Source organism: Pinus tabuliformis, chromosome 6 (assembly GCF_031772625.1).
Source record: "Pinus tabuliformis cultivar Carrire ecotype Pingquan chromosome 6, CPIR1, whole genome shotgun sequence".
Classification (NCBI taxonomy): domain Eukaryota; kingdom Viridiplantae; phylum Streptophyta; class Pinopsida; order Pinales; family Pinaceae; genus Pinus; species Pinus tabuliformis.
Genome location: NC_142292.1, coordinates 768,873,226 through 768,945,314, shown reverse-complemented (window position 1 = coordinate 768,945,314; position 72,089 = coordinate 768,873,226). Strand labels below are relative to the sequence as shown.

Below are 72,089 nucleotides of genomic sequence, written 5' to 3'. Positions count from 1 at the left end.
GGGCATAGTGGCTGGAATCCCAAACCCACCTGAAAAGGGCTATGGCCAGTGGAGCTGTGAAGAGCTCGGTTGTAGCTGTGCTGAACATAGGGGAGGCTCTCGTCCCATGTGCGTGGATGCTTTGAGTTATACATGCGCAGAATGTGCACAATCATCCTATTGACAACCTCTGTCTGGCCATCAGTTTGAGGATGGAAGGCTGTGGACTTCGTGAGTTTGGTGTCCAGCATTGACCAGAGACTGGACCAAAAGGTGCTGAGAAACCGACTGTCCCGATCTGAGATGATAGACTGTGGGATCCCAAAGTGCACCCACACTCGTTCAAAGAAGAGTTTAGCAGTGGCTTCTGCTGTGATATTCTTCTTGCAGGCCATCATAATGGCCATCTTTGAGAACCTGTCGACGACCACAAAAACACAGTCATTTCCATGCTTAGTGGAAGGAAGGCCTGACATGTAATCCATGGAGATGGATTCCCAAGGTCGACTAGGGGTAGGCAACGGGGTATAGAGGCCTTGCTTCTTAATGGTCGGTTTGGCAATGGCACAGGCAGTACATGATCGGATGTACTTCCCAACATCCTGTCGAAGATTCGGCCAATAGAAATAGTTTTGCAGTACTGCCACTGTTTTCTCGACCCCGAAATGCCCAGCAGCCCGACTGTAGTGTGCTTCCCAAATCATCTTGGCACGCTCGCTTGAAGGAACACAAAGGTGACCGAGGTGGCATAATAGGGCATCCTGGAGGTGAAAATCTGCAACCTGCCGACCCTCCAAGAGTGTCTGGTATGTGTGGCCGAATTCTGGGTCGCTTTTGTAGAGAAGTGGCCAATCAGAAGTCTCGTGCCCGCAAGAGTTGAGCACGGTGGTTAGCGCCATGATCGGTGGTCGACTGAGGCAATCTGCAACATTATTGGTGCTGCCCTTTTTATACTTGATATTCAAGTGAAACTGTTGCAGGTATGTAGACCACTTCTGATGGCGATCATTCTGCAATTTCCCTTGGGTCTGTATGAACTGCAGAGGTCGGTGGTCTGTGTGGATGACCGTTTCCTTCCCCAAAATGTAATGCTTCCATTGTCGGCAGGCCTGTACAATGGAATACATCTCTTTATCATAAGTGGGGTACTTCCGGACTGTGTCTGAAAGTGTTTCACTGTGATATGCCACTGGATGTCCATGTTGAGTAAGGACTGCCCCAATAGCATAGTCAGAGGCATCTGTCTCGACCTCAAATGGTTGTTGTAAATCTGGTAACGCGAGCACTGGTGCCGTGCAGAGGCGATCCTTCAACTCCCTGAATGCCTTCTGTTGAGATTCAGACCAAAAGAATTTTGCTTTCGCCCCGCCCTTGGTGACTTGACTCAAGGGCCAAGAAATATGAGAAAATCCCAACACAAACCTGCGGTAGAAGTTGGCAAGACCTAGAAAGCTGCGGAGCTCTGTTAGAGTGGTTGGAGAGGGCCAATCCCGAATGACTTGGACCTTGGCTGGATCGACATGCACCCCCTGTTCATCAATGATGTATCCCAGATACTGAACCTCGGTCATGCCAAAAGTGCATTTCTCCAAATTGGCACATAGCTTGTGTTGCCGCAGTGTTTGGAGAACCTGTCGGATGTGGTGGAGGTGCTCTTCCCAACTCTGGCTGAAGATCAGAATGTCATCCAAGTATACTACTACAAAGGAGTTGGTGAATGGCCGCAAGATGTCATCCATTAGCCTCATAAAGGTTGCAGGAGCATTCGTCAATCCGAAAGGCATGACCAACCATTCGAAGAGGCCCTCCTTGGATTTGAAGGCAGTCTTCCACACATCTGAGGGTTCAATTGGTACCTGGTGATATCCTGACTTCAGATCGATCTTGCTGAAATATTTCGCCCCCTTTAGTTGGTCTAGGAGGTCATCAATCCGCGGGATCGGGTACCTATTACGGACAGTGATCTTGTTCAGCGCCCGATAGTCAATACAGAGTCTCCACGTCCCATCCTTCTTCTGTACCAACACTATCGGGCTCCCACAGGGCGAAGAACTCGGACGGATGTGACCTTTCTGCAGGAGCTCCTGAATCTGCCTCTTGATTTCATTGTTCTCCAGAACGGAGCGCCGATAAATTGGTCCATTGGGTAGCGGCGCACCTGGGGTCAGATCGATGGAGTGCTTGACTTGACAGTGCAGAGGAACCCCTGCCGGGGAGGTGAAGATGTCTTCGTACTCCTCCACAATCTTGTCCATCTGTAGCTGCCGTGCAGAGGGACCCCGTTTGGAGGCCGCGGCCACTGTCTTCTTCTTCCCTTGAGGGCGTATCATCAGGAAAACAAATTTCCTGGTTTTGGAAATGATCTTACTGCATTGTTTTGCAGTAATCAAAGAGATGGCGGCAGGTGGTGCTACCTCTGGTATCCTGAACAACTTATTTCCCAATGTAATAATAACAGCACGGGGCCTTGATTCATACACAGCATGTCGCTTCCACAAGTATGGTTGTCCTAGTAATACATCACAAACTTCAAGGGGAGCAATGTCACACAATACCTCATCCGTGAAGGGCTTGATGTTGTATGGAAGGCGACACTGCTGGCTCACGCGAAGATCTCGCCCTTGGTGAAGCCACCCAATGGTGTATGGTTGTGGATGTGCTGTGGTCGGTAAGCCCAACCGCTTCACGACCTCTGCCGAAATGAGGTTCTTTTGACTCCCGCTATCAACAATGAACTGTATCGGGGAGCCCTTTACCCACATCTGGGAGTGGAAGAGACGCTCCTCCTCCTCTGGATCTTCGGGTTCATTTTTCTGGATCTTTGCGGTAGCAACAGTGGCGCTGGGATCCGCATCAATGATCTGCTTCCCTTTTTCATACCCCTTATCGGGTTCTGACTCAGAGTCGGAACATGCATCTGATTCTGAAACCTTTAGCTCAGCCACCAGTGACTGCTTGGCCCGACACTCACTTGTGTTGTGAGTGGAGCTCTTATGGAACTCGCACCATTTTCCAGTGTCCTTTCTCGGCTTCGCGGCGTTGCTCTTTGCTTGCAGCTTCGGCTGGTTGTCTTGGGCTGTCCCGCCTTGGCTTTGTCCTTTGTTCTGTGGTTTAGGGGCACCTTTCCCCTGCTTTGGATTCGCAGATCCAAAGTCTCGCTTCTTTTGTTTAAACTTCTGCTCGACCTTGACGGCATACCGGTATGCTGCGCCGAGCGAGGGGATGTTTAGGAACTGTATTTCTTCCTGGATGTACTTGTGCAGGCAGCCACGGTATTTGAGTATCAAATGTTGCTCCGAATCCTTGATACCCAACTTTGTGCGAAGGGTATGGAAAAGATTGGTGAACTCCGGCACGTCTTGGTCCCTTCCCTGCCGCAGCGTGGTCCACTTTATGTATTCATCCTCATAGCTTCCGACAGGGTAGTACTGCTCCTTGATGGCATCCCGGAACGAATCCCAGGTGGGTGCGGCTGAAAATAGTGAGCCAGTACTTTCATCCTTCTGCTCGCAGTAGGTTTCCCACCAGTCCTTGACGTGGGGGGCTGCTTTGAGAAGAGCAAAAACAATCTTTTCCCGACTCGAAAATTCATGAACAGAAAAATAACCCTCTAGCAGATTTAACCATTTATCTACGGCATCGGCGTCTATCTGACCCTCGAATATGGGGATTTCAAAATTAACTTGTACCTTAAAGGGTGTGGCGTTTCCAGAGGAGCTGCTGGAAGCCGATGCGCCGCTTCTGGGTAGCCGCTGAAGGATCTGCGCAAAGCTGTCCATCATCGCGTTCCGTTGTCGCTCGAGCGCTTCTTCGAGCAAGATTTTGATGGGATCTCCTGCCCCCTCGTCTTTCTTCTCGTCCGCCATGGGAGGCCGTCGGGATTTGCGAGGCTGGTCTTGCAAAGGTTCAACCAGTTCAAGCCCTAACTCCTTATATCCCGACCTTGTTGGGGACATGCAAAGAAAAACAGAGAAAAAGCAGACCGCTCTGATACCACTGATCCGGATTTAAACAGGAACGCAACAAATTACAGAGATAACCATATACACAAAGATGCAGCGGAAATAATACTTCATTTCATTAATGGAAAATACTGAAATATGCTTACAAACAGAAATGGAAATAAACTAGCTAGGGCGATGGTAGCTTATCTCTGAGAAGAGATGTGATGGCTACATGCCTCTGAACTGTGTTACAATGAGGCTCGAAGGCCTATTTATTGTTGAGAAACAATGGAAAAACCCTTAACATTCCAAAACCTAACCCTAGGAGATGAAACGCCAAACTGTGGGCCCCGTTTGGGGGTAAGTTGGTACATCAACTTCCCGGGGTCGTAACTTTGGCATATGATCTCCGTTTGACGCGTACAATAGCTCATTAGAAAGATCTATCCGAGCACTATCATTGTTGGAATCCATTCCATGGACCCGTGTTGCCCCCGGATTCCCCAAAAAACGTCGTTTAGGGCCTCAAAACGGCTCCGGAAGTTCAGGACCCGAAAAACTGCTAAAAATAGTAAGTTGTGCTACAATTAAGGAAACTGAAAATGCTGAGAAAGACAATGGTGGGGGTCCAGGTGGACTTGGCAGGTGGCCACCAATATCCACCTGGATCATTCCTCCCCCCTTAGGAAGCAATGGTCCCCATTGCGTTGAGCTCCTCCATGAGATGAGGAAACTTCTGCTGAACTTGTTCCCTGGTGAGCCACTTGCCCTGCTGAAGGAGTTGGCCTGCTTTGACAACTCGATACAGTTGGATATTCTGTTGGCGAGTGTTCTTGATCTGTGTGTCCATGATCCGATCAGTTGCAGCTTGTTCCATGCAATCTGGATTTAATTCTGTGGGTTTGAGCTGTTCTGCAATGTCGGATGTGTCTAGCAATGGTGGAAAGTATGGCCGAAGGCGGTCCACATTGAATACTGGGTGCAGGCCAAGGAATGGGGGAATGCTGAGCTCAAATGCATTGTCTCCCATAGCCTTAGTAATGGTGTAAGGACCATATCGGAGTGGTCTCAATTTCCGATAGGCTCCAGTAAGGCGTTCCTTTTGCAAATGCAACCAGACTTTGTCGCCCACCTGAAACTTGTGTGGCACCCGATGTTGATCATGTCGCTGCTTGTACTTGGCATTTGATTTCTCAAGAATGTCATGGACCTGCTGGCGAATATGTTGGATGCGCTCAATGAAGCTGGTGGCCTTATCTGTTTCGGACTGGACATGAGCTGAATTCATGTGAGTAGCTGCAAGTGGCATGGCCACATCAATGGGGCATAGTGGCTGGAATCCCAAACCCACCTGAAAAGGGCTATGGCCAGTGGAGCTGTGAAGAGCTCGGTTGTAGCTGTGCTGAACATAGGGGAGGCTCTCGTCCCATGTGCGTGGATGCTTTGAGTTATACATGCGCAGAATGTGCACAATCATCCTATTGACAACCTCTGTCTGGCCATCAGTTTGAGGATGGAAGGCTGTGGACTTCGTGAGTTTGGTGTCCAGCATTGACCAGAGACTGGACCAAAAGGTGCTGAGAAACCGACTGTCCCGATCTGAGATGATAGACTGTGGGATCCCAAAGTGCACCCACACTCGTTCAAAGAAGAGTTTAGCAGTGGCTTCTGCTGTGATATTCTTCTTGCAGGCCATCATAATGGCCATCTTTGAGAACCTGTCGACGACCACAAAAACACAGTCATTTCCATGCTTAGTGGAAGGAAGGCCTGACATGTAATCCATGGAGATGGATTCCCAAGGTCGACTAGGGGTAGGCAACGGGGTATAGAGGCCTTGCTTCTTAATGGTCGGTTTGGCAATGGCACAGGCAGTACATGATCGGATGTACTTCCCAACATCCTGTCGAAGATTCGGCCAATAGAAATAGTTTTGCAGTACTGCCACTGTTTTCTCGACCCCGAAATGCCCAGCAGCCCGACTGTAGTGTGCTTCCCAAATCATCTTGGCACGCTCGCTTGAAGGAACACAAAGGTGACCGAGGTGGCATAATAGGGCATCCTGGAGGTGAAAATCTGCAACCTGCCGACCCTCCAAGAGTGTCTGGTATGTGTGGCCGAATTCTGGGTCGCTTTTGTAGAGAAGTGGCCAATCAGAAGTCTCGTGCCCGCAAGAGTTGAGCACGGTGGTTAGCGCCATGATCGGTGGTCGACTGAGGCAATCTGCAACATTATTGGTGCTGCCCTTTTTATACTTGATATTCAAGTGAAACTGTTGCAGGTATGTAGACCACTTCTGATGGCGATCATTCTGCAATTTCCCTTGGGTCTGTATGAACTGCAGAGGTCGGTGGTCTGTGTGGATGACCGTTTCCTTCCCCAAAATGTAATGCTTCCATTGTCGGCAGGCCTGTACAATGGAATACATCTCTTTATCATAAGTGGGGTACTTCCGGACTGTGTCTGAAAGTGTTTCACTGTGATATGCCACTGGATGTCCATGTTGAGTAAGGACTGCCCCAATAGCATAGTCAGAGGCATCTGTCTCGACCTCAAATGGTTGTTGTAAATCTGGTAACGCGAGCACTGGTGCCGTGCAGAGGCGATCCTTCAACTCCCTGAATGCCTTCTGTTGAGATTCAGACCAAAAGAATTTTGCTTTCGCCCCGCCCTTGGTGACTTGACTCAAGGGCCAAGAAATATGAGAAAATCCCAACACAAACCTGCGGTAGAAGTTGGCAAGACCTAGAAAGCTGCGGAGCTCTGTTAGAGTGGTTGGAGAGGGCCAATCCCGAATGACTTGGACCTTGGCTGGATCGACATGCACCCCCTGTTCATCAATGATGTATCCCAGATACTGAACCTCGGTCATGCCAAAAGTGCATTTCTCCAAATTGGCACATAGCTTGTGTTGCCGCAGTGTTTGGAGAACCTGTCGGATGTGGTGGAGGTGCTCTTCCCAACTCTGGCTGAAGATCAGAATGTCATCCAAGTATACTACTACAAAGGAGTTGGTGAATGGCCGCAAGATGTCATCCATTAGCCTCATAAAGGTTGCAGGAGCATTCGTCAATCCGAAAGGCATGACCAACCATTCGAAGAGGCCCTCCTTGGATTTGAAGGCAGTCTTCCACACATCTGAGGGTTCAATTGGTACCTGGTGATATCCTGACTTCAGATCGATCTTGCTGAAATATTTCGCCCCCTTTAGTTGGTCTAGGAGGTCATCAATCCGCGGGATCGGGTACCTATTACGGACAGTGATCTTGTTCAGCGCCCGATAGTCAATACAGAGTCTCCACGTCCCATCCTTCTTCTGTACCAACACTATCGGGCTCCCACAGGGCGAAGAACTCGGACGGATGTGACCTTTCTGCAGGAGCTCCTGAATCTGCCTCTTGATTTCATTGTTCTCCAGAACGGAGCGCCGATAAATTGGTCCATTGGGTAGCGGCGCACCTGGGGTCAGATCGATGGAGTGCTTGACTTGACAGTGCAGAGGAACCCCTGCCGGGGAGGTGAAGATGTCTTCGTACTCCTCCACAATCTTGTCCATCTGTAGCTGCCGTGCAGAGGGACCCCGTTTGGAGGCCGCGGCCACTGTCTTCTTCTTCCCTTGAGGGCGTATCATCAGGAAAACAAATTTCCTGGTTTTGGAAATGATCTTACTGCATTGTTTTGCAGTAATCAAAGAGATGGCGGCAGGTGGTGCTACCTCTGGTATCCTGAACAACTTATTTCCCAATGTAATAATAACAGCACGGGGCCTTGATTCATACACAGCATGTCGCTTCCACAAGTATGGTTGTCCTAGTAATACATCACAAACTTCAAGGGGAGCAATGTCACACAATACCTCATCCGTGAAGGGCTTGATGTTGTATGGAAGGCGACACTGCTGGCTCACGCGAAGATCTCGCCCTTGGTGAAGCCACCCAATGGTGTATGGTTGTGGATGTGCTGTGGTCGGTAAGCCCAACCGCTTCACGACCTCTGCCGAAATGAGGTTCTTTTGACTCCCGCTATCAACAATGAACTGTATCGGGGAGCCCTTTACCCACATCTGGGAGTGGAAGAGACGCTCCTCCTCCTCTGGATCTTCGGGTTCATTTTTCTGGATCTTTGCGGTAGCAACAGTGGCGCTGGGATCCGCATCAATGATCTGCTTCCCTTTTTCATACCCCTTATCGGGTTCTGACTCAGAGTCGGAACATGCATCTGATTCTGAAACCTTTAGCTCAGCCACCAGTGACTGCTTGGCCCGACACTCACTTGTGTTGTGAGTGGAGCTCTTATGGAACTCGCACCATTTTCCAGTGTCCTTTCTCGGCTTCGCGGCGTTGCTCTTTGCTTGCAGCTTCGGCTGGTTGTCTTGGGCTGTCCCGCCTTGGCTTTGTCCTTTGTTCTGTGGTTTAGGGGCACCTTTCCCCTGCTTTGGATTCGCAGATCCAAAGTCTCGCTTCTTTTGTTTAAACTTCTGCTCGACCTTGACGGCATACCGGTATGCTGCGCCGAGCGAGGGGATGTTTAGGAACTGTATTTCTTCCTGGATGTACTTGTGCAGGCAGCCACGGTATTTGAGTATCAAATGTTGCTCCGAATCCTTGATACCCAACTTTGTGCGAAGGGTATGGAAAAGATTGGTGAACTCCGGCACGTCTTGGTCCCTTCCCTGCCGCAGCGTGGTCCACTTTATGTATTCATCCTCATAGCTTCCGACAGGGTAGTACTGCTCCTTGATGGCATCCCGGAACGAATCCCAGGTGGGTGCGGCTGAAAATAGTGAGCCAGTACTTTCATCCTTCTGCTCGCAGTAGGTTTCCCACCAGTCCTTGACGTGGGGGGCTGCTTTGAGAAGAGCAAAAACAATCTTTTCCCGACTCGAAAATTCATGAACAGAAAAATAACCCTCTAGCAGATTTAACCATTTATCTACGGCATCGGCGTCTATCTGACCCTCGAATATGGGGATTTCAAAATTAACTTGTACCTTAAAGGGTGTGGCGTTTCCAGAGGAGCTGCTGGAAGCCGATGCGCCGCTTCTGGGTAGCCGCTGAAGGATCTGCGCAAAGCTGTCCATCATCGCGTTCCGTTGTCGCTCGAGCGCTTCTTCGAGCAAGATTTTGATGGGATCTCCTGCCCCCTCGTCTTTCTTCTCGTCCGCCATGGGAGGCCGTCGGGATTTGCGAGGCTGGTCTTGCAAAGGTTCAACCAGTTCAAGCCCTAACTCCTTATATCCCGACCTTGTTGGGGACATGCAAAGAAAAACAGAGAAAAAGCAGACCGCTCTGATACCACTGATCCGGATTTAAACAGGAACGCAACAAATTACAGAGATAACCATATACACAAAGATGCAGCGGAAATAATACTTCATTTCATTAATGGAAAATACTGAAATATGCTTACAAACAGAAATGGAAATAAACTAGCTAGGGCGATGGTAGCTTATCTCTGAGAAGAGATGTGATGGCTACATGCCTCTGAACTGTGTTACAATGAGGCTCGAAGGCCTATTTATTGTTGAGAAACAATGGAAAAACCCTTAACATTCCAAAACCTAACCCTAGGAGATGAAACGCCAAACTGTGGGCCCCGTTTGGGGTAAGTTGGTACATCAACTTCCCGGGGTCGTAACTTTGGCATATGATCTCCGTTTGACGCGTACAATAGCTCATTAGAAAGATCTATCCGAGCACTATCATTGTTGGAACGGGCAACACAGTCCATTCCATGGACTCGTGTTGCCCCCGGATTCCCCAAAAAACGTCGTTTAGGGCCTCAAAACGGCTCCGGAAGTTCAGGACCCGAAAAACTGCTAAAAATAGTAAGTTGTGCTACAATTAAGGAAACTGAAAATGCTGAGAAAGACAATGGTGGGGGTCCAGGTGGACTTGGCAGGTGGCCACCAATATCCACCTGGATCATTCCTCCCCCCTTAGGAAGCAATGGTCCCCATTGCGTTGAGCTCCTCCATGAGATGAGGAAACTTCTGCTGAACTTGTTCCCTGGTGAGCCACTTGCCCTGCTGAAGGAGTTGGCCCGCTTTGACAACTCGATACAGTTGGATATTCTGTTGGCGAGTGTTCTTGATCTGTGTGTCCATGATCCGATCAGTTGCAGCTTGTTCCATGCAATCTGGATTTAATTCTGTGGGTTTGAGCTGTTCTGCAATGTCGGATGTGTCTAGCAATGGTGGAAAGTATGGCCGAAGGCGGTCCACATTGAATACTGGGTGCAGGCCAAGGAATGGGGGAATGCTGAGCTCAAATGCATTGTCTCCCATAGCCTTAGTAATGGTGTAAGGACCATATCGGAGTGGTCTCAATTTCCGATAGGCTCCAGTAAGGCGTTCCTTTTGCAAATGCAACCAGACTTTGTCGCCCACCTGAAACTTGTGTGGCACCCGATGTTGATCATGTCGCTGCTTGTACTTGGCATTTGATTTCTCAAGAATGTCATGGACCTGCTGGCGAATATGTTGGATGCGCTCAATGAAGCTGGTGGCCTTATCTGTTTCGGACTGGACATGAGCTGAATTCATGTGAGTAGCTGCAAGTGGCATGGCCACATCAATGGGGCATAGTGGCTGGAATCCCAAACCCACCTGAAAAGGGCTATGGCCAGTGGAGCTGTGAAGAGCTCGGTTGTAGCTGTGCTGAACATAGGGGAGGCTCTCGTCCCATGTGCGTGGATGCTTTGAGTTATACATGCGCAGAATGTGCACAATCATCCTATTGACAACCTCTGTCTGGCCATCAGTTTGAGGATGGAAGGCTGTGGACTTCGTGAGTTTGGTGTCCAGCATTGACCAGAGACTGGACCAAAAGGTGCTGAGAAACCGACTGTCCCGATCTGAGATGATAGACTGTGGGATCCCAAAGTGCACCCACACTCGTTCAAAGAAGAGTTTAGCAGTGGCTTCTGCTGTGATATTCTTCTTGCAGGCCATCATAATGGCCATCTTTGAGAACCTGTCGACGACCACAAAAACACAGTCATTTCCATGCTTAGTGGAAGGAAGGCCTGACATGTAATCCATGGAGATGGATTCCCAAGGTCGACTAGGGGTAGGCAACGGGGTATAGAGGCCTTGCTTCTTAATGGTCGGTTTGGCAATGGCACAGGCAGTACATGATCGGATGTACTTCCCAACATCCTGTCGAAGATTCGGCCAATAGAAATAGTTTTGCAGTACTGCCACTGTTTTCTCGACCCCGAAATGCCCAGCAGCCCGACTGTAGTGTGCTTCCCAAATCATCTTGGCACGCTCGCTTGAAGGAACACAAAGGTGACCGAGGTGGCATAATAGGGCATCCTGGAGGTGAAAATCTGCAACCTGCCGACCCTCCAAGAGTGTCTGGTATGTGTGGCCGAATTCTGGGTCGCTTTTGTAGAGAAGTGGCCAATCAGAAGTCTCGTGCCCGCAAGAGTTGAGCACGGTGGTTAGCGCCATGATCGGTGGTCGACTGAGGCAATCTGCAACATTATTGGTGCTGCCCTTTTTATACTTGATATTCAAGTGAAACTGTTGCAGGTATGTAGACCACTTCTGATGGCGATCATTCTGCAATTTCCCTTGGGTCTGTATGAACTGCAGAGGTCGGTGGTCTGTGTGGATGACCGTTTCCTTCCCCAAAATGTAATGCTTCCATTGTCGGCAGGCCTGTACAATGGAATACATCTCTTTATCATAAGTGGGGTACTTCCGGACTGTGTCTGAAAGTGTTTCACTGTGATATGCCACTGGATGTCCATGTTGAGTAAGGACTGCCCCAATAGCATAGTCAGAGGCATCTGTCTCGACCTCAAATGGTTGTTGTAAATCTGGTAACGCGAGCACTGGTGCCGTGCAGAGGCGATCCTTCAACTCCCTGAATGCCTTCTGTTGAGATTCAGACCAAAAGAATTTTGCTTTCGCCCCGCCCTTGGTGACTTGACTCAAGGGCCAAGAAATATGAGAAAATCCCAACACAAACCTGCGGTAGAAGTTGGCAAGACCTAGAAAGCTGCGGAGCTCTGTTAGAGTGGTTGGAGAGGGCCAATCCCGAATGACTTGGACCTTGGCTGGATCGACATGCACCCCCTGTTCATCAATGATGTATCCCAGATACTGAACCTCGGTCATGCCAAAAGTGCATTTCTCCAAATTGGCACATAGCTTGTGTTGCCGCAGTGTTTGGAGAACCTGTCGGATGTGGTGGAGGTGCTCTTCCCAACTCTGGCTGAAGATCAGAATGTCATCCAAGTATACTACTACAAAGGAGTTGGTGAATGGCCGCAAGATGTCATCCATTAGCCTCATAAAGGTTGCAGGAGCATTCGTCAATCCGAAAGGCATGACCAACCATTCGAAGAGGCCCTCCTTGGATTTGAAGGCAGTCTTCCACACATCTGAGGGTTCAATTGGTACCTGGTGATATCCTGACTTCAGATCGATCTTGCTGAAATATTTCGCCCCCTTTAGTTGGTCTAGGAGGTCATCAATCCGCGGGATCGGGTACCTATTACGGACAGTGATCTTGTTCAGCGCCCGATAGTCAATACAGAGTCTCCACGTCCCATCCTTCTTCTGTACCAACACTATCGGGCTCCCACAGGGCGAAGAACTCGGACGGATGTGACCTTTCTGCAGGAGCTCCTGAATCTGCCTCTTGATTTCATTGTTCTCCAGAACGGAGCGCCGATAAATTGGTCCATTGGGTAGCGGCGCACCTGGGGTCAGATCGATGGAGTGCTTGACTTGACAGTGCAGAGGAACCCCTGCCGGGGAGGTGAAGATGTCTTCGTACTCCTCCACAATCTTGTCCATCTGTAGCTGCCGTGCAGAGGGACCCCGTTTGGAGGCCGCGGCCACTGTCTTCTTCTTCCCTTGAGGGCGTATCATCAGGAAAACAAATTTCCTGGTTTTGGAAATGATCTTACTGCATTGTTTTGCAGTAATCAAAGAGATGGCGGCAGGTGGTGCTACCTCTGGTATCCTGAACAACTTATTTCCCAATGTAATAATAACAGCACGGGGCCTTGATTCATACACAGCATGTCGCTTCCACAAGTATGGTTGTCCTAGTAATACATCACAAACTTCAAGGGGAGCAATGTCACACAATACCTCATCCGTGAAGGGCTTGATGTTGTATGGAAGGCGACACTGCTGGCTCACGCGAAGATCTCGCCCTTGGTGAAGCCACCCAATGGTGTATGGTTGTGGATGTGCTGTGGTCGGTAAGCCCAACCGCTTCACGACCTCTGCCGAAATGAGGTTCTTTTGACTCCCGCTATCAACAATGAACTGTATCGGGGAGCCCTTTACCCACATCTGGGAGTGGAAGAGACGCTCCTCCTCCTCTGGATCTTCGGGTTCATTTTTCTGGATCTTTGCGGTAGCAACAGTGGCGCTGGGATCCGCATCAATGATCTGCTTCCCTTTTTCATACCCCTTATCGGGTTCTGACTCAGAGTCGGAACATGCATCTGATTCTGAAACCTTTAGCTCAGCCACCAGTGACTGCTTGGCCCGACACTCACTTGTGTTGTGAGTGGAGCTCTTATGGAACTCGCACCATTTTCCAGTGTCCTTTCTCGGCTTCGCGGCGTTGCTCTTTGCTTGCAGCTTCGGCTGGTTGTCTTGGGCTGTCCCGCCTTGGCTTTGTCCTTTGTTTTGTGGTTTAGGGGCACCTTTCCCCTGCTTTGGATTCGCAGATCCAAAGTCTCGCTTCTTTTGTTTAAACTTCTGCTCGACCTTGACGGCATACCGGTATGCTGCGCCGAGCGAGGGGATGTTTAGGAACTGTATTTCTTCCTGGATGTACTTGTGCAGGCAGCCACGGTATTTGAGTATCAAATGTTGCTTTGAATCCTTGATACCCAACTTTGTGCGAAGGGTATGGAAAAGATTGGTGAACTCCGGCACGTCTTGGTCCCTTCCCTGCCGCAGCGTGGTCCACTTTATGTATTCATCCTCATAGCTTCCGACAGGGTAGTACTGCTCCTTGATGGCATCCCGGAACGAATCCCAGGTGGGTGCGGCTGAAAATAGTGAGCCAGTACTTTCATCCTTCTGCTCGCAGTAGGTTTCCCACCAGTCCTTGACATGGGGGGCTGCTTTGAGAAGAGCAAAAACAATCTTTTCCCGACTCGAAAATTCATGAACAGAAAAATAACCCTCTAGCAGATTTAACCATTTATCTACGGCATCGGCGTCTATCTGACCCTCGAATATGGGGATTTCAAAATTAACTTGTACCTTAAAGGGTGTGGCGTTTCCAGAGGAGCTGCTGGAAGCCGATGCGTCGCTTCTGGGTAGCCGCTGAAGGATCTGCGCAAAGCTGTCCATCATCGTGTTCCGTTGTCGCTCGAGCGCTTCTTCGAGCAAGATTTTGATGGGATCTCCTGCCCCCTCGTCTTTCTTCTCGTCCGCCATGGGAGGCCGTCGGGATTTGCGAGGCTGGTCTTGCAAAGGTTCAACCAGTTCAAGCCCTAACTCCTTATATCCCGACCTTGTTGGGGACATGCAAAGAAAAACAGAGAAAAAGCAGACCGCTTTGATACCACTGATCCGGGTTTAAACAGGAACGCAACAAATTACAGAGATAACCATATACACAAAGATGCAGCGGAAATAATACTTCATTTCATTAATGGAAAATACTGAAATATGCTTACAAACAGAAATGGAAATAAACTAGCTAGGGCGATGGTAGCTTATCTCTGAGAAGAGATGTGATGGCTACATGCCTCTGAACTGTCTTACAATGAGGCTCGAAGGCCTATTTATTGTTGAGAAACAATGGAAAAACCCTTAACATTCCAAAACCTAACCCTAGGAGATGAAACGCCAAACTGTGGGCCTCGTTTGGGGGTAAGTTGGTACATCAACTTCCCGGGGTCGTAACTTTGGCATATGATCTCCGTTTGACGTGTACAATAGCTCATTAGAAAGATCTATCCGAGCACTATCATTGTTGGAACGGGCAACACTAGTGGACTCGTGTTGCCCCCGGATTCCCCAAAAAACATCGTTTAGGGCCTCAAAACGGCTCCGGAAGTTCAGGACCCGAAAAACTGCTAAAAATAGTAAGTTGTGCTACAATTAAGGAAACTGAAAATGCTGAGAAAGACAATGGTGGGGGTCCAGGTGGACTTGGCAAGTGGCCACCAATATCCACCTAGATCAATAGCCTATCCATAACATAAACATAGGCATTGTATAGACACAAAATATCATTTCATATCCACATGATATTGAACTTGTAGATCTATCAGGGCTACTCTTCCGACTTGATTCCTCATAAACCGGGAACCTATTCATGTCATTCACCTGCATAAGCAATCTTTCCTCCACAAGAATGATCCCTGAAAACCTATCAGATAACAACATATATACATACATATATACATATAAATATTAACATAAGGAAACCATGATCTCTAATGATTGTGTCAGACAACGACATACATACATACATACATATATACACATATAGAAATCAACATAATCATAATCACAACACAATTACCAGATATCATGAGGTCAAGGTTAAGATAACTCCCTTTATTCGTACTCAACATGTACAACATTAGGAACAAGAGTTCCCAACATATCCAAGGCATCAAATGCCTCAAATCCATTTACATTACGTTTACTATTACCTTTCTCATGACTGTCCTACCACCATCCATTTATTGCAATGGACAAAACGAACCCAACGAACTATCATATTGTTGTCTTCAGCTGCCCTTTATTCATGCACCAAGCTTGATCAGGTCTTTCATTACCTATTGGGTCACAAAACTCCCCTTTAGATCCATTAACTTTCCTCTTTCCAAACCAATTCCCAAGACCCTCAAAACATAAAAGGCAAGAACAAAAACCAAACAAGGAGAAAAACCATGGAAAACCAATAGTAATATGACACCACAAACAAAATGGCATGGCCATACACCAAACATAAAAAAAATGCAAATCAAGTGCCACAAATCACAAAAGACTGAAAGCAAAAAACTAGCAACAAACACCATGGTTCAACCCCATGGGTTCCCAAAGCTCCCAAGGGAAATCTCAACCTAAGCCTTCTTCAAGATTTCATAGCAGCCTCTTTTTCCATGCAATCCCTTGTATCATGCTACCATAAACACATAATTGTCAGTTCATAAAAAAACATAACAATATATTGGTTACCTTACCTTGTTGGGCTAAGCACACTACCTTGTAACTAAACACGTACACATATTATTTCTCAAGGGACTTCAACTCCTTGATGAATCCATCCATAACTGGAAACCAGTTGTTTACATGTCAGGTACATGTTCATGAATCTAGCACATATTCTTATAATGTCAGACAAAATCAATGTTGAGAAGACTTCATGTATTCATGCTAGCATTCATTCGTTTGGAATTTCAGTTTCCAAACATAACCAAATAAATTCTCACCTAATTCCTTTCTTTTACCTATTTTCCTTGCCGCAATTGAGTTTTATCATGTGCTATCACATCACCCATTTGTTAGTTATAAAAGAAAATCAATTGTTACCTTGCCATGCTAATACTAAGCATGTTTTTGTGAATTGTTCACACATGTTCCAAAGATGAAGGCATTGTGTCTATTAAATTGAAATCATTGTTTACCAAGACTAACAACCATGTCATAATCTACAATCAACTCACAGTAACCAATCATAATACTACAACTATCAACCACTTTTACTCGGGTGCATATCAGTTGTCTCAAAACATATTGTGTTAGTAAAACCATATTCAAACAAGATCATTCCTTCATGCAATATTATAGACATATACTCATACCATTAAATTAATCAAACATTCAAACAACCTATAAACATACCATGTTATAAAAACAAAATAGATGACATAATCAAATGCATACCTCAATATATATCAGGGGAGGCTATCACATTTGCACACGTAAGTCCAGATTAGTATGACACAATATCACAAGTATATCAAATCATACCTAAATATCATTACCATGACCATCTACACAGACCAATCCAGATTAGCTTGATAAATACAACGTCAAAATATCAACTGCAATGACCATAATCCTCATGCATATGACGCCAATGCATATCGATAAGTTACTATCATTCATGACTACCTGATGCATGTGGGTATGACCACATTGATTAACTAACATCTATCATGCATGAAACCGCAAAAACCATAGACTGATAGGCATGTACATAACCATAATTCCTATAACAACCATTAACAAAAATACCTGCATGCTCGGCATACAAACTTTTATGATGATCTGCTCTTACCCCGAGGTCCAATGTTGCAACCTTGCTGTGATGTTTTGCATCTCCTGCACCATATCAACAAAAATGTTAGCCTTGTAACATACTAACAACATCGTAAATTGCATAATGACTACCACAATGCATGCACAACAAACACATAGACATCTAACATGCATGCATGACAAACACATTTTGCTTATCCAATCCAAGTGTTGGACCTAGGAGGTTTGATACCATTATGTAACCACCCCTCCCACATTTACCCAGTCTCACTGGGTTGCCAGGGTAAACATGTGATAAAGAGAGACTATGACATGACCCAACATCCTAGGTCCCATTAAGGAAATGGGGCCAATTAATGACAACCAACTAACATCTCATAACCTCCTATAAGGGCTACAGGTCACTCAAAGGCTAAGAAACATCCCTAGGTGGCCAAATCTTGAGTTGGACCACCTTTTCCTTACCCTAGGCCCTTAACCACTCCCACAACAAGGCATCCATGTGTTTGGGAGCCTCCAACCGCATGCACAAGCCTACATCCATGTGATTGCAACCCAAACTTTCCAGTCAGGAGCATGTGGTCCCAGATTATGAGACTGAATTCCATGTCAACCTCCAAACCACTGTCCATAACTTCCTTTAACTTCTTAGATGCATAAATGACATAAAGACAAAGCCAATCATACAAAACATGATCAAGGACTTGATCTAACCAGGGCTAACCATGACATTCATTTCGTCAAACATATGGCGAAACATGTAATCTACAAGTCACGAATGCATATCTAATCATAATAGTCTGAGATTCACCTCAGAATCACCAAGAAGTTCCCATGCCCTCTCCAAATAGTTGCAATAACACTTTTTAGTCCATGCATTCATTAACCAATCAATAACTTATCAAAACATGTCATGAGCCATAAGAAATATACATTATATAACCATCAAATAACCAACATAGAAACTATGGCAAGGCAACCATAAGATAACCATCATAATCAAAACATATGCTCATAGATCACAATAGGAAAATACCTCATATTAACATATGAAAGTTCCAACCAAGTCAGGGACTCCCATGTACCACCCGACCATAGTGTAACAACCATGGTAAAAAATCATGTAAAAAATATAAGACCATGGTCATGGGACACGTATTCCAAGATGAATGGTGGGAAAAAAATACTAGAAGGTGTTCATTTCAGTTATTATGGATAAAGGAAATTGGCAAAGGAAATGGCTAAATATTTGGAAAGGCAAAGTGGCATTTATTGACATTTATGTATGAAAATAATGGAAATTAGGAGAAAAGGAAGGTGAAAGGTCACAGGTTGCATGTGAGGACGAAATTGAAGGAAAATAATAGAAAATGAAGAAAATAGAGGCCTCATTAATAAAAAGGATTTTTAGGATCAGTTGGAAAGATTTTGATAGGCTTTGGTGGAGCTCTCATTCTATTCTCTCTCTCATAGTCTTGGACACTTAGATTTTTTCTTGGATCACTCTTGGAGGAGTGTGGCATACTTGGGATTTGGAGCAAGAAGACAAAGGAAAAGTAGGAAAGGATAAGACGACATCTGGTTCAACAACTACATCATATTTTTCTTGCAGGTACCGAGTTGCATGTATGATTTCCTTGTTGGTTTTAGCATGCATGGCATATGCATGTGGTTATTTGGTCATGATTTGTCATTGACATGGTGGATTGCTTGGATTTACATTGGTTTTTCTTAGCCTTTCCATTTCCTGGATAGCCATGGTGTTGTGGGTTTTACTTTTGTTCTCTAGTTGGTTTTCTTGTTCCTTTGGTTGTGGGTTGAGTTATTAGTTCCTGGAAGCCTTGGTTGGACAAATTCTCTAGAAGCCCTGTAACAACTTGGGTTGAGTTACTAGTCCTGGAAGCCTTGGTTGGACAAACGCTCTGGAAACCCTTGGTGGGTTGAGTTACTAGTCCTGGAAGCCCTGTTTGGACAAACGCTTTGGATGCTCGACAACAGTTTTGGGTTGAGCTACTGGTCCTGGAAGCCCTAGTTGGAACAAACGCTCTAGAGCCCTTGACAACTTGGGTAGAGACTAATTTGGTGATGGTTAGTGATGTCTCACCTTGATGTGTAAACACTACTTGAGGGTTGATGTGGTTTGGCCTTTGGAAGCCTTGGATGGTTTTGATTGATTTGTTTTATAAGATCCCACATTCATGCTTAGAATATGGCACAGGGGTGATTGGCTGAAAAGAAAAATTGGTTCATTCAATCTATGGTCGGGTGGTATGTGGAAGTCTTAAGCCTAGTTTCATTTTGCATATGTTAGTAAGAGCTTCTTTCCTCTTGTATTTTATGGGTAAATATACTTGTTTATATGTGGTTTTTATGGTTGTTATATCCTTGTTATTTCTATTGGTTATATGTTGGTTATGATCATGTTTTATGAAAGTGATGATCTATGGATCTTATCATGTTTTGATTTATAAATGAATGTACAATGAATATATGGCTTAAAAGATGGTAATGCAATTATTTTGATGAGGCATCAATGCTTCTGAGTGATTCTCAGATAATTATGAGACCCCTATGCTCATATATGTTGTTTAAACTTGTAGATTGCGTCTTTACGAGATGTTTGACGAAATTCTAGTCATGGTTAGTAGGGGTCCAGTCAAGTCCTTGTTCAAGTAATTGCATTTGTATCATTATTCCATCATTATCTTTCATTCCTAGAAGTTTCATGGAGTTATGGGTAGTGACCTGAGCCCTGGACCCAGAAAGTGGCACAATATTCAGAGTCGCAGACACAGAATTGCTTAGGAAAGTCCCCAATGGTAGGCATAGAACTACTTGCTAAAGTCCCTAGTCGCAGGTATACCAATATTGTGGGAGTGAATAGAGGGTCTCAATCCCACTCATGCCCATGTCATGGGAGCGACTGAGGGATTAAGGTAATAAAATGTCAGTTTGTCTTAGGGAATAGTCACTTGGAAGGTTTGGATGGCTCTTAGGGGTTCTGCAGTATGTATGGAAGGTTTGTGTAGTGTATTCCGTCGGTTCCACTTCCTTAATTGACACATGGTGAGTTGAATAATATCATAGCAACTCTTCGTCACATGTTTACCCCAGTTGGTTGGTTACTTGGGTAGATGTGGGAGGAGGGTGTTATAGAGTGGTATCAGAGCAGGTTTTGTTTTCTTTGGGTGATGTCTAGTTTCTATTCTCCTTGTGTGATATATGATACTACAAAGTGGTATCAGAGCATGGTTTAACACTTAGACTAGATGGGCGGAATGTGGTTGTCTTGCATGCATGTAAGTTGTATATGTGTTTGATGTGTATGAATGGTGATGGTCATTGTTGCAATTGTGTTGTCAGATAGATGTTGATGATGTTGTTGTTGGGTTGCGTTTGTCATGAATGCATGTCAGTTGTATATGAATTTGTTATGCACGTCTGTGTCTATATGTTGTTATGCATGCATTTCCATGGTTATAGTTGTCATGCATGAGGTCATTGTAGGCAATTTTAGGTCATCATGATGTTGTTGGTATGTTATGGTGCTAATGTGTTGGTTCAGATAGAACAGGAGATGTTGATCATCAAAAGTGAAGTTACAACATTGAACGTCGGGGTAAGAGAAGATCATCATATCATCATACATGTTTGTATGATGAGTATGCATGTATGTTGGTTAAAGGTTTTTATAAACAGTGGGGTTATGTATATGTCTGTTAGTCTATGGTTTTTGTGGTTACATTTATGATAGATGTTAGTGAATTAGTGTGGTCATATGCACATTCGTCAGATAATCATGCATGGTAGTAACTTCTTGTTGTTTTATGTTAGTTAACTTGACGTTTATGTTATATGTTGTTGATGAGTATGTTATATGTTAACTTGTTATTGTTATTATATGTTAGTTAACTTGATGATTAGGGTTATTGCAGTTAAGACCTTGATGTTATATGTATTGTGCTAACTTGGATTGATTTATCCAGATGATTATGGTTATGACATTCAAGTATGAGTAGATATATTTGTGATATTGTGTTGCACTAATCTAGATTGACTATGCTTATGTGATTGTTATGCATGAATGGCAATTTTTTATGAACTTATGAGGTGAACATGTTAGCTAGTTATTATTATCGATATCATGATCTTATTTATGTTTGATTTGATATGTTGTGAAGTTATATCATGCTAATCTAGATTGATTGTGCAGATAAGATAGCCTCCCCTAAGATACATTAAGATATGAGTTTTCTTATGTCATCTACTTGGTGCTTGAGTGTTTGATTATGTTGTATATCTAGTGTTTGAGTATTTGGTGTCTATTATGTCATTTATCTATTGTTTGAATGTCTGATTAATTGCATGAATGAATGGTCTTTCTTTAAGATGGTTGTACTAACACATTATGTGTTGAGACAACTGATATGTACTTGAGTGTAAGTACGTGATAGTTGTAGAATTATGTATTATGACTGATGAATGTGAGTTGATTGTTGAGTATGACATGTTTGTTAGTCTTGGTAAAGGTTGATTTCAATTACTAGATATGATTTCTTGATCTTTGGAACATATGATTGACATATGTGAATAGTTGCAGGGCAACATGCTTGGTATTAGCGTGACAAGATAATAGTTGATTTGCTTATATATACTTAACAACTGGGTGATGTGATAACATATAGTAAGATTCAATTGTAGCAAGGAAAAGGTAAAAGAAAGGAATTGGGTGAAAACTCCTTTGGCTATTTTTGGAAACCACAATTCCAAACGAATGAGTTCTTTGCATACAAGAAGTCTTCTTAACCTTGATTTTGTTTGAAATTATGTAGATATGTGTTATATTCCTGAACATGTATTTGATAGGTATAACAACTTGTTTCCATTTATGGATGGATTCGTCAAGGGAATTGGAGTCCCTTGAGAGATGGAATGGGTGTGTTCAGTTACAAGAAAATGTGCTTGGCACAACAAGGTAAGGTAACTAGTATGTTGTTATGTTTAGTTATGCATTGGCAGTTATGCGTTTATGGCAATATGATGCAGGGGATTTCATGGAAAGAGACTTCCATGAAATTATGAAGAAAGCTTAGGTTGAGATTTCCTCTGGAAGCACTGGGAACCATGTGGATTGAGTCATGGTTTTTATTGCCAGTCTTGTGCTTTTGGTCTTTTGTGATTTGTTGCGATTGATTCACGACTTTGTTTATGTCTAGTGTATGGCCATACCACTTTGTTTGTGGTGTCATATTGTTATTGGTTTTCATGGTTTTCTTTTTGTTTGCATTTGTTCTTTCCTTTTATGTTTTAAGGGTCTTGGGAATTGGTTGGGAAAGAGAAAAGTTAATGGAGCTTAGGGAGAGATGAATGAAACCTAGTAGGTAATGTAAGACCCGAATGAAGCTCAGTGCATGAGTAAGGGAAGTTGAAGGTAAAAATATGAAAATCAGTTGGATTGGTTCGGTCCATTGGTGTAAATGGACAGTGGTAGTACAAAAATGAAAAAGGTAACCAGAAAGGAAAAGTAAATGGATTTGAGGCATCAAATGCCTTGGCTATGTTGGGAACCATTTTTCTCAATGTTGTGCATGTTGTGAACAGATAAAGGGAATTCTCTTAACCTTGACCTTATGATATCTGGTAATTATGTTGTCATCATGATTATGCTGATGTTTATATATGTATACATGTATGTATGTATGTATGTATGTATGTCGTCTCTGACAGGGTTTTCATGGTTCATGGTTTTTTAATGCTAATGTTTATATGTATATATGCGTGTATATATGTCGTTGTATGACAAGATCATGATCGTTTTATGTTGTTTATGTATATGTATGTATGTATGTATATCACTATTTGATAGGGTTGTCAAGGATCATTCTTGTGGAGGAATGATTGCTTATGCAGGTGAGTGGAATGAAGAGGTTCATGGTCTTATAAGGAATCAAGTGGGAAGAGTAGCCTTGAAAAAATTATGAGGTCGGTATCATGTGGATATGATTTTATACTATGTCTATGTTTATGTTATGGACAAGCTATGTTGAGGGATACACCAGTGGAATGAAAGCAGTGTGCTTTGCGACATGTTGGGACAAGCATGGATAAGACACTAGAAGCAAGGTTGCTTGGTAGAGACAATGTGGTTTTGGATGTGTAGTGCTACTGTTGTGTATATTTTGTGCATATTGTATATTCAATAATTGTACATACGGTGTCGTGTGTTAGTTGTATATATGGTGTTGTTTGTATATTCCATATGCAGTGTTGGGTATAGATGGTGCTATGTACATGTTGGATATGCGGTGTTGTGTACATATGGTGCTATGTACATGTTGTATATGCAATACTTGTACAAATTCTTTGTAGATTCAAACTGTAGATTATAATATGATAAAAAAATTGAATTGAATATACTCTACTCATTAGCGGAAACAATAAACAATTGATGAAATCATGAAGCATAAAAGAGAAAGAATTCAATCACACATAACACAATAATTTCCTAGGGAAAGCCATAGCTAAAAACCCCTGGTATCTGTATATTGCATTAATCAGAAAATATGAGAAGATTACAGTGTTTTTCTCAAGCCCAAGCAACATCTACACTGTCTCTATCTATCTCACTACCAACTTGTGCATAAGATTCTCTTGGCACACCTTTCTCTCACAAGCTCAATGGACAAACTTGTGCTTCCTATTGCTTGGTCTCACTAGCTCGTGCTCGCCAAAAAAATGATTAAACATGTGCCTTCATTCCTCCTTTTAAGGGAAATTTGAATGGTTAAAATTAGTGAGTTTTCTAATTAAGGAATGATTTATTTTATGCCTTCTTCTGATTGCATGCACCATCTATTTAATTTAGATGATTTTACAACTGATAGTATATTGTCCCTGAACTCCAATCTCAACTGGGTCTTTCTCTGATATGACATGCATGAGTTAATTATGAGTGAATCTTCAGTTTACTAGTTGAGTAGTGCTGGTTACACCCCACTACTATAGGTTACACCCCACTACTGGATCTCCCACTAATTCCTCCATTAGTTGGAACTAGTTTAATTGAATTTAACTCAGTTAAACTGAATTAAATAATTACAACTCAAAAGAACTCAACTTAGACCCCTAAAATTTAGGAACCACTCTACATGACTCTAGATATAATCCCAACACGAATTAACTGAGCCAACTAAGTCAAATTAGCTTAGTTAACTATTACAAGTTGCTATGAGAATTAGAATTACAATTTAATTCCTAATTTAAGTCAAGGACAAAATTAATAAGGATTTTTCTTGATGCTATTTTTAACATTTCTTGTTGCTATTTTCAACACTCCCTCTCAACAAGAAAGGTATTCAACTCTATTTGGAGTTGGAACCTTTGGAATGTTTTGCATGCAAAACTTGTTATTGTTGTTATTGCTACTGCAACATCTGCAACAAAAAATCATCCAAACAAAATAAACTGAAGCAACTGTGTTTGCAACTTTCTACTGGGAAAACTGTGTTACTGTTGACTCTGCTACTGAGCCTCCCACTGTGCTGTCAACACTGCTCTGCACTCCTCGGTATCTGACTGAAACAGATCCTCCTACTACTGAATATTGTGTCCCCCCGTAGGCAAGGTAATGATCCATGAGACAAAAAAATCTCCATGGACCCTGCCCAATTTCTGAAACTCTTAGACTAAAGTTTCATATCACCGCACCTCTCACCTGGAGGTTTGGTTGCATTTTCTCCCTCTTCCCACTTGGCTTGAAATTCCTCCCTATTGGACATCTTTTCTTGAGTGGATATCTCCACTCAACCTCCTCTCTTCTTCTCCAATTGTGGTTGCTCTGCAACTCGCTGAGGCCGCTTTTGAGGATGCATGTTGAGAGGTAATTCATGCTCCCTCTTAACCACCAAGTCTCTGACCTTTGCCTTTCTCCTAAAGGCTTTGCATGCATGAGCTAAATCTGATCTACTCATACTATTGTTGCTACTACTACAACCATTGCAATAATGAGTATGATCTCCCCAGATCTTGAAGTACTGGCTTCCATAGGGCTACTCCCTCTGAGTTTCGATCTCCTTGTGCGAAATATAATTGCTGCTCAATGTACCAATATCAATGATCACAACTCCCTTTTGTGTCACTAAACATTGGCTCATTGATCTGCCCACTAGCAACCTTCCAGCTCCATTAAGAAACCTACACATAGGGTCTTCTCGATCTGCCCTGAATTAGAGCTCCATCAATTTGCAAGGAAAACTTCAAATTCTTCTCTTCTATCATGATTTTAGCTCTGATACCATGTATAAATTCCTTGTAGATTCAGACTACAAATTGTAATATGCTAAAACAATTGACTTGAATCTACTCTACTCATAAGTGGAAACAACAAATGATCGATGAAATCACAAAGCATAAAAGAGTAAGAATTCAATCACACATAACACAATGATTTTCTGGGGAAAGCGATAGCTAAAAACCCTTGCTATCTGTATATTACATTAATAAGAAAATATGAGAAGATTACAATGCTTTGCTCAAGCCCGAGAAACCTCTGCACTATCTCTATCTATCTCACTACCAACTTGTGCACAAGCTTCTCTTGGCACACCTTTCTCTCACAAGCTCCACACACAAACTTGTGCTTCCTATTGCTTGGTCTCACCAACTCGTGCTCACCAAAACAATGATTAAACTTGTGCCTTCATTCCTCCTTTTAAAGGCAATTCAAATGGTTAAAATTAGTGACTTTTTCTAATTAAGGAATGATTTATTTTAGGCCTTCTTTTGATTGCATGCACCATTTGTTTAATTTAGATGATTTTACAACTAATAGTACTTGTCGCTGAACTCCAATCTCAACTGGTTCTTTCTCTGATCTAACATGCATGAGTTAATTATGAGTGAATCTTCAGTTTACTCATTGAGCAGTGTTGGTTACACCCCACTACTGGATCTTCTACTAATTCCTCCACCAGTTGGAACTACTTTAACTGAATTTAACTCAGTTAAACTGAATTAAATAATTACTCAAAAGAACTCAACTTGGGCCCCTAAAATTTAGGAACCACTCTACAAGACTCTAGATAGACTCCCAACTCAAATTAACTGAGCCAACTATGTCAAATTAACTTCGTTAACTGGTACAAGCTGCTATGAGAATTAGAATTAGAATTTAATTCAAGGTCAAAAGTAAATTAGAATTTTTCTTGATGCTATTTTTAACATTTCTTGTTGCTATTTTCAATAGTGCTATGTACATATGGTGTTGTCTGAATGTTGTACATGTGGTGCTATGTACATATGGTGTTGTGTGCATGATTGTACATGTGGTGATATATGCATGTGGTGTCGTGTAATCATTATATATGTGGTGTTGTGTGCAAGTGGTGTTGTGTACATGTGTTGCTGTGTACATGTGGTATTGTGTACATGTTGTACAGGTGGTGCAGTGTACATGTGGTGTTGTGTACACGTTGTGCAGATGGTGTCGTGTACATGTGGTGATGTGTACACATTGTCCAGGTCTTGCTGTGTACGGGTGGTACTGTGTACATGTTGTACATATGGTACTGGTGTACATGTGGTATTGTGTGCATGTTTTGTTGCAGGCATACTGTATTATGTATGTGCATTTTGTAGTTGTGGTATCATGAAATCTGTACTCATTGTTTTGTACTCTATGTAGTGCATGTATTGTGTTATGCTGTACGCCAAGTGTAGGTACATGTATTGTGTGGTGTTTTATAGCTAGTATAGATATATTGTGTTGTGTTGCACGCTAGATGTAGGTACATGTATTATGTGTTGTTGTACATCGAGTATAGATGTATGTGTTGAGTTGTACAATGGGTGTAGGTGTATGTATTGTGTGGTGTTGTACACTTTGTGTAAGTGTATGTGTTGTGTTGTGTGTCGGGTGTGGATGTACGTGTTGTGATGTACACTATGTGTATGTGTACATGGTTGAAGAGGAGGCACTGGGTGTTTTTTAGGTGTGGCAACCAATCCGGTGTGTGTACAAAAGGACAAAGGTAGAAGCTAAGGACCGATTAAAGGATAAGTATCAGTATTTTATTTCAGTTTTATTATACATATTATTTATGATTCTGATTTATGATGGTTACATGTGATCTATGATTCTGGTTTATGATGATTGCATGTGATTCATGATTTTGATCTATGATGGTTGTGTTTCGAGCTAATTGGATTTGATATGTTTATACATAATTATTTGATCAAAGATGCCAGTTGACTTGTTGTAACAGGAAGTAAACAAGATTGCTAGTGTACCTTATTGACAAGCTATCAATGAGGTATGGTGTGAATTTATTTCAATTCATTTTTATTCTAATGGAATTTATGTGCTTGGTATAGGAAAGCATGAGAATGCCTGGTTGGGTGGTTGAAAATGACTGCAAGGATTAGTAGCAGCAACAAAGGAATTGAACTAGGCAACAATATGTTGGTAAAGCACTTCTGGAGTAGGGCTATTATGGGACATTGGTACCCACTAGTGTCCATTGATTTCCATGAGCATGGTATGATTGGTATGATGGTTTTGAGGCAAGTATATGCCTTTTTTTTTGGACCTTCTGATGCAAGGAAACCTTGCCAAGGGAGGGGTTTCCTGAGGGAATGTGTAGCATAGAAGGGGATGCCTACGGAACTTGGAAGGTGTGTGACTGCTTAGAAGGGGATGACCAGATTTCCTGAGGGACTATGTAGCAAAGAAGGGAAGGCAGGGGAATGGATTTTTTTTGGTCATTAGCATTGCCAGCTGGAATAAGATGCACATTGGCAGGTGCCCTGGAACAATGAGATGGTAACTATTCACTAAAGGTATGGTAGTGCATGATTGTAACGCTGGACATTGGATGCAGAATTTGACTTTGGAAGTTGGTTCTAGACTTACTAGGAAGGAGATGAATCCTAGTACTACTTTGAGGGTGGAGGTGTGAGCCTCCAAATTCCCTTGTTTCTGCTGTAGACATCGTATCATTTATTTGTTGGTTGAGAAAATGTGCATGTGTATATGTGTATATTATTGTAAATATTGTATCAAGTTGGATTTATAAAGCTCCAAAAACAATATGTTTATTTTCTAGTTGAAGCAAATGTGCATGAGTATATGTGGTTGTTATTGTAAATACCATAATGAGAAATGTTATAAAGCTCTAGTAAACGATATGTTTGTCATGTTTCATCAGTGGTCATCATAAATACTACAACGAGCTATGTTATAAAGCTCCATAGGCAGTATGTTTTGTTTCAACAGTTTGTTGGTTATAGGTGTCATTGAACATCGAGGACGGTGTTCCCCCAAGGGGGAGGGTTTTTTAATAGCCCTGGTAAAAATTCATGTTAAAAATATAAGACCACGGTTATGGAACATGTATTCCAAGCTTAATGGTGGGAAAAAAACACCCTAGTGGGTGTTCATTTCGGTTATTATGGCTAAAGTAAATTGGCAAAGGCAATGGCTAAGGCTTTGGAAAGGCAAAGTGGCATTTATTTATGAAAATAATGGAAATTGGGAGAAAAGGAAGGTGAAAGGTCACAAGTTGTATGTGAGGAGTAAATTGAAGGAAAATAATGGAAAATGAAGAAAATAGAGGTCCCATTAATAAAAAGGCTTATGAGGATCAATTGGCAAGCTTTTGACAGGTTTTGGTGGAGCTCTCATTATATTCTCTCTCTTATACTCTTGGACACTTAGAGTTTTTCTTGGAGCACTCTTGGAGGAGTGTGGCATACTTTGGATTTGGAGCAAGAAGGAAAAGGAAAAGTAGGAAAGTGCAAGATGACATCGGGTTCAGCAACTACAATGGTTTTTACTTGCAGGTACCGAGTTTCATGTATGATTCCCTTGTTGGTTTTGGCATGCATGACATATGAATGTGGTTTATTTGGTCATGATTTTTCATTAACATAAAGGATTGCCTAGATTGATAGTGGTTTTTCCTAGCCTTTCCATTTCCTGGATAACCATGGTGTTGTGGGTTTTACTTTTGTTCTATGGTTGGTTTTCTTGTGCTTTTGGTTGTGGGTTGAGTTATTAGTTCCTGGAAGCCTTGGTTGGACAAATTCTCTCGAAGCCATGTAACAACTTGGGTTGGGTTACTAGTCCTGGAAGCCTTGGTTGGATAAACGCTCTGGAAGCCCTTGGTGGGTTGAGTTACTAGTCCTGGAAGCCCTGGTTGGACAAATGCTCTAGAAGCCCAACAACATTTATGGGTCGAGTTAGTATCCCTAGAAGCCTTGTTTGGAACAAACGCTTTGGAGCCATGGACAAATTGGGTAGAGACCAATATGGTGATGGTTAGTGATTTTCGACTATGAGGTGGAATCATTGGTTGAGGGTTGAGGTGGTTTGGCCTCTAGAATCCCTGGATGGTTTTGATTGATTTGTTTTATGAGATCCCACATTCATGCTTGGAATATGGCGCAGGGGTGATTGGATGAAAGAAAGATTTGGTTCAACCAATCTATGGTTGGGTGGAATGTGGAAGTCCCAGACCTAGTTTCATTTTGCATACGTTAGTAAGAGCTTCTTTATATCCTTGTTATTTTTGTTGGTTATATGCTAGTTATGAGCATGTTTTATGAAAGTGATGATGTATGCCTCTCATCATGTTTTGAGTTGTAAATGAATGTACAATGAATATATGGATTAATAGATGGTAATGCAATTATTGTGATGATTCATCAATGCTTCTTAGTGATTCTCAGATAGTTATGAGATCCTTATGCTCATATCTATTGTTTAAACCTGTAGATTATGTCTTTGTGACATGTTTGATGAAATTCTAGTTATGGCTAGTAGGGGTACAATCAAGTACTTGTTCAAGTAATTGCATTTGTATCATTATTCCATTGTTATATTTCATTTCTGGAAGTGTCGTGGAGTTATGGGCAGTGACCTAAGCCCTACGCCTGAAAAGTGGCACAAAATTCGAAGTCACAAGCATAGAAATGCTTAGGAAAGTCCCTAATCGTAGGCACAAAACGGCTTGGGAAAGTCCCTAGTCGTAGGCATACCCATGTTGTGGGAGCGACTAGAGGGTCCCAGTTGCACTCATGCCCGTTTCATGGGAGCGACTAGGGGATTAATGTAGTAAAAGGTCAATTTGTCTAAGGGGCTAGTCACATGGAAGGTTTGGATGGCTCCTGGGGGTTGTACAGTATGTCTGGAAGGTCTGTGTAGCGTGTTTTGTCGATTCCACTTCCTTAACTGACACACATGGAGTTGAATAAGATCATAGTACTCTTCGTCACATGTTTACCCTGGCTGGTCAATTACTTAGGTAGATGTGGGAGGAGGGTGTTACACATAGACTAGGATGAACCACATATTTATTTCTACGAATCACCCATGAGCCATATTCCAAGCATGAATGTGTGATATCATGGAATAAACCAAAGAAAGTCCAAAAAAGGGCTTCCATAGGCCAAACCACCTCAACCCTTAATGAGTGACTCCACCTCACAGTCAGACATCACTAACACCAACCAAATCGGTCTCTACCCAATTTCTCCAGGGCTCTAGAGTGTTTGTTCCAACCATGACTCTAGGAACTAATAACTCATCCACAACCTTCTAGGGCTCTAGAGCATTTGTTCAACTTGAATCTAGGGACCAGTAACTCAACCCACCAAGGGCTTTAGAGTGTTTGTACAAACCGACTCCATGGACTAGTAAGTCAACCCACAAAGGCTCTAGAGCGTTTGTCCCAATCTAGGCTCTAGGACTAGTAACTCAACCCAAGTTGTTCTAGGGCTTCCAGAGTGTTTGTTCCAACCAATGGATCTAATAACTAATAACTCAACCGACAACCATAAGGAACCTTACCACCAAGCAAAAAACAACAAGTGGAAAAAAATCCACAACACCATAGCTATCCAAGAAATGGTAAGGCAAAACTGAAACCATTGTCAATCCAGGAAAATCTCCATGTCAATGACAACACATAACCAAGAAACCACATGCATGTACCATGCATGCAAAAACTAGAAAGGAAATCATACATGCAACTCGATACTTACAAAGCAATTCAGTTGTAGCTGTTGATCCACCTATTCACTTGTGCTTTCCTGCTTTTCGTTGCCTTCTTTCTCTAAATCTAATGTATGCTAAAGTGCTCCAAGAATACTATAAGTGTGCAAGAGCATGAGAGAGTGAGAGAATAGAAGAGAGATCCAAGCTAAAATTGACAAAATTCTAAACCAACAAAAGCCATGAACTGATCTTGAGAAGCCTTTTTGTTATTGAGGCCTCTATTTTCTTCATTTTCCTTCAATTTCCCTCTTGTGAAAATCTATGTCTCTTCACCTTCCTTTTCTCCTATTTTCTTTTATTTCATAAATATAATGCCAATTAATTTCTCTTTTCCTTTGCCAATGCCTTTGCCAAATTTCTTAGCCATAATAAATTGAAATGAACACCCACTAGGATGTTTTTCCCAACATTCAGGTTGGAATACGAGTCTGATGACCTTGGTCTTATTTTTCCTTTATTACCCTTTGTTACATGAACTTTTAACCCAAGGCTGTTACAGATCCCCGTATAAATATTAGGTGGTAGCGCCTTTTCATAAGAATTCATGTTGTTTGAGACATGCTATTTCATAATTATTAATTAGTATTATTTGTATTATTCCAGAGTCATGTTCATAACATTGCCTCCCCCTTTAGAAATACTTTGTCCTCAAAGCATATGGATGAAAATGTGTCTTATCTTTTTCTTTGTTTTGTAATCTATTCACAACTTTTTAAATTCTTGTAGCTATCATATTTTAGGATACAAAATGATATGAACTTATAATTGTTGGACTATGAAATGATCTAACCATCTAAAATCAATCTTTTGTGGAAATTTACACGTATAGGCTTCCAAAGATGAATTGTTACCTTAAGACTTATTTGTGCTAACATTAATATTCTTCGGTACATAAATCCATTGTTTCTATCTTGAGGGATATGGATTCGCTGACTAGTTGCAATGTCTTCTCTTATGATTTGGGTGTTGATAAGGAGTTTTTTTTCCTTGATTTTCCTTAAATGTACTTGTATCATTTTCTTTACTTATTTTTGGCATATGGTCTTCTTTGCGTACTGATGTTTATGGTTTGATGAATAGATATTGTCTTGGAATTTCTGTTTTTTGAACTACAACATCCAAATATGTCTCTACTTCAACTGGATTTGAGGTTAACGAGATTTGTATTTGTTCTCTTTCTTCAACTTGAATTTCCACATTTAAAGATTTTTATATTTCCTTCTTAATAAATTGGTGTACTTAGTTTTCCAATGACTTCTTCTCCTTCCTAAGCTTCTTAATTTCCATAAGTAATTTTTTATTGTGATCCTTAAGACAAAAGATTTCTTCATTTTTGTTTGTGATAGTTTTGTCAACTTCTTTTGCATATTCTGTGTTGATTTTTCTTGAAGAATTATTTTTGAGATATATTTTATGTTTCATGGTGTTACGAAATCTGGTTCCAATATAACGTCCTATAGTGTTACTTTTTTATTCTTATAGGAAAATGTCAAAATTTTCTTCTTTGTATTTAAGAATGAAGGACCCTAGTGATTCCATCCAAGATGAACCCAAAATAATGTCACCTTAATCACTCAATAAATATCTAATAGAGAATTGTGAAATAAATGTACAATCCTTAATGTTTAATTGTAAATCATTTATGTCATATTTTTTTTGTCATAGCGGTCTAATTTTTCAATTATATTTGAGTCGTAAATCAGAAATTGGTTAGCAAACTTAGGGCTTATATAATTATTATTTTCGAAGGGAGTAGTAGAAGTAGTAATATTGTTTCCTACAAAAGTCCCCTTATCTCTAAAGAGCATTGAAGCATAGATATATGAAGTTTTTGAAAATCTTCCTTTCCCCTCAGTAATAGACTCCATTCTGTTTTCTATCAATAATTTATGTGAAACAATGCTTTGGTTATGAAGCTTATGTATTCTTTCATAATTAGTGCATGCACGAAGTGTGAAAGACCTGCTTCTGTAGTATGCCTTTTAATTTAAACTTAATGCTCCCATTTTAAATTCTTTGTGGTTTATTACAGTGACGTGCTTACTAATGATGTGAGATAATGGGAGCTAATTAATCCATAGTAACCAATTTAATGTGTGATTACTTGTCTCAACCTTTGAGTTGATGTTCATTGGGCTTAGTGTTTACCCACAAGTTTGATATTTTCGGTTCACAAATACCCTTGCTCAGATAATTTCCCTAAAATATTACACCAATATGTAGCAATGGTGGTTATATATCCACCCATGATAACCCCAATGAGGCTGAGCAATGAGATGAACCAACAAAATGAACAACCGTTAGCAACCATGTGAATGAATATCATGGTGGTAATAATTTACTGTCAATTCACCAATCTCTATGCAAAATTTTGGGAGCATGTGCCTAATGTACTCAAACTTCTCCAGATTGGTATAGGTCATAGGTTCACTTTGATTTTCTCAATGAGGTCAACTAACAAGTTGTGTTGACTTATATTCTGGTGTATTTGTTTTTTCGAAGAGTGCTTTGTTGTGCTAGTCCAATAATTTTACAAAAGGTTCTTATTCAAATGATGTCCTCTACAATAATCCTTTATAAATTAATTTGATTTATGACCTTTATATATGTAACTTCAAAAACACCTTTTTAATTTCAAAAATTTTGACTTTGATATATATCTAATTTTCTTCACCTTTTAAATATATATCCACTTGCACACCTTTATCTCCTTGGACAATTTCTTCTACATAAAAAGTTAAAACTTACCATAAATAGAAGTTTGTATTTCATTTATTTTTCTTTACCTTGCAAATACCATGGGAAATTACCATGGATTGCCAAAACTACGAGCTTGTCAACAACTAATGGAAATTAATGAGGAGTCAATATAATCTTATCTACTCCTCCTTTTCCTACCTACAGTTTTAAAGATATTTAGAAAAACTTCCCTTTTTACTTTCACATGCACTCTTTTAACAATAATTTAGAACCCTTTATATATATATGAACTTTTTTTTTCCACAACCCTAGAATTTTTTTAGAACTTTTACTCTTTACATTTTCTTTTTTTCATAATTACATGAATAAAAGTGCCCAAAAGCCTTAATGTGGTCAAGGACCCAAGGAAGAGAGAGAAACTCCATTACTCCATTTTTTTATTGCATGGCTAAAAAGCCTATGTGGCCAATGGACAAAATCATAAAACAAGGTTCTATATTAAACGATACAAACAAAGTTCATTATCACATAATATATTTAGAATATTTCTATATAAATGTTTGTTATCACGTAAAATATTTAGAATATTTCTATATAAATGTTTGAATGTACAGTGATAAGATTGAAAACAATTATGGGAGTGATGTTTTTTTGAGACATGCTCTTTCATAATTATTGATAATTATTATTTATATTATTTATTATTTGTATTATTTCATATTTATGTTCATATCACACTCTTACTGGTAATGGTTAGGTATGTGTTTTTATTTATTTATTCATTTGAATGTAACCAGATAATAGCAGTATGAATTTTCCTTCATTTATTTTTCAAGAAAGGGATAATACTTCGCCCTCAGGTGGGAGGGGAGAGGACTTATTCTCGCTTAGAAGATGTTTCTTTCCATAAATGGCCCCTTTTCTCAGTTGGTAATAGTTCCCTAATTTGGTAAAATTTAGCTCCCCTACCAAGTATGGAAACATGCTTGCAATCATGTAAAAAAGAAGCCACATGCATGGACCGCTTGCTACCATAATGAGGAAACCTTATGGTCTCTCGTTGCATGTATAACAAATTAATATAACAACCACCACAATCTCTCTATTTGAAATGGTAGTCCTTGCACAAATTTCGATAATGATGACATAATCATAACATAGACTCTTATCAAATCCCTTTGTCCGTGTCATTGTGCTCTGCCTTATTGAAAAAAAAATAATATCTTGAATTGACTTATTCTTATCTCTAAGCATTTTATCCCTGAGCATTATATTGTGGTTCACTATTCCAAGCATTCCCCTATTTTAAGGTGTCACCCAACCATGGGAGGTCTACCCATATGTAGCAAACCTACAAACACATCAATTATTGACAAAAACCCTCAGGTATCAAGAGTCTTCTCAGAGGTTGGATGGATATAGTACTTGCATCAGTTGCATGGATTCAATAGAGATATAGCATTGGAGTTTTCCCGTTTCCTTAAACTCGCTACTGTTACATTATGTGGGGTGACCATTCAAGTCAAAAAGGAAAACATTGCTAGAGTAATAAGTTTGTCTATAAAAAAAGCTTCCAATCTTTAACTTAAGTGTTAAATAAATCATAATTCTTTTGGATGTCATATTTTTACAAATGTTTCATACTATACCAAAAATTTCAACCAATAATTTGATATTGAATTACAATAATATTGACTATCAAAGACAACCCTACAATGAAATAATACCATTTTCAATAGAATTTGGATCCAAGTTTTTCATATACCCTACACTGAAATAATACCCTTTCTTATGGAATTTGGATCCAAGTTTCTCATATGCATTTAACAAAAAAATTATAGATTTTAATCCCACATGCACAAGAGTGATGACAAAGTTTACAAATAATGATTCTTGTGCATGGCAAAGTTTTCAATTAATGAATCTTTTCTGAATTTTCGAAGGGGTTCTCATGTTAGATTACACAATGCCTTCCGAGTTTAATTGTTATCCATTTCTTGGATGATTAATTTTGCACATAATGCTTTAGCTTGAGTTTCGGTGTAGATCATTACAAGTTCATTTCGGTGTAGACCATTCCAAGTCCCCCTCTATCCTTTGGGGAAGGAACAAAAGTTTTACTAAAACAAACTTTTCTTAATTCCAAAACAACTCATATAACATGAAAAGTTACGATTTCCATTTTTTTAGAATATTGATGGATTGATTTGCAACTTTAGTCTATGTTTCTTTCTACACAATTAACCTACTCAGTTTTAAAGAAATATGGTCTTTTTATACACAATTAACTTACTCCATAGTGTAATTTTAATATTTCTAGTTTTAAAGAAATAGGCAACCTAATTATAAAATAATGAATGATATTTAAATATATATGAGACTAAAAATAGTTTATAAAATTACCAGCATTTTTATTTTTGTTTAGCTTTTTCATTTTTTTGTCTTTTGCAATTCAATTATTTTCTTACTTAAATTGATGATAAACTAATCAAACTTTCTAACATCCCCTCACTAAAAAGAGAATGCCAAGGTATTGATGCTAACATACTGCCATAACTATTGGCGATGTCTCTAAAAACATCACAGTCCAAAATGAAATGCTTTCTTTAAAGACATCACATTCCAAAACAAAATGCTTTTCTACTCCCACTACTTTAAAAATACAAAAAATACACACCATCTTTAAACCCATCGAATCTCTGCCATAAAGATTTTTAATTAAGCATCAAAAATCTAAAAATCTCTGCTCTCTGCAATAAGGATTTTTAATTGAGCAATTTATATGAATAATAATAAATTTATACGGATGAGTAGCAACTAAAAACCGTTCATGTAACCACGCGGTCGACAAAACGTAAAAACCACTGTCATGTTATTCCGTTCGACGATTCCTTCGCCCGTAAGGAATCGATCAACACTGACTGTACTGTCCACTCATATATAAACCAATCAAACCTCGGGGTTTCCGATCTGCACTCACAGTAGGGGCGCATTTTTTTGTGCATTTAAATTCATGATAAGCAAGGCCATCATTCCCATATTTAAATTCATGATCAGCAAGGTCATTGTTTGCATCCTTTTCCTCTTGGCTTGGTATTCCATCCCTCGAAGAGTTAGCGATGATTATAACAGTAACAGGGCGTGGTGCGAGAGCTGGAGGCTGAATGTGGAGCTCAATAACTGTGGCGAATGGAGAAACGTTCCTGCACAATATGTGGATCACGTGGGTCGTTATATGTTAGATGGACAATACCAGAAGGACCTACGATTCACTGTAAACTTAGCTCGTGAATATCTCCACAGTGAGGAAGTGAAGGCTGTAGGAGATGGGAAGGATGCCTGGGTCTTCGACATTGATGAAACCACTCTTTCCAATCTTGGTTACTACCAGGAAAATGAATTTGGGTATGTCAAAATACATCTCATTTTCTCCCGTTTATATTTATCTTAATCTTTTCAGATTATAATCATGCGGACATTGGTGGTTTATTTCAGAATAGGGCTTTCAGAATTTCTATTTTTTACAACATAGAAAATTATAGATATCTTAGATTCAATAATCTGAGAATATTTTTAGTCATATACATAATTTAAGAACACTTTTAAGTTATATACACAATTTAAAAAATGAACAACGATTTTTCTATTACTAATCTCAATAATTTTTCCATTCTTGTTGTACTGGTGTTGCAAATTCTTAGTATTGCAAATAGCATATAATTATTTTGATTGCTATTAACTTGCAAATTACATGAGATTCTTTTATTTGTATAATAATACACAAATTTTTAGTGCTGAAAACAGGTTTCATCTTCAATTTCTGTTACCCTACAAAATATTATACAGAGGATGCTACAAACTTGCTAATGAAATCAATTTCTATTCCCCTGTACAAATTCAGATATTTGCTATTAGAATCAATTTCTGTTTCTCTCTAAATTCACACATTTTTCCTGTTATTATTTTTTTTTTCACTCTGTTTGCGTTGTGGGTTTCAAACTTTTAATCTGTGTTCAGGCCAGTCTATACTTGACCTTCAATGTTATTATAACTTTTATTTTGATGTTAAGTTGGCCAAACTCCACTGCACTTATTAGGCGCCCGAGCTTGGAAGGTCTGCAGTGGTCAAGACATGGTAGCTCAGAACATGCTCTGATTCCCCTACCATAAATTTTGGTGTTCAGATTGCCAGTCTTGGGGTTCAGATCTTCGAACCTAACTCTGCACTTATTAGAGAATGTCCCAAATGGCTCACTACTTGCCTAACTCTGCACTTATTAGAGAATGTCCCAAATGGCTCACTACTTGAACGAAGGTATTTGTTGTGTATTATTATAAACTGTTAGGGTTTGGATAATGGTTGGACAAAATTCCTCTTTACCGGAGGTTAGTATGTTGTTAGATATATATTATATTCTTTGTACATACAATCCTGTAAACAAGTAAAACATTTTTTTGGAACTAAAGCCTTCCCATTATAGGGTTAGGCAATTAGCCCACTGGGCGTGCAGGGGTTTGCCCCTGGGGAAAAATGTTTGGATTGTTTTGTTTGTATTTTTGCTTTATTGACTCACTGTATTTAACACAATTATATAAAAAAGGGTGTCATTCTGAATTGGGTTATTTTCCAGTTAAAAATGTTCAGAATAAATCTCTGTGAATATCTTGTTTTCTTGATTTTATTGGCAAATCTTTCTCTTACACAAATTTATCAAACTTTTCTATATATTCTTGATTGGTGTGAAATAATGACTTGCATAGCTGCACGTTGTTTAATTCGATTCCCATAAAATTTATAGACCAAGTTGTTCAGAGTCATTATTCTAGTTGCTTATAGGTGTAGTGTGATTAGGAAGAGCTTGGCCATTGGGAAATATGACCTTTGAATTAGATGAGTCCACTGAACCACAACTTGGCTGAAAATTAATGGCACTGGCAGGGGAGCTCCTTACAACCGTACCAAATACTTCACCTGGGTTATGGAGAAAAAAGCAACTGCAATAAACGAAACTCTGTCCCTGTATAATGAGCTCAGAACAATGGGCTTTAGCGTTTTCTTCATCACAGGAAGGAGATACATGTACCGGGATGTGACAGCAGACAACCTGTTGCGTGCAGGCTACAAGGACTGGGCAGGTTTGCTAATGAGGTATGCTAATTATTCGTTACAAATTGAATATTAATCCCAGTACATGCTCTTGATAATTCAACAGAGATAGTGAATTCTTTGTTTGATACTCTTTTGCAATGGAGTATTGGCTTTAAATATTAACGGCCTTAATTGTTGGGACTCTTCAGAGAACCAGATGACAAACCTAGCAGAGTAAAGAACTTGAAGATCACAAAAAGAGCTCAATTGGAGAAAGCTGGGTATCGTATTTGGGGAAATATGGGAGATCAATGGAGTGATATCACCGGAGATCCTGCAGGATATCGAACATTCAAACTACCTAATCCTATGTATTATGTTGGTTGAAATACTCTGAGTGGTGACTATGTATTGTATTGGCTTAAACAGTCATAATAGTGACGATCTTTTACGTTGAAAATTTCTTAGAGTAGCTATTTTTCTACTTTACAATGATTCATGAGGAAAATAATACTGTTTTCTATGGAAGGTTGTTCTAAGGTCTAAAAACTAAAGTCTAAAACCATGTTTTCGTAGCACCTTATAACTAAAATGAATTTATTCAGTGAGCATGCCCTGTTCCTTCAACCTCAAACTAGGACATTTCAAGATTTTGCAATTGTAATATTTTTTAAATTTTTTCTAACTATAGATAAAAAAAATTCCAGTCAAGTATTTAAGCTTTTTCTGATTAGCTTTTTGCATTTGTACACTGTGTTTTAATGGGTCCTACATATTAATTGTTTCAAGTGTGTCAGACATTTTAGACGGGGCAGATGTGTTTTATTCTAAATTAGATTGAAGTAATAATTCTCAAAGACTCATATATTGAGGTAGTCTGTAAAACTCGGCAAATTCTTTTATGATTGTTTGTAATCTCTCTTTGATTAGGATTTCAATAATAATCCCACTTACACCTGTATCACAATTATATAACATTAAAATTGATCAGTGAATTTGACAAGTAAATATTTCAGAAAATATGATTTTGAAGAGGCTCGAGTTTTTGGTGATTACTGAGAATTCACCGTAGGATGCTTTCGGTATCATACCTTAAATTCCCATGGCATTATCTAAAGCATATTTGCAATTTCAAATTAACAGAAGTATCAATATCTTCCTGGATAAAAATTGAATGCAAGTCTCGACTTTGATTCATCATTTGGATCCAGGGTCACTGCATTTCCTGAAGATTCAGAGAATCGTTTTCTCCCTGTCATTTAATTATTCCTGCAGTCTTATCTAACATCCAGTGTTTGTTGCCCACGGGGCTTTGGATTGACGGTGAATGGGTGTACTGTAAGGGCACTCGCGATAGGTCACCAGTTCAAATCCCCGTGGGTGTTTAGGTAGTATTATATAGATAAAAAAAACATCCAGTGTTTACTTACATCAAATTAGATTTGTTGGCACTGTAAAGTAGCTATTGGTTATATCAAGGTAGATTTTGCATTTTCTTTTTTCAGTGAAAGAAAAACACATGACTTTTTATAAAAAAAATACTAGTACATCAAACATATAAAGTCCGTCAAAAGAGAGATGATCATTGATCTAACTGAATATGGAAAACTAAAGGCATACAGAAGAGACATAACAAAAATAGCATGTGCAGGATCCATCAGAAATCAGTGCGGGCGGTAGAAAGCAAAAGCTGGTAGTCACAGAAAAGACTATACGGAAGACAGCAACTAGGAACACCATTGATCCGAACTTAAACAGGAACGCAACAAATTACAGAGATAATCATAAACACATATATGCAGCGGAAATAATACTTCATTTCATTAATGTAAAACACTGAAATATGCTTACAAACAGAGATGGAAATAAACCAGCTAGGGTGATGGTAGCTTATCTCTGAGAAGAGATGTGGTGGCTACATGCCTCTGAACTGTGTTACAATGAGGCTCGAAGGCCTATTTATTGTTGAGAAACAATGGAGAACCCTTAACATTCCAAAACCTAACCCTAGAAGATGAAACACTAAACTGTGGGCCCCATTTGGGTAAATTGGTACATCAACTTCCCGGGGTCGTAACTTTGACATACGATCTCCATTTGACGCGTACAATAACTCGTTAGAAAGATCTATCCGAGCACTATCACTTTGGGAAGGGCAACATCAGTCCATGGACCCATGTTGCCCCCAGATTTCCCAAAAAACGTCGTTTAGGGCCTCAAAACGGCTCCAGAAGTTCAGGACCCGAAAAAACTGCTAAAAATAGTAAACTGTGCTACAATTTAGGAAACTGAAAAAACCTGAAAGAGATAGTTGTGGGGGTCCAAATGGGATAGGTGGGTGGCCACCAACATCCACCTGGATCGTTCCTCCCCCCTTAGGAAGCAATGGTCCCCATTGCGTTGAGTTTCTCCCTGAGATGAGGAGGCTTTTGTTGATCTGGGTCTTTGGTGAGCTGTTCTGCAATCTCTGATGTGTCCAGAAATGGTGGGAAGCATGATCGACGACGGTCCACATTGAACACTCAGTGCAAGTGAAGGAATGGATGAATGTTATGCTTCAAAACATTGTTTCCCGTAGCCTTGGTACTAGTGTAAGGACCATGTTGGAGTGGTCTGAGTTTCTGATGGGTTCTGGTAAGGTGTTCTCTCTGCAAATGTAACCAAACTTTGTCACTTACCTGAAACTTGTGTGGTACCCCTGTGGGTGAGGAGAAGTTGTTCCTGTGTTCTGTCATGACCGTATCCCTTTGTTGCTGCTGCTGCGTGGAGGAACCCTTTGCGGGAGTCATGGATGTGGTGACGATCTTCCCCTTACTTTGGGAGTGAACTAGACAGATGAATTTCTTGGTCTGTGATATGAGCTTGCTGCCTTTCTTGGTAGTGATCAAAGAGGTGGCGATAGCTGGGGCCACCTCCGGTATCCTGTATAATGAATTATCCAAAGAAATAATGACAGTGCGAGGCCTTGACTCATACACAGCATGTCGCCTCCACAAGTATGGCTGGCCTAATAGTACATCGCAAACATCCAGAGGTGTAACATCACACAATACCTCGTCTGTGGAGGGCTTGATGTTGTAGGGAAGGCGGCACTGCTGGCGAACTTTGAGATCTCGTCCTTCGTGAAGCCACCCGATACTGTACGGCTGCGGGTGTGGTGTAGTCGGTAGGCCCAACCGCTTCATGACCTCTGTTGAAACGAGGTTCTTTTGGCTACGACTGTCGACAATGAATTGCAGCGGTGAACCCTTCACCCACGTTTGTGAGTGGAAAAGACGCTCCCCTTCCTCTGGATTTTCGTGCTCATTTTTCTGGATCTTGGTAGTGGCAATAGTGGCGCTGGGATCCGCATCAATGATCTGCTTCCCTTTGCCATTCCCCTTGTCAGGTTCTGGCTCAGGGTTGTGTTGAAACCCCGAAAATCGGGTCGACAACAAGGGGGATACCCACCCGGTCCGGACCTTGGTTGGCAGCTCCTTATCCGTTTGGTGTAGCGGGTCCGACTGGGGATAATGGGACCAGTTTCCCAATCTAAGGGTGTGTGTGTGTGCAGAGTTGGATGATGCTGATCTAAGAGTTCTAATCTAAGCTACTTTAATCTAATTCTATGCTATTGTAATCTAATGAAAACAACACATCTAATCTATGCTAACCCGGGATGTATTTCTTCTATTATGCGATCTAAAGAGATTTCAAATAATAACTGGTAATAAAGATCATTCAGCTATCATAAGAATGGAAATCAATTAAGATGAACCACTTTGCATAAAAAGTTAGGCAAAACAGTTGTGAACAGCATATCGCATAATAAATTATTCAGATATCAAACATAAATAAATGGCTCCACCGTACAAAAGTGCCAAATGGTAACTCAAACATTCATGCAATAACACATAAACAACTAAAAACTGTATATCACTTTAAGAATATAAGCAAAAATGGCCAAGAGATAAAAATACCATTTATGACTGGTCCTACTCATAAGCTTCAAGCAACAATGATTTATCTCTACTTGTTCTAATATCTACCAAGAGTACAGAAGTGCAACATCAGTAGCAGATATCAAATGCAAACATTAATAAACCTTGATCCATTCATTTATCAAAACCTCCTCTGAGGGTGCAGAAGTGCATGTTTTGAGGACAAGTTTTTGACAAATTTCTGGACCCTTCTCTAAATGCCTGAGAATGATTTAAATACTGCTAACTAAATAACTTAATTACATAAATTTAGGATACGGTTTAAATGACTGCCCTTTATCTAAGCAAACTTATTTCTAAAAATTGAATCTAATTTCCAACTATTTCTGCATTTGCTCCTTAGTGTTGCGAGCATGCAACATTTGCCTGGGAAGAGTCGGCTGGTTGTCTTCTGCTTTTGCTTGGGCTATGAAAATAGAAATGGCAAGTGCTGGCACCACTTTTTAGTAAACTAGAAGATATTTTTGGGAATCATCTTCTGGCTGGGCGAATTTACTGCGTATATACTTGATAACAACCCAAATTCCTCTTAAATTGCCCCTGCTTTTACTATCTCGGTTTCCGGACTCGTGGATGACTAAGCAAGTTAGGGACTTTGCTTTCTGAACAATTTTCTTAGCGATGCGCGATTCAAAAACTGCCTCCGTTCTTTGATCCGGGCCTTTCTGGTGCGTTTTCCGCCTTTAGCGCTTTTTCCTTTACCGGGCATAAGCTTCAGAATTTTGTAAACATGCTGCTTTTGTGAGCTTTTGACCTTGAGTGTCGAATCGCCTATTGATATCAGCATCTGTTCAGTAATACTCTGAAATCTGCGTTTCTGTTGCATGCGGTATCTGTTTATGAGGGTATCTCTTCTCTGTTATCCGAGCATTGACGCTTTCCCTTTTTCCTTAGATGTTTCCTACACATTGCTTCATGTTGTTTCCTGTTTTTATTCCTGCAGTCCACACAAAGGAAAAGAGTAATGATAATAAATTTTGACACGAAAGCTTTAAGCTCTACGAATGTATAAAATCATGACACCCACAGTGCACTGACTTTTTGAAAAACACAAAACTATCCTTCATGAATACTTTGGCGTACATCCATTAATTTCCTTTAAGGTGCGCGCCCAATTTTTGGTTTAGGGACAACTTTTCTTGAATGCTGAGCCGAGGAAAATTTGAGATGGGTGATTTCCGCGACTTGCATCGCAGCATCGCGGATCGCATTATCAAGATGTGTCATCGCGGAGTTTCCTGATCAGTTTAGCGTAGAATCGCGCAGATCGCAGGATCGCAGCATCGCAAGATCACAGATCGCACTCATCGCAAGATTGCAGATCGCATTTATCGCAGATCGCACTCATCGCAAGATCGCAAATTGCATTTATCGTTGCAATTTGTTAAGTTATTGTGTGCTGTTTATGCGATGTTGCGATATGTGATGTCACATATCGGCCATCGGAGATTTCTTAAGATTTTCATTTAGGGGCGCTTCTTAATGTATGCGATGCGATGAATTTCGCGTCGCTTCTTCGCAGTTTTTTATTGTGCTCATAAAGAAATGTTTCACTCTTCTCCGTACGATTTATTTTTTGAGGAGTATAATACAAAAATGTTTATAATTTTTTTTGAATTTTTTACTAAGGGTCCCCACTTCTTTAGTGTTATTGCTAATACTAAAGAAGGAGGGGGGTTGTTGGTGGTCACAACAATGGCGATTCACTTGGAAGAACCAGTTATCTCTGATTTTCTATTGAACTTTTCAAATTTCCAAAACAATTTTTTTTTAGAAATTTAAACCTTATTATAAGAAGATAAAGCGCATTATACTCCAAACTGTCAATGACATTTTGTTCCAATCTCTTTCTATTTTAATTATTTGCTTCCTCAGCTTGTCCTTGCATTTACATCAACCATTACTTGGTCTTGAAAAGATAAAATAAGGTCTTCCCTGTGTACCAGTTTTTTAAATATGCTCATTTGTCATAGGTAGAGCCTCTGCTGCCAGCAGGCGTTCATAGCCTCGACAGAGTTACCTATTACCCAGTAATGATCCTTTATCCTGCGTAAGGTGATCTACAACTTTCAAATAAAAACCCATATTGACACTTTTTTTTTTCTTTTTTATTCTTAAAGAACAATGTCTTGGTTTGGTAGCCAAATTATGACACAATCATTCACTTGATTTACACTTTTGCTGAACAAGCTGGCTCGTGATGAGACCCCTTGTCTTTTGATCTCAACAATCTTAAGTCGTTGCCCTGTTTTGGTGGACAGTAATGGCAAAGGCAGCAAGTTATAATATCTGTGATTATGATAAACCGGATCGTGATGAGACCTCTTATTCTTCAAGATATAATGTATCTTTGGGTCGTTTCTCTAAATGCTGCGATTTTCTTTAGCAGGGAGGAAGTCATTTTTTTCCTTAAGAAAGCCCTGGACGACAATAATAGAGTTTTTTGGAAATGGTTGTTCTACAGGGAATCCTCATTTTGTTATTAATACCTTTCATTGTACTGATATAAAACAATTTCTTCACTAAGATTGCTTTCATCAATTTTCTTGAAGTTGAAACTAGTATCATATCTGGGTTAAAGTTTTTAACTATATCTATTAACAATAAAGATCAATTTTCCAAAAGATTTGCTATTTATACAAGCAGAAGTTCAAAATCTGATAGAGAAATGGTGTCTTTAGTAAATGTCAAACGCTGTTAACCACAGGCAAATTTTATTAGGGAGGAAAATATTTAAAGAAATGAGAGGTAACTATTCCCTTGGATTATGTACATGATAGGGATAATTTCTTCTCTTATTTTGCCTATCAACATTTAAAAATTAAATTATCCACCTAATAACCTAGCTAAACTACCCCTACTCCTATTCTAACTATACACAGAAAATTTAACTAGGTAAAATGATATTTCTAGTGGAACCATCTTTTCATTTTTATTCCTACACGTATGTACCTTTCAAACATCAGTGTTAAGAATAAAACTTTTCTTGGACTGTGAATATTGAATGTAGGATTAGAAAGTGTAACTTCAGTCGGAATTCCGCCTGAAATTTCTTTCTTATGAAATCTTCTGTCCAATTGGATACCTATTGGATCATAAAAATCAGGATGAATTTCTGTTATGGATTGGTGATCATGTAATAGGAAAGATGACAAGCCAGGTTGTGAATATGATTTTTTAGTTTTAATGGCCTGTAATCTACTATGCGTTAAAGTCAAGCTTTTAGCAATTTCTCGTAAAAGGAAAGTTTCCACATATAAATCACTAAATAAATCAATGAAGAATAGATGGAAATTTTTGGAAAGAGATTTATCAATTAACACGAATTGCTGGCAAGTTTCCAAAAATACTTTCTTTCGTTGATGATGTTTTGGATGACATAGAAGTTTCTTCTGAAAGGCTGATATTGATTGATCTTGGAATTGAAAAAGTTCTGTATTTCCTTGACACAATTTAGTTTTCCAAAATGGTAATACATCTCTCGAATGTTCTTTGATAAGGTGCTCAATATACCATAGTAATCTATCAAAAGTCTGAAAATTTAAAATACAATCCAATTTTATACAAAATGAGTGCAAGCGAAAAAGAATGCAATGATTATCTATACAACTAATGTTACAACACAACTCGGATTGACTTGAAATATCTTCTTTTTCACAAGAACTGGCCAGAATTACGGGATCCGAGTAATTTCGAAATACGTCTTGTGAATCAGAAAACAAGTTATGATTGGGAACAGGCATGGGGGATCATAGATCGGGATATTGTTTTGGATAGTAAAATCATGCAAATGATCTGTCACTCTGGAATGAGGATTGACTGATATGATTCTCGAATTAGAACATCTCTCATTATCTGAGCTCTGTTGAATTACTTGAGATAAATCAACATCATCATCATCAACGTAGCTATCATAAATGATTTTACAAGTTTCTCTAGATTTTTCTTTTTCATCCAATATTTTCAAAAAAGGAAGGTCAAGTCGTTCTTGTTTGTAAATGACCAAAGGATGCTCTATAGCTGCCTCTTTATCTTGAAAACCTAACGGTGATTCATTTGAATAATCCTTTGTACTTTTTGAGATATCATTAATACTGAGGGGGAAAAAATTATCATCACTAAATACATCAGGATAAAGAGAAAAATGTGATTCCGAAACAATGCATTTGAAAATATCATCGTGAAAAAATTCTTGTTCATCACATTCATTGTAGACATCGGGCTTTAGATCATACCTTTGTGTGTTTGTATTTTCCGAAAGAGAATTAATTTGCTGTTCTAACCTTGGCGTCTGCATTTGTTGACTTGCGATGATATTATCTAACCTTGTCTCCAAGATGCTTTCTGGTTCCAAGGCAGGCTTTCTTGCAACGTTCTCGCTTTTGTCTTCTTGCATTAGAGCAGACATGTTTCCTAAGCTTTGGGAAGTTTCTTCATCATGTGTGATTCGCACATTCAAATTGGAATTTTCATTCCTATTAGAAGAAAATAAAACAAGACTTTGACTAATTTCTGATGGATCGGACATAGGAGGTAGGGAATGCTCAGCATAATCTGAAGATTCTTCATTCATGAGTTCATTTTCAAGATCATATTTTAGACAATCAAGATGAAATCGCATATTAAAATCCCTAACAGATTCATCTTCTTTTCGTAGATATTCAATTTCATCATATACCTGATCATAATCATAGCAATCAAATTTACAAATGAAAGCCTTGACAAATTGGTCCCAGCTGTGAATTGAGGCAACTAGGAGGGTTCTACACCATTTTCTAGCTTCCGCCGTGAATGTGAGAGTAAAAATTCTGCATAAAATGCCTTCATCAATTCTTTGAACGTTCGAACTTGAAACACTTTGAATAAATTGAAGGGCATGATTAAAAGCAGAAGAATTATTCTTACCATTGAATTTTACCTGAGACAAGAGTCTTATCACTTCAGGTGGAGTGTTGGAAGAGGCACGAACATGGATACAACTCCAAATGGGAAGTTTGTGAGCAACCATCCTAATTCAAATGATTACGATTTCAAACCATTCCAACAGACACTATGCTCAGGCCCTCCTTCTAGTGCCAAATATGTTGAAGCCCCGAAAATCGGGTCGACAACAAGGGGGATACCCACCCGGTCCGGACCTTGGTTGGCAGCTCCTTATCCGTTTGGTGTAGCGGGTTCGACTGGGGATAATGGGACTAGTTTCCCAATCTAAGGGTGTGTGTGTGTGTGCAGAGTTGGATGATGCTGATCTAAGAGTTCTAATCTAAGCTACTTTAATCTAATTCTATGCTATTGTAATCTAATGAAAACAACACATCTAATCTATGCTAACCTGGGATGTATTTCTTCTATTATGCGATCTAAAGAGATTTCAAATAATAACTGGTAATAAATATTATTCAGCTATCATAAGAATGGAAATCAATTAAGATGAACCACTTTACATAAAAAGTTAGGCAAAACAATTGTGAACAGCATATCGCATAATAAGTTATTCAGATATCAAACATAAATAAATGGCTCCACCATACAAAAGTGCCAAATGGTAACTCAAACATTCATGCAATAACACATAAACAACTAAAAAATGTATATCACTTTAAGAATATAAGCAAAAATGGCCAAGAGATAAAAGTACCATTTATGACTGGTCCTACTCATAAGCTTCAAGCAACAATGTTTTATCTCTACTTGTTCTAATATCTACCAAGAGTATAGAAGTGCAACATCAGTAGCAGATATCAAATGCAAACATTAATAAACCTTGATCCATTCATTCATCAAAACCTCCTCTGAGGGTGCAGAAGTGCATGTTTTGAGGACAAGTTTTTGACAAATTTCTGGACCCTTCTCTAAATGCCTGAGAAGGGTTTAAATACTGCTAACTAAATAACTTAATTACATAAATTTAGGATACGGTTTAAATGACTGCCTTTTATCTAAGCAAACTTATTTCTAAAAATTGAATCTAATTTCTAACTATTTCTGCATTTGCTCCTTAGTGTTGCGAGCATGCAACATTTGCCTGGGAAGAGTTGGCTGGTTGTCTTCTGCTTTTGCTTGGGCTATGAAAATAGAAATGGCAAGCGTTGGCACCACTTTTTAGTAAACTAGAAGATATTTTTGGGAATCATCTTCTGTCTGGGTGAATTTACTGCGTATATACTTGATAACAACCCAAATTCCTCTTAAATTGCCCCTGATTTTACTATCTTGGTTTCCAGACTCGTGGATGACTAAGCAAGTTAGGGAATTTTCTTTCTGAACAACGCATCAAAAACTGCCTCCGTTCTTTGATCCGGGCCTTTCTGGTGCATTTTCCGCCTTTAGCGCTTTTTCCTTTACCAGGCATAAGCTTCAGAATTTTGTAAACATGTTGGTTTTGTGAGCTTTTGACCTTGAGTGTCGAATCGCCTATTGATATCAGTATCTGTTCAGTAATACTCTGAAATCTGCGTTTCTGTTGCATGCGGTATCCGTTTATGAGGGTATCTCTTCTCTATTCTCCGAGCATTGACGCTTTCCTTTTTTCCTTAAATGTTTCCTGCACATTGCTTCATGTTGTTTCCTGTTTTTTATTCCTGCAGTCCACACAAAGGAAAAGAGTAATGATAATAAATTTTGACACAAAAGCTTTAAGCTCTACGAATGTATAAAATCATGACACCCACAGTGAACTGACTTTTCGAAAAACACAAAAATATCCTTCATGAATACTTTGGCGTACATTCATTAATTTCCTTTAAGGCGCGCGTCCAATTTTTGGTTTAGGGACAACTTTTCTTGAATGCTGAGCCGACGAAAATTTGAGATGGATGATTTCTGCGACTCGCATCGCAGCATCACGGATCGCATTATCAAGATGTGTCATCGCGGAGTTTCCTTATCAGTTTAGCGTAGAATCGCGCAGATCGCAGGATCGCAGCATCGCAAGATCGCAGATCGCACTCATCGCAAGATCGCAGATTGCATTTATCACAGATCGCACTCATCGCAAGATCGCAGATTGCATTTATTGTTGCAATTTGTTAAGTTATTGTGTGCTGTTTATGCGATGTTGCGATATGCGATGTCGCATATCGGCCATCGGAGATTTCTTAAGATTTTCATTTAGGGGCGCTTCTTAATGTATGTGATGCGATGAATTTCGCGTCGCTTCTTCACAGTTTTTTATTGTGCTCATAAAGAAATGTTTCACTCTTCTCCGTACGATGTATTTTTTGAGGAGTATAATACAAAAAATTTTATAAATTTTTTTGAATTTTTACTAAGGGTCCCCACTTCTTTAGTGTTATTGCTAATACTAAAGAAGGAGGGGGGTTGTTGGTGGTCACAACAGGTTGGAACATGCATCTGATTCAGAAGCCTTCAACTCAGCCACCAGCGACTGCTTGGTCCGACACTCACTTGTGTTATGAATGAGACTCTTGTGGAACTCACACCACTTTCCTGTGTCCTTCTTCGACTTCATGGTGTTGTTCTTTTCTTGCGGCTTCAACGGGTTGTCTTGGGTCACCCCGCCTTGGCTTTGTCCTTTGGGCTTCGGATTTGCAGATCCAAAGTCTCGCTTCTTCTGTTTGAACTTTTGCTCAATTTTGACAGCGTATCGGTATGCTGTGCCGAGTGAGGAGATGTTCAAGAACTCCATCTCTTCCTGGATGTATCTGTGTAGGCAGCCGCGGTATTTGAGTACCAGATGCAACTCAGAATCCTTGATACCCAACTGTGTACGAAGGGTATGAAAAATGTTTGTGAATTCCGGCACATCTTGGTCCCGTCCCTGCCGCAGTGTGGTCCATTTGATGTATTTGTCCTCATAGCTTTTGACAAGGTAGTATTGCTCCTTGATGGCATCCCGGAAGGAATTCCAGGTGGGTGTGGCTGAAAATAGTGAGCCAGTATTTTCATCCTCCTGCTCGTAGTAGGTTTCCCACCAATCCTTGACGTGGGGGGCTGCTTTGAGAAGAGCGAAAACAATCTTTTCTCGACTCAAAAATTCATGAACAGAAAAATAACCCTCTAGCAGAGTTAACCATTTATCTACGGCATCTGCATCTATTTGACCCTCAAATATGGGGATTTCAAAATTAACTTGTACTTTAAAGGGCGTGGCGTTTCCAGAGTAGCTGCTGGAAGCCGATGCATCGCTTCTGGGTAGCCGTTGAAGGATCTGGGCAAATCTGTCCATCATCACGTTCCGTTATTGCTCGAGGGCTTCTTCGAGCAAGATTTTGATAGGATCTCCTACCCCCTCGTCTTTCTTCTCATCCGCCATGGGAGGCCGTCGGGATTTGCGAGGCTGGTCTTGCAAGGGTTCGACCAGTTCAAGCCCTAACTCCTTATATCCCGACCTCGTGGGGGACATGCAAAGAAAAACAGAGAAAAAGCAAACCGCTCTGATACCACTGATCCGGACTTAAACAGGAACGCAACAAATTACAGAGATAATCATAAACACAGATATGCAGCGGAAATAATACTTCATTTCATTAATGTAAAATACTGAAATATGCTTACAAACAATAATGGAAATAAACCAGCTAGGGCAATGGTAGCTTATCTCTGAGAAGAGATGTGGTGGCTACATGCCTTTGAACTGTGTTACAATGAGGCTCGAAGGCCTATTTATTATTGAGAAACAATGGAAAACCCTTGACATTCCAAAACCTAACCCTAGAAGATGAAACGCCAAACTATGGGCCCTGTTTGGGTAAATTGGTACATCAACTTCCCGGGGTCGTAACTTTGGCATACGATCTTCGTTTGACGAGTACAATAGCTCGTTAGAAAGATCTATCTGAGCACTATCACTTTGGGAAGGGCATGTTGCCCTCAGATTTCCCAAAAAACATCGTTTAGGGCCTCAAAACGGCTATGGAAGTTTAGGACTCAAAAAAACTGCTAAAAATAGTAAACTGTGCTACAATTTAGGAAACTGAAAAAACTGAAAGAGACAGTTGTGGGGGTCCAAATGGGATAGGTGGGTGGCCACCAACATCCACCTGGATCAACCATTCCCGCAAAATAAAAGAAGAGCGAGGGGAGAAACAAATCACACTATGTTATCTGGACAAATCTCGTTCTGCAGACAAAACAGATCTCCCTATGCTTGGAAACCAAGCCTAGTAACAATCAAACAAATAAATGAAAACACCTAATTTATAATTGAATCAGGGATATGAAGAATATGAAAAGCTCATACCTTTTACGAAATGCTCGTTGATGACCCTCACTATTGTCCTTGGTAGTTTTCAACATTTTTCCAAAAATGCTCCAAGAGAAAACCTGCAAAGACAAAACCAAACAAGAGATCAAAGCATAAAGTATATCAAAGATTCGATTATATAGCATGTAAGAAATCAAGGGGCCTTACAATAAACATTAAAACATATGCATATGGGAAGAAACAAGTATTTGTATTAATGATAATGAGTAGGAGATTTACAACCATGTGCCTTGATGTTGGGATCTCCATTCAACAATCTCCAATCCTTCTTTGCACACCAAGCCTTCAATCTCAATCTCAAATGGGTAGCATAAGGGCATGAGTTAAGTGCTAGAAAATTCAACCTCTATTCCATTGAGTAGCATTGTATTTATAGGAGAGAGGAGGGAGGTTGGAGACCCATATCTCATGGGATGAGATCCACATAAGGACGAATAGGTGGGTTTAGTTCCATGAATCTTGGGATGAGGTCCAAATGGGTAGGAGCTCGGGTTTAGGTGGTTGAGTATAAGCTTCCTCAACAAGAGTTCTAGAATTTACTTTTTATTTTTCATTTAGTTAGAAAGGTTGTTGCACATTTTAGTGGAGAACAGTGTGACATTGCGCAGATGACAATGACTTAACTTGTGATTGTGTTGTTTGTTCCTAGGAAAAGTACTACATTGCTTGACTTAACTTGTGATTGTGCAGTTTGTTCCTAGGGAAAGTACTACACTGCTTGAAATTAGGGTTTGAAAGCAATGTAATCTAGGATTCTTGTACTTCTCAAAATGATTTTTGCTCCATCTTTGTAGGGGATTGCTGAGAAGTGTTTGTCGGATAGTGAGAGATTTGGTTTTAGGGTCTTTTTCCTGAATCCTGAGTGTGACAAAATGACGTAACACAACAACATGAAAGAACCAACGCCTCATCACATGCCTTAACACACAGAAGAGAAGAAAATGCTCCATGGTAGATCTGTAATGCCTAGTTTCGATAGAGCATCGACCTCAGAGTTGTACTCCCTGTACACATGGACATAGTTGGTGTGGCAAAACATAGATAACAACCTGTCAATCCTGCGCATCCAACTGAAAATTAAAGGTGGATTGAAACTAGATTGTTTATTAAGCCATTTGATGACCACCTGTGAGTCACCAAAAATAAGCAAGGAGTCTATACCAAGCTTCTTTGCACAATATAAAAGGTCCCAAACCACAATAACTTCAGCCCGAGTATTTGATCCCTGAGCACTATTCCAGTGAAAGTGAAATTTGTAGGATGGTGTCATCAAGATGACCACCCCACATCCACACCTGTTTCCTTATGCAACTCCATCGAAGGAACTTGTCGAAAAAGAGATGACAGGGGCATTTAGGACAGATTTGTGTGGCAAATTCCAAGTAGAAAAGTCATCATATGCAAAAAAACATGGAACAAATGGAAGTAGTAATGTGATCCATGTTTAGGGGACGATCCTCAAATCAATTGATTTTGTTTGGTCCATATTCCCCGTAAGATGGAGAAAGGAGTAGTCTGATAAGCCAAGAAGTGTGTCATCCACCATATGCGACAAGATTCCATAGATGGAAAGTCCCGTCTTGCATGTATCTTCAAGGTTGACATAACCCGCACCCAAATGGAGATGGCACAGGGGCATTGAAAGAGAAGATGCATTGTGATTTATGAATCCACTTTACACATGGGGCATCTCCCTGGCCCAACAAAACCCTTCTTCCACATGTTTCCCCAAGTGAGGATTTTATTACTCCAAACAAGCCAGCCAAATATTTTTATCTTGGAAGGCATGTGCCATTTCCGGACTTTATAAAACCATCTATATTGCCTTTGCCCATAGATAGATGATAGGATATATCTATAAATTTGTGCAACCACAGTGTGACCATTTAGAAGCATTCCATTCCACCTGAGGTCATCAACCTTGTTACTGAGTATATGCCAACAAATAGGACTCTGTCTGTGTAATCCAACCAATTTTTGGTATATTTTGTATATTTGTACGGAAATCTAAAGACTCCGACAATTTGGAATGTAGTTGACAATAAATACTCTCTATGGCGATATTGTAGTTAAATGAGTAGAATTGTGTAGGAGAGTTGTAACACATCCAACCCTCTACCTAATCTTAAAAATGTGGATGAAATTATTTTTTTGTTTTTTGTTTTTTTTAACTCACATCAAACTACAATTATTATAATGTTAATTATTGTTTTGTTTGCTCATCAAGAGCTTTATAGTTATGTAAATTTCATCTTAATATGAGCTTGGGTCACAAAGTTATAGCCTTTAGAAACATGCCTATACATCTGACATGTGGTGAATGACATGACACCCCAGGGCCACATTTTGTGTCGATTAGGGCCTCGTCGATACCAGGGCCATCCAATATTTCCATGTGATTTATTGTCCCTATCATAAATCACGTTTTTAAACTTCCAATTACTCATATTAATACATATTACTCATGGATTAAATTAATTGTCCAATAATATCACTTTATTAACATTAACTTTCCAAAGTCTTCCTTTTCATAAAACTCTTATAAATTTAATAAATATTATTTTAGTATCCACCTTTTCTATGACTTAGTGCCCTTTCCAATATTGTAGGTTGTTATGGACTCTCATGCAAGACTTTACTATTACATGTTACCCCACTACACTTAATCAATTTCGAACATTGCAAAGTTGGTTTTTGCATAAATGGAAACTTCACAGGAGATTATGTATCTTGTATATGGATTTTGTTATTAACCAATTTGCACTTACATTTCAGTAATTCAATTTGCATCCACATTTCCACGGCCTCCATTTTTCCTTTTGAAACATTCAAAATGTAACTTTATCCATTTCCATTTTTAATTTATTTTTTATCCTCAACATTAACTACATTTTCAACCTTTAAAAGTAAATTGAAATAGAAATGTTAAAATATTGATTCTGAACATGATAGGAGTGGTTCTCCTAGTACAAAAGAGATTTACCATTATCTGAGAATTTAGGGAGGAAAAGCAACATTTTCCCTTACATTTCAATCATTCAATTTGCATCCACATTTCCATGGCCTCCATTTTTCCTTTTGCAACATTCAAAATGTAACTTTATCCATTTCCGTTTTTAATTTATTTTCTGTCCTCAACATTAACCACATTTTCAACCTTTAAAAGTAAATCGAAATACAAATGTGAAAATATTGCTTCTGAACATGATAGGAGTGGTTCTCCTGGTACAAAAGAGATTTACCATTATCTGAGAATTTAGGGGGGAAAAGCAACATTTCCCCTAGTTTAGGGGAATTATCATATTTTCCATAAATTGATGGGAAATAGCCAAAATTACCATCAAAACTAAAATCAAACCCTTTGTTTTAAAAGGAAAAAATTGTCATTTTACATGAAAGAGACATAATCATTAAACACATATGCATCTTTGAGCATAGATTTGCATAGAATTATTTGTATATACAAAACGTCATGTACAGATACAGGTTAATCAATCAAATTATTATAAACATTTTAGAGGTATGACGAGACTTAGATTATTTCTAGATATATAACAAAATAACCATTTATTATCAAAGAAACTAACTAAAAGTCATAAAGGCCGACTTGCTTAGTCTTGAATAGGGTCTTTCTCTTATCTTGATTTGTTAAGTTAAGGAATTGACATTTTGGAGGAGAGAAAATCAAAACTAGGATCTCTTCAAGAAGAACATAATCCTACAAAGTTGTAAGTAAAAAAAAACATCCCCATACATGTCCATAATGACAACAATCCTTGGATGCTTTTGTGCCTTCTCAAAATGAATTAGCACCATGTTCCATAGCAACCCCAAGATTATGACAATGTCCATAGTCAATTTCACACATGAAATCAAAGTTCAGCTCAAAAGAAATAAAGCATGAATTCACATTTTTTAACAACATTCACATGATTTCATGTAAATAACAAATTACAATTTTGAAAGATAAATGCACTTATCTAAATTCATTTAAGATTTTCCATAGACTGAAGAAAGGTGAGTCACTGTACACCTAACCATAGGCTCTGCGATACATTAATTTCCTTTATAGTTAGCTATTCCTGAGCTGTATTATGATGCCATAAGGGGAGAATTTGCTCGGTTGACATAGGTAGAAATATGAAGGAAAATCACATTCACATTAAAAAATCAACAAGTTGTCTTTCAACCTACTGAACAAGGGAGCCTACTTAAAGTCATAAGGGTCAACACAACTAGATGCACAACACAAGGGAGGCCCTTCTCTACCTCAATAGTCCCTCAATGTCCTCCCCTCTTAGTGCCTTCATGTTACTTACCTAGAAACCCAAAAATTTGCAGCCCTTTGTTCCAACTTGGGTTAAAGATTCTTATGCTTGATTTCTTCAACCAAAAAAACAAATTTAGTAATTCTTCAACATTCTACTATAATTCAGAAGGATTTTTGCCCCAAGTTGTTACCCATATTTTGTCCCTACACCCATTCATGTGCATCCTCATTTTCATTTGAGAACACTCCATTCTCTACCTTCTAACGCAAGTTTTTATGGGTCAAAATCAAAATTTCATGGGTCATTACTGAATTTTCTAGAAAGGTGCTTTGCTCATATTTCTAGGATAGTTTTGTACCACTCCTATCTATTCTCATAACTATGGGAAGTTGGTAGTTCAACTACAAATGTCTCTCTTAACTAATCTTTGGGAAAATGGGAAGATTGAGCAGTTATTTTTGGGCAAGTTATTTTTTCTAATATTAAATTACCTGGTTTCCCTTCACAAGTTGCTCTCATGGCATCAAATTATTTATAGGCATTCCTTCTTCATTCAATTGTAGAAATATTTTAAAATAAAACATATGTACACAATTCAAGAGTTTATCAAATGCCCATGTTGTCATCTCCAAAAATACAATTCATACTTAAAATTACAAAATAGGGTCCAAAATGAGGTGTTCCAATCTCCTCCCTCTTAAATGAACACCATCCTTGGTGTTCTACTTAGTAGAAGATATGTACAACAAACAAAAATGGATGTTTCCATTTTCATGGAATCCTCCAATTCCCATGTGGCCTCATTTTCTCTAAAGTGTTTCCACTACACCTTTACCTATATGATAGCTAAGTTTCAGAGTAGGGTTTTCTACCTTTAGGGCATTCACTAAGACTCTAATTGAACATTTCCTTTGGGTTTCACTTGAATCATAGCACAATCAATAATATGATTAACATCATAGACACATTTCTTAAGCAAAGATACATGCAACAATTTGGTTATATCTAAAAAATCGCATCCAATGGTGATAGCATTCTAGAACCAAAAACACATTGTAAAATCTACTCCATTGGTGAAACAAGATAATTATCTTTGTGTGAACCTTTATTCAAAATTCGAAAGTCAATACAAATTCAAATATCTCAATTTTTCTTTGAGACTGGAACCATGTGTGAAACCCATTGACTGTAAAATTGGGAAGTTGATATTTGCCTCCACTAATTTATTTAATTATTTTTTAAATTTAAAGTTCCATGGTTGGATGAGTCTTCCTTACTTTTCGTTGTACTAGTTTGCATCATTTTTCAATGGAACTACATGTTGGATTATTTTAGTGTCATATGTATTCAAATAGTTGTATGTCCATACAAAAATGTCCTTATATTCTCGAAAGAGTCATATGAAAGTAGTCGTTCTGAGACTGAACCACCAATTCCCAAAATAATATTTTTGGGATCATTTTCATTGTCTCGAATTACCACTTCATATTGAATCGAAGAGCTATTTGTCTTACAATTTCTAACTCTTTTTTAACTTGTCATGAAAATCATAAAAATTCTCCAAATTAACCATTGATTGTGGTATTGTGTTTTTTGCTTTGGGTTTTGGCTCTAAAGAGAATTCCTTAATCGTTGAATCATTTTGCAACTCATCGATGCCATATCCGTTGAATATACCCTTCTAATTGAGGAAATTTAAAATTTCATCATCATCGTCATCAAATACCCTCCAATAAGTAACATTGTCAAGAAGTAACAACCTAAAAATTAATTCAACAAAAAATTTAATAATAGAAAAATCAACTGAAGGAATTAATTTAGATGCTAAATTAGTGGTCCATGGGGTATAGAGTAGCCAATCACAAGGTGTTCTATTAAAGCACTCCATGGTGAGAAAGTCACCAGTTCATAACCCCATGTGCACAAATCTAAACTTATGAGTTGGTGTGGCCCAAGCTGGATGAAATGCTCGAGCGATTTTGACAGCTCAAAGTTACTCAAGGCACTGGTTAGTCCCATTGATTTGCAGATAAACTAAACAAAAAACAAATATGCCACATTAGCAAGAAGGTTAGCATTTGAATTTTGTGAATGACCTGCCTATATAGTATTAATTTTGTTGGTAATTCTTCACATGACTTGAAATATGAAGTATTAAAATTTTCACCTATTTTACAATGGTTTCAGAGTCACCAATGACCTTTAATTTTTTAACATTTAAATCAATCACCTTTTGGAGTCCTTGAGTAAGGGTACCATATTAAGCAATATTGTTGGTGCATTCGAACTCCAATCTATGTGCTATCATGATTTTATTTCTTGTTGAATCCTTGAGGATGGAACTTGCACATGCACCCTCAATATAATTGGAGCCATCAAAATGCAAAAGCCATAAATCCCTATCTAGATCAAAATTTACATTGTTAGAATCTGAATTTGCATGATTTATTACACTAACCTAAGTAAAATGGAGGAGATCATATTGTAAACACATATCACCAAAAGTTTGTTTCTCTGTAATAATTTTTTTGGAGAATGAATCTAAATAGTTGGATCATTAAGATTTTTAGTTGTGTGTTTCACATGCCTTTCTTCTCTATCTTAACTTTATTTGGTTGATCATTAAGGTTTCATAGATTCAAAATCCTATTCATTAATGAATATGATAGTTGATCTATGGAAGATCAAAACATATTTTCATCCCTTCCACAAAATATTTTGACCATATAGAGAACGAAATTTCTAGGACCAATGTCAGTGCTTCTAGTACCGATTCAGAATAGAAACTCTTCTTGCGATCAACTAATGGATTTGGATCGCAATTTATGAATAAAACAATTGAATGATTTTGTTGACGTATTTGACCTAAATGTGAACAGTCAATAGAGAAATATTCATTTAATTTTTCCGACCAATCCTTACTATGTAACACATTACAAATTTCTAGAATACGACAACAATAAACCAATGGTCTAGGGTAATTTTGGGTTGAAATAATCTAATCAAGGCATCCTTAAGATATTGTAAGACTTTGACATTTATTTTTTCTAACCATACAATCTTAGTAGTGGACTTCTTATGCTCAACGTTCAATTTTCTACATAAAAAGTAAGGCATTACATTAGATGAAGCCCCTAGATCCACTAAACAATTATATACATTTCTATTAAAAAATTCAAAATTCAAAAGAAATGTTGGGGTGTGAGAACTAAATTTTCTCCTATCAATGCAATATTCACATTAGATTTATTATTGTTTTGGGATGAAGAAATAATGAATTTTCGTTTATCCTTTTCCCCACTGTTAGTTGTATTATTGTCAAAATTATTATTTTGTAATGCTTGTAGAAGTTCATTTTTCTATTACATAATTTTAGATAGCTCATATAAAGAAATATTAGCTCTGGTTTTCTTCATATCTTCTTCCAAATCATATTCTAATCTATTATAAATTATAATTGACTCACCAAGTTGCAAATTTGACTTGCTAGTGGAAGAGGATTCTTCATAGGATAGAATGCAGTTCCTACATTTGATGGAGGTCCTTTGGTTTTCTTCAACTATTTCTTTGTTATCATCAATTATCCCTTGGGTACGTCCCAAATAACATTGATTGGTGGCTCAAGAATTTCATCATCATCCTACACTTCTTCATTAGTTGAATTTATTCTCCCTATTTCATCTTAGTAGGAACTTTAAACATATTTACAAATGCCAAACATGTTTGCTCTAAATGACTAGCATTGTGTGCTCTACAAAAATTATCTTGAGCAAAATCTTCAAGATGTATTTCTTCACTATTATGTTTTTGGTTATTTGGAGGTGCATTGTTTCTCATCAATGGAGGTCTCCAAGTTCCCTTAAATGATGTTTCCTCCTGTGGAATTTTCTTTAAATATATTATGTCATTAGAGAGATTCTTATAATAATTCTTTGCTAGCAATGCATGTCCACTATCTCCTTATCTTTATTTTTGTGAGCAATTCTTATGCTTGTATGTTTTTTACAATAGGAATTTTTTTCTTTATTCCAATGTTGATGTACATACAATATTAAGCATTTATTTTTCTACATCTACTATTTCTTCAAATGTGTCATCTAATGTAGTTTTACTTGCTCTTTTAACAAAGATATCAATTGAAAAAGGTAGATCGGTGGTATAAAATTCAAGAACATTAGTTGTAGCTCTTGAGTCTTCTTTTATTTTGTTCATTAAGGTTAAAAATATTTAATTGAAATCTTTAATTCTCTTTGTGGTTCATTTTAATCCTAGACATTGTTGGGATTTTATCCTCACCATTTCTTTTTAAAAAATGTATTCTTGAACTTATTCCAATTAATTATTGACCCATGGGGAATTTTAAAATATTAGGTTGATGTTTTTCGCTTGAAAGTAAATGGAAACAGAGGTTGTACACCCATTAAACTTACTGCCAACATGAATTTACATACATGATATTTCAGAGACTCTTTATTATCTAAGTTGTATTTGGGGAGAAATTTCTATGGGTACTTCAGCAGGTCCATAACTCCCAAGGTGAATTTACCTACATGTTCTTCTTTGGTTGTAATTGTCCTGCTATATCCATATCTCCTAGTGAAAGTCATGTTCTCCTTTGTTGATGAGCCATGATCCTCAAAGATGACCTTTTCAGACTATGCAATGGTGACCTTGAACTGCATTGCGGACTTCTCTAGGTGAATTTTAAGGAAAACTATGAGGAAATTCTAGAGGAATATTAAGAGGTGATAGTGTTTTCCCGCACTACTTGTTAGTTCAAATGTTAGCTCACTAGAATCTTATTTTCCCTCCAAAATTTCATATAATTGTGAACTTAGATTAAATTGAGAAGATAAGTCAAAGTCACCTAGTTTCTCTTTTCTAGGCTTCCTACATTTTTGTGGAATAGTAAATTGAATTATATTGGCTTCTTGCTTTGTGCTCTAGTGAAAATTGTCAATTCTTGTAACTTAGCTAATGCTAGATTATACAACCAAGTCTTCAACTAAACTTGAATCAATAGGTTAATCTAATGATGTTATTACAATGCTACTCAAGGAATCTATATCTTGTGGTTCAGATAAATGTACAAATGGGTATGATATGACAAATTGAGAAGGTTGTGATACTTATTTAAAAGGCTTCGTAATTGGAACCATTTGAGTAGGTGTACGAGATGATTTATTTGGCTTAGTTAAATGCAAATATATTCATTCATTCACATCGCTAACCCTCCTTCTAGCTCCAAATTATATTATTGACAGTAAAGAAAAATCCTTTACCAACAACAAAGGAGAATCACCCCATGGCAAGTTTCAATGAGACTTGTCCTCATTTAGTATAGCAATTTCCACCAATATGTGGGCTCGATTGCCACATAAAGTGTTGGGGTCGATTCAATATGGATCCAATTTTAAATAATAAATCCAAATTCTCTAAAATATAACTATCTATACTATACATGATATTTCTAATAAATATTATATATAAGTATCTATGATAGCTAGGAGCGTGTTTATTGAGATCAAAAACAAGAAAAAACATTAATTACTAAATTAAATGAAGGAATTTATAAATCACCAAGTATTGAGGAAATATACATATTGATAATTTTCAAATAAATAGTTATTTGAAAAAATCACATGTATTCTTGTATCTAATATAAAATATCAATTGAATAAATAAATGGATCACGGAAAAATTTTCAAATAGAATAAATATGAAAATTGCACAACTTACAAACTCGCAAATTATACAATAGCACAATCACATTCTCTAAATATGTTTGATCTCCAATTTGTCATTAAAAGATTGATAAAAATATACTAACTTCCTTTTAAACATTTTTCTTATTACAATATATTCAATTTACTCTTATTTCCATTACAACAAGTTTCATTTTCTAATTCATATTCAATTTTTCTTATGACTTTTTTTTTGGGTAAATCATATGATTATTTATTTCAAGCAATGATGTTGATACAAGTTTTCTATTTTCTAATTCAAGGAATTCTCGTTTAATAACAAACTGAAATTTGTTATACATGTGCCTTTGTTTGATTTAGGATATTGAATGTGGAATATTTTGTATTTATCCACAAACATATTTATCTCCTTATTTGTCCATTTATTCCTTATTCTCTTTTTTTTTCCACTCTCCTAGTCATCAAGATTATTCTTATTTCCTAAAGTTCTACCAAACGTACAAAAAATGATAGCTTGTATCCTTATTGTAAAGAAATTTTATTCTTACACAAACAAACATAAACAAGCTATTTGACACCATAATCTATTCCATTAAATTTTGTTTTGACGAATGAATTCCCCTAAAATAGAGAATCTATTCAACAAGAAAGACAAGAAATGCCATCTATTGGTTATTACTTAGGTTAATGTCTAATGTTAAACAATTAAAAGTATCAATCCCATATTTATTGGGTGAAACTATTACAAAGGTTTTATAAGTTATCCTTTTCTTAGTGTAATTCTTGTGCACAATAACATGTAGTATGGACAATAGTGTATCTTTTAATCTTAATCATATACTGGACTAGCACACAAAAAAAATGATATTTGAAAATTATAAGGAATGAAAATATTGAAGAGTATGGACCGAGATGACATGTTAACTAGGACATGCTAGCACCAAGTAGATGCCACATAAGATTATCCCCAACGACCCATAGGTTAACCCCCACATATGTGAGCAATCTGATTTAGATTGGAGAACAACTATAGATAACATGGAATAATCATAACAATCCAAATGTAAAATGTATAGCTAGATATATATGTATTTGGATATCCAAGAGGCTTGGATAAGAACTAAAAAAAGTAACTCAGATTCAGAATACCAAAACAAAAACGAAAAATCCAGGATCATGAAGATTGAGGAAATCCAGAGCGAAGTCCTGGATCCAGATAATGGTGATAGAAAATCAAACTAGAATATGAAAGACCACAATGATTTCCATCAAATCATTGCGCAAATCTAGATACAATGAAGTTCGGAAATTTGAATACTTGCGAAACCTATGTGAAGACTGCCACATACATTTTCATGCCTAGCTAGCTTCCACATAAGTTATCAATTCAATATTATTAATAAATTAAATCAACCAATGACCACAAGGGATGACATGTAATATGACATGTCATCATAAACTCACTCAAAGATTTTAAATTTGTTAAACTCATTTCATTGTTTGCCAAGTGTTATTTCAAAGCAACAAAATATTAGGTTAAATATAGCTCCAGATCCAAATATCTAAAATCCAAGATTTGGAAGTTTCAAATAATTATATATTAAGTTTCATATGGATCTAGATATCAAAATTCCAAGATTTCAAAGTTTTCTGCAAACAAAATTTACCCTGACCTGGATCTAGATACAAATAATCTACAAGAAATTTCCTATGGATCTATATTTAAAGAATATGAAATTCATAAATTTATATCAATTATGTGTATACATGATCTGGATCTGGATTACTTGCATTAAGATATCTAGAATCTTGAAAACCACACATATCATCAAACACTTTGAATTATTTGATCCAAATATTGTGACTAAGACATCTTCTATGATTTTCTTAGGATTATGCAAAACAACAGGAAATAAAATAAGATTAAATGATATAAAAAATGCATTTCGAAGGAAAGTACCTAAGAACAAACTCATTGAAAACTACGCAAAATTGTGAAACTCCATTACTAATGATCAAGTAAACCAAAATAAAAGATAAAACATTTACAAACTATATTAAATAAAAAATAAATGATAATAAATTGTAAAAATTTATAGGGTTTGCATTCTTTTAATGAATAAATTATTCAATAATGAGGGGTTGTTGTACCGACTACATCAATTCTTGAACATATAAAGAATCTTAGCTATCTCTAAATGCAACTATGAATGCTAGGCATATGAATATCCTTTGAGGTAATCCAACATATAAATGCACATAATTTTGATATGGCACATCAAAGGGCTTGAGGGAAGTCATATTTCATGCAATCATAAACGAGTGAATGATAATGGAACTGCAAAATAAACATGTAAAAACATACTATAAATGTACATTGTAGAAAAGGAATCATGTAATACACATGCATATCCTTCGAAGGTTTAGATAGTCATGTGATTTCAACCTAAATAATTTTCCTTCTATACGTTGCACATAGTGTTGTCATTGATGTTAAAGAGGTTGTCTAAGGAAGCAACAGTGCCATTTATGAATCGAAGGAAGCAGTATGATAGTTGGATCACTTGCACGCCCTCATTAAGTGAAGTCAAAGAGATTTGAATTTTATTGAGTTTTTATCAAATTTATGATGTCTTAATGATCTGTATACGAAACTGCTTGAGGATTATGATAAATTGCAAGTGATTAAATTAGGGTCTTTTAAGCCTCTTATGTCAAATTCATAAACACATAAACATGAATTAAAAAATCATCTTTTGTAAAAAAACATGAGACAACATCACCATAACATTAAACACAACACAACAAAATTGTGAAGGAGTTCACCCCTATTGGCCTACATCTCCTGGTCCAGCTTCCAATGGTTGGGCCTCTTTCATTATGCTAATAAAATGGTGTTTACATCAATTTACAATGCTAAAATGGCTTCAAAAATAGCTCCAATGACTTTAACACTATCAAAAACCCCTATCTAGCCTCTTTTTGATCCCAAAGAGACAAAAAACTGAGAAAGTTATGATCTCTCCAAGTTTTACTGTTATTCGTTCTACAAATTGCACCTGTCTGCTAACTGTTCCACAATTTATGACCTTCGTGGCTACGTGGGGCTACAATTTCATCTCGCGTCAGGGGAAATTTGTGGCTTCGTTAAATTCACCAATAGCCTTAGCTCCAAAAATCACGGCCATATGGGTCATGGGTCCATGGGTTGGGCCTTAATACTCGCCCTACCAATAAGAGCTCTTGTTCATGGTAGTGAGTTTTATGCTGCGGGTTATGGTGTGTGCCATAGACCATGGGGTTAGGATAGGACCAAGCCCTCGGCCCCCTGCCCACGATCCTGCGGCGCAGGGGTGGCCAGGGGCTAGGGCTTAGCCCGCCCTCCCCCCTAACACGCTATAAAAAATATTTAAATTATATTTGTGCCATTCATAGAAACAAGAAAAACTAGTAGTCTAGTGGTAAGGCTTCAAGTTGGTTGGTGGGAGGTCAAGAGTTTGAATCCCCCGAAGTGTTGTTCGGCCCTCAACAAATTTTCCTAGCCACCAGGATGCCATGTGGGAGCCTCTGGTTGGTCCACCTCATAACCAATGAAAAATGACCAATTCGAAACCAATCGAAATCTCCCAAGTGTCAAGCATAGATTGGTCGATCAGTATAGTCATCTTGCACAGGCAGGGTCTAGATAACCAATGAAAAATGAAGAAATCGCAGTCAATCAAAATCTGCCAAGTGTCAAGCATAGATTGGTCGACTAAGGATAGTCAACTTGCACAGTCAGGGTCTAGATGCCACGTGGAAGCCTCTAGGTTGTCCACCTCATAACCAATGAAACACGATCAACTTGTAGCCAATCAAAATCTACCAAGTGTCAATCATATATTGGCTGACCAAGTAGAGTCAGCTTGCATAGTCTGGGTCCAAATAACCAATGAAAAATGACCAACTCACAGCAAATCGAATTCTTCCAAGTGTCAATCATAGATTGGCCGACCAAGTACAATGAGCTTGCATAGTTAGGGTCCAGATAACCAATTAAAAATGACCAAATCACAGACAATCGAAATCTTCCAAGTGTCAAGCATAGATTGTCTGACCAAGTACAGTCAGCTTGCACAGTCAAGGTCCAATCAACAATACAAACTATTGATTGTGCAACCCTGCACAACCAAAAACCAATTTTTTTCACTGTTTCCACAAATGAACAAAACTCATTTTTGGGAGCATACAACATCTGTTTTTTGCGAAACTAATTGGGCCAGATTCAAAACAACGAGATCTATGCGGTGGTTCATATTTTTGAGCCATCCCGACAACTTTGAAATTTGAGCATAAAATTGATCCACTTGATAATTCCTCCCCACTAGAAGCTTTTGAACCTCCAAAAACTCTTTGGTAATGAACAATTAGTTGAGGGTACAACTCCCTCACCCTCCCCGTCTCAACCCATCATAATTTTCTTGAATTTAACAATTTGAGCTTTTCATAAAAATTGATCATTTTCCCTGATTTTGGAGACCTTGTCTTGCTTTTATAGATACCATCTTGCTGCAATTTCCCAGAATATGCAAAACAACAAATTTTCCTTGAAGGAACAAACACATTTCCTCCTCAGTCGTCAATAAAATGAAACTTAAACAACTTGAAATTCTTCTCACCTAGAACACTGTCGATACGACGATGCTTAGCTTGTCTAGCCTTGCGCTTGGCTCAACTCTTGACCAAATGTGATCGCCATTGCCATGCACCATCCCATTTCGAAGACAACACTTTTTGAAACCCACAAGAATAAATTTTGGACTCAATTCCCTCTTTTTCAAATTGCTTTGGCACTTTCTCTTTGACCTTTGCACTCTTTAGCACTAGCATCTTGTTCACATCACTGTTCAACAATGATGTATGTTGCTGCAATTTTACCTCATCTTGTTTACCTATTTTAGGAGGAAACATGTTAGATTCCTGAAACATCTTATCACACCCATTAGAAACATCAATGAAATCATATTTTACATTTGATGTATCTCCTTGAAAGGCCTCATTCACAACATCTTGATGCTTGAACATTAACAAAGAAAAATTATGACTAGCATTCACAATTCTCTTCATTTGTCCAACATGCATAAGAGACAAACTCATCTTCTTATGATGTGCTCTAACTATGTACTCAATCCCATTCTTGAATAAGTGATACTTATTCTCATGGTGATGAAATATTTCTCTCCTATCATAAAGATATGGGCTTCCCAAAACAATACCATAAATTTCAAGCGGAACTACATCAAGTTCAACTTCATCAAGAAAGTTTGCAGTGATTGCAAATCTAAGTATGCACTTCCTTGTCACCTGCAAATTTTCATTCTTACATATCCAACCTAAAGGATAAGGTCTTGGATGTGGAATGGTTTCTAGATTTAACTTCTTGACTAAGTCTTCAGAAATAAGATTTTCTTGTGAACCACTATCAAATAGTGTGTCAATTTTGGTATGCTTTGAAACAACTCTAATGTCACTAGAAAATATCAATTATTGTTTCTTCATTTTGATTATCATTAGGACAACTTTGAGAATTAGTGCTTTCTATAATCTACCTTTCAAACCCACCGCTGTGATTTTCTTTTCATCTTTGTAATTAGAACCTAAATCATGTTCTATAATTGCAGTTGTTTTCTCCTTCTCCTTGTTTTTAAGCTTGTTGGGTCTCATCTCTGGATGAAGTTTCCAGCAATGATCTTCATCATGGCCATCTTTTAAACAATGTTTGCATGTAAGTTTTTATTTCTCCATCTTGATGGAAGCATTCTTCTTCCCTTTTCCCTTATACTTACCCTTTCCTTTTTCTCCAGACTCAAGGGAACTCTCACTTTTCTCATCTGAAACATGTTTCCCTCTTGCTTCTAGATGTGGCTTGTACACAAACTTCATCTAAATTTGTGGGGTTAAACATGAGAATAGTGTGTCTTAGGTAACTATGCAAACCTCCAATGTATTTTAACAAAGTTTCTTGAGATGTCAAATCTACACCCAATATTAGTGCTCTTCTCCTAAACTCTTGAGTATAGTTTTGTACACTTTGTCCTTTTCCTTGCCTAAAGTTTTGCCAATCCATTATAGATTTATGAATGTATGCTAATGGATAAAATTGTCTTCTCAATGCAGCAACAAAATCATTCCAAGAGGTTAAGACCTTACCATGCTTTTTCATGTCCTCTTGAGTTTTGGCTTCCCACCAAATAAGAGTTGCACTTTCCAATCTTAGTGAAGCAAGCTGAATCTTGGTGTCATCATCCTTGATCCTTTGTATCCTGTAATACACTTCAAACCAACATACCCAATTATCTAGTCTTTCAGCATTAACCTCTCCATCATACATAGGAAAATCAAACTTTATGTCAAGCTTGAAAAATGAAGTTTTACCATGTCCCTTTTTAAAATGTGGAGGTGTTTGTGAAGGGGTTGTTGTGGAAGATGAAGATGATGAAGATGGTGGTGAGGATGGAGGTGAAAATAATGGTGGTGTCAAAGGTGGTTTGTCAACATTCCCTTTTGGAGGCTTGTCCTCATCTCCTCCTTTTCCTCTAGAAGAACCCTCTCCCTTTGGAGGCTTGGAGCTCTCACCTTGCAATCTTGTGTTTCTCTCTTCATAGAGAACTTTCACCATTTGGGTCATTTCAAAGAATGATTTTCTGAAATATTTCTCATCCTCTGACATATTATTAGGCTCTCCTTCATGTGCCATTACTGGTGAAGCTTCTGGTGCAACTTGAGGTGATATTGGTGGTGGAGATTGTGGAAAATGTGCTCTCCTTATCCTTGTCCCAACTTGAGGACTTGCAACCACAAGATTTCCTTCTCATTTTTTGAGCTTCAAACTTGTAAGCAATAGAAACACTTGTAACAAAATTAAACCCTCATAGCAACAAAGAGCCTAAGCTTTGATACCAAACTGATATGTATATGAAACTGCTTGAGGATAATGATAAATTTCAAGTGATTAAATTAGGGTCTTTTAAGCCTCTTATGTCAAATTCACAAACACATAAACATGAATTAAAAGTTCAGTTTTTTCAGAAAACATGAGACAACATCACCATAACAGCAAACACAACAAAGAAAAATGATGAAGGAGTTCACCCCTCTTGGGCTACATCTCCTGGTCCAACTTCTAATGGTTAGGCATTTTTCATTATCCTATAAAATGGTGTTTACATCAAGTTATGGTGATCAAATGGATTCAAAAATAGCTCCAATGGCTGCAAAACTATAAAAAACCCCTATCTAGCCTCTTTCTGCTCCCAAAAAGATTAAAAATTGAGAAAGTTATGACCTCTCCAAGTTTTACTACTATTCGTTCTACAAATCGCACCTGTCTACTAATTGTTCCACAATTTATTCCCTTGGCGTCCGGGGTGATAATTTCACCTTGCACTAGTGATATTCCCACCACGTCGGGGGAAATTTTTCACCTCATTAAATTCACCAATAGACTTAGCTCTAGAAATCACGGCCATATGGGTCATGGGTCCATGGGTTGGGCCTTAGTGCCCACCCTACCCATCAGAGCTCTTGGTCATGGTAGTTGGTTTTATGTTGTGGGTTGTGGCATGTACCATGGACCATGAGGCTAGGCTAGGCCTAATCCCTCGGCCCCCCGCCTATGGTCTTGTGGCCTAAGGGTGGCCAAGGGCTAGGGCTTCGCCCGTCACCCCCTCTCTCCCCCCCCCAAAAAAAAAAAACACGCTATTAACAAAATGTAAATTACATTTGTGCCATTTGTATAAACAAGAAACATTGGAGGCCTAGTGGTAAGGTTTTGGGTTGCTTGGTGGGAGGTCAAGAGTTTGTCACCCCTAGAGTGTTGTTCAGCCCTCAACAAATTTTAGTGGCCACCAAGATGCCACGTGGCAGCCTCTAGTTGGTCCACCTCATAACCAATGAAAAACGACCAACTCGTAGCCAATCAAAATATGTCGAGTGTTAAGCATAGATTGGTCGACCAAGTATAGTCAGCGTGCACAGTTAGATTCCAATCAGTAGTATGGACTACTGACTGTGCAGTGCTGCACAACCAAAAACCAATTCTTTTATTGTTTCCATAAATTAACATAACTCATTTTCGGTAGCATACAATGTTTGTTATTTGCGAAACGAATTGTGTCGGATTCAGAATGACAAGATCTACGTGATCATTAAGGTTTTGAGCTATTCTGACAACTTTTAAATTTGAGCATAAAATTGATCCACTGGATCATTTAATGAGCATATGGATGGTGTGGTTGCATATTCCTCTCTAAGACCTTTGCAATGGTATATCACACTTGGAAAAACCCCCCCTGAATGAGAAGTTATGACTATTTAAAGTTGGCAATTGTAATGAGGGCCAATAACACCAAATTTATGTAAAAAGCCACCAAATTTGTAAAAGATCGCACATGTTGAGGACAAATCCAACATTGGAAAATTAGTCAACAACTTTGGGTGCACAAGCTTGTGCACTATTTAACACAGTTAAACAATGCGCATCTTTCAATTGATTTAATGGTGGTCAAAAGCATGAAAAATGGATGATGGGAAGAGGTGCATGGAATTTAACCTCCCACATCATACCAATAATATGTTGACACATGGTAGGATTCTAGTGGTTGTATAGGTGGAAGATCCAAGTGGCAGTACTAAGACAAGTGGCATCTCATAACAGGTCCACATGACAATGAAGGATGACATGGTATAATGTTGACGATGTGGCACCCTGACATGTGGCATGCCATCAAGGCTCTCTTGACTAGCCAATAGGAGTGAATCTTGATGACATGTGGCCCACTCAAAAGGAGCCATGTGGAAAGTATGACATCAACAAATTAATGTTCAATAACTCACCCCCCAGATATTATGGCATGGTGTTGTAGCGACTACAACCACCCTCCAAAATTGTTCCTTAGCCTTGTTTTGGAGCCTCTCTTCCAACCTTCACAGCAAATTGCCTTGCTTCGTCAAGTTCACAAGCTTTAGTGTCTTTCTTGCACAAAGGCAGCCTGTCAGTCACAACTTGATCCATTCCCCTCACAGGCTGTTCACCCGGACTTGGTCCAGCTGCAGGCTGAGCAACTTCCCCTTGAAAATTGCGCAATTTCAGAGGGCAACCAACCTTCCCTCCAGAAATTGTGAATCCTCTCTGGCAGCTTGCTGGGCTCTAGGATTGTGCAATCATTCCTGCCAACACTCCCAACAAGATTTGCATAAATTTCCCCAACAAGGCTGCTCAGCCCAGAATTTAAGCAAATCTGGGCAATAGTCAGCTGCTCTGCCTAGAAATTGCACAAATCTCCTGGGAAAACAACCCAATTCCTAGCCAGAAATGCGCATTTTCCTCCACCATTCGAGCAGTCTCTTGCATGTGCAGTTGAGTTGACCGGTTCCCTCCGAGACTGAGAAAAAGAGACTTGCATGCATGGGTTGCTTCTCCTAAGGAAATATGCAAAGTCATCCCTTGTTTTAGGGACCTATGTTTAGTAGTGGGAGGTTACATACAAGGAGAAATTTTGAAACCTCCCACCAAGTGTCGCTTCCCCTAAATTCATGGCATGCACTTCACAACCTCAATTTCATCAAAACTCATCAACCAAATGCTATAGAGATCAGTCCTAAAATCAACCTTGCCAACTCTGACATCCCACATCACATCTAGGAGCTGTCGGCATGTTTCAGCTCAGCTGTTTTGGGGGTAAGCCCACTTGCCATGCCTTGTGCTACGTCTCTATAGTTTTTTGTGTTTTTTCTTGTGGGAGTATTGTTTGCTTGATTTATTTGAACGATTGTTGTCGTTTACATATATACTAGCTTGTCCTAACTCTGTTTTAGTTTTTGTTGCTATCTCACTG

The 72,089-nt window shown here is 38.9% G+C and overlaps 1 protein-coding gene across 1 annotated transcript; it reads left to right on the top strand.

The window, feature by feature from the left end:
• Positions 1-36,808: 36,808 nt before the first annotated feature.
• Positions 36,809-39,555, top strand: LOC149260994 (acid phosphatase 1-like). Its single transcript, XM_089421525.1, has 3 exons — positions 36,809-37,348; positions 38,883-39,092; positions 39,242-39,555. Exons 1-3 carry the CDS (start codon positions 36,957-36,959, stop codon positions 39,417-39,419), a joined length of 780 nt encoding a protein of 259 aa, XP_089277651.1. The 5' UTR covers positions 36,809-36,956; the 3' UTR covers positions 39,420-39,555.
• The last annotated feature ends 32,534 nt before the right edge of the window (positions 39,556-72,089 follow it).

Coding starts and splice junctions, on each gene's coding strand:
- LOC149260994 (XM_089421525.1), top strand. CDS start 36,957: ATGATAAGCAAGGCCATCATTCCCATATTTAAATTCATGATCAGCAAG. Junction 37,349..38,882: donor TACCAGGAAAATGAATTTGG/GTATGTCAAAAT, acceptor TGGCACTGGCAG/GGGAGCTCCTTACAACCGTA. Junction 39,093..39,241: donor TGGGCAGGTTTGCTAATGAG/GTATGCTAATTA, acceptor GGGACTCTTCAG/AGAACCAGATGACAAACCTA.